Raw genomic sequence first — 72089 nt, 5'->3', positions numbered from 1 at the left:
CAAAATTTCATCTTGGAACTGGAACTGTTTGATGTGTGGGAAATCGATTTCATGGGACCTTTCCCAACCTCATATGCAAACAAGTACATCTTGGTAGCAGTGGATTACGTTTCCAAGTGGGTAGAGGCTATTGCAACCCCAACGAATGATAACAAGGTGGTCATGAACTTCCTCAAAAAGAATATCTTTAGCCGGTTTGGAGTTCCACGAGCACTCATCAGTGATGGAGGGAGCCATTTTTGCAACAGACCACTAGAAGCTCTTCTCCTACGATATGGGGTAAGACACAAGGTAGCCACGCCTTACCATCCCCAAACAATTGGACAAACTGAGATATCCAACAGAGAGCTAAAGAGGATTCTGGAAAAGACTGTGGGTGCATCAAGAAAAGATTGGTCGAAGAAGCTGGATGATGCTCTTTGGGCATACAGAACAGCATTCAAAACACCACTTGGAATGTCCCCATATCAACTGGTGTATGGGAAAGCTTGTCATTTACCACTGGAGCTGGAACACAAAGCTTTCTGGGCTATCAAGATACTAAATTTTGACAGCATTGCTGCTGGTGCAAAGAGGATCTTGCAACTGCAAGAGATGGAGGAATTCAGGTCACAAGCCTATGAAAATACCAAAATATATAAAGAGAAGGCAAAGAGAAGACATGACCTGCATCTTGCACCCAGGAGTTTCGAAAAAGGGCAGCAAGTATTCCTCTACAATTCCAAATTAAGACTATTCCCAGGAAAACTCAAATCAAGGTGGTCCGGCCCTTTTCTTGTCACAAAGGTCTCACCATGTGGACACATTGAAATCATGGATGAAGGTTCAGAGAGGACTTTTACAATGAAAGGACAAAGACTCAAGCATTATCTGGGTAACATGGGGGAAAACCCCAGAGTAAAGTATCATCTCAAGTAAAGAAGGAATCGTCGAGCTAGCGACGATAAAAAAAAAGTGCTCTATTGGGAGGCAACCCAACCTCAGGTAGTTTCCTTTTCATTTTTATTTCAATAAAGTTCACAAGTTGTTTCCCCTGTATTGCGAGAAGCTAAGTTTGGTGTTCCACACCAAAATAATCCAAGAGTGAAAGTGTAATTCTAAGTTTGGTGTTTCACCAAAGGAATTTAGTTAGAATCACACTCCACTCCCAAAGCACATTGCTAGCTCCAGTCAATCAATGGAAACCACTTAGATTTAGTTAGATTTTAGTTAATAATTGTTTTGTTAAACAACAAGATATGAGGTTCTATGCATAAATGTAAGGTTCTGTACTAGGCAACGAACTAAGTTTGGTGTTCACACACCAAATTAAGTTCATAAGCCACAAACATATATGCAAGCTAACTGTTTCTCAAGTGCTTTGGGAACAAGCAACTTCCAATAACTTTGCAGGAATCTTATGAGGAAATGGTGCACCTTCACCCAAGGAAGTGAGGTAGCAAAGACCAAGATGATGACAAAAAGAGGGCAACTAGAAACCATCACCTGAAGGTTGTATTGTCACTTAATTCCATGTACTTAGAATGTTGAAAATTGGAAGTCCGAATGCACTTTTGATTAATAGTTACTCGTTAGTTGCAATCCTTTTTTTATTTTGTCTTTTAAGCTTTTTGTTGAATAGGTCTATGCTTGCTGGTCTTTATGACACTGCATCCTTACTTTGCTTTGTCCCTTTGAATCAAATGAAAAGAGAATGAGTGTTTTGCAAAAGACCAGAGTGGAGTTCATACTATGGAGTAAGTTCCTTAGTTTGTGGTGCGATCATAAGTTAGCTAAGTTGGTTCAACCACAAGGTGGGAAGACAAATATCTGTCATGAATACTATGCTTTGAACACACCCCATGAGACTAACTAAATAACAAGATCCTAATAAGAAAAAGGGGAAAAGAAAAATGAAAGTGGAAAAAAAATGAATAAAAGAAAAAGAGTAAGCAATAAGGCTAAGCACCAATGGTTTTAATCTTGAGGCATGTGTCTGTGGTGTTCCTGTGTGAGGGATTTACTTGGATGAATAAGCTCTTAGGGGTGCCTTATCACTTGGTAACTTGGGTTAACTAACTCGGGATTATCAGCTGAAAGTCCACTATCAAGAGTAACCCTCACTACAGAGCATTTAGTAACCCAAAGAGGTGCTGGACACCAAGGTCTCAAGAAAAGAAAATAAATAAACCATATGCCTGTGGTGTGTATGTATGGGGGAGAGACTTGAGGAAGTAAGTCCTTAGGGGTGTTTCAACACCTAGCACCTTGAACCAACTGGTTCGGGAGTGTTGGCTGAAAGCTTATTTTAAAGAGTTGCCCCCTTACAGAACACTTAGCTTAAGAACACAAATAAGCCCTGAAATGACAAGAAAAGGATCAATGAATAAAAGTCTCATGGGATGTAATCACAATGAGTATTCTAGGACATGATAAAGGTCTAAAAGCCAGGAATGAACCTAAGTTGCTATGCATGAAACCACCATAAAACCAGGGACATGACCTCCACAAGAATGACTCATTTCTCTTGGCATTCCATTCATCATTCTCTTATTCCAGTACTTGCTTAAGGACAAGCAAGCTTTAAGTTTGGTGTTGTGATGCCAGGGCATTTTGGCCAGTTTTACTGACCTTTTCTTTACTATTTTTAAGGAAGTTTCATGCATTTCCTTAGAAAATAAGCTAGTTTTGGGTAGATATTCACTTACATCTTGATTCAAGCATACATTGTGCACTTTACATAATTTCATGAGGATTTTGCATGAAATTAATGACAAATTGGATGTTGCATTTCCCATGACTTGGACTAGAACTTTGATGCACTTTATTGCTTGATTTCAGGATAAAAGAAGCAAGGAAGAACCACGTTAGCAACCATGTTAGTCTCACTAACGTGACTTCTAACGTAGGAATGGGAGCTAGCTTGCAAAGTTAATGAGAAAAGTAATCGCCAATAACGTCCTCAAAGCCATCATAGCCCACGTTAAGAGTCACGTTAACTAAGTTAACGTGAACTCTAACGTGGAGGAAAGAAAATGGAGCCAACCTTAGTGACACTTACCTTTGTCACTAACGTTGGGCCAAGCTCATAAGTGGCCACGTTAGTTGCCACGTTAACTTAGTTAACATAGCTTCTAACGTTAAGAAGTAAAAGAGAAGCCAACGTTAGTGACATTTAACTTTGTCACTAACGTTGGCCAAGCCTCCACAAGCCACGTTAACTTCCACGTTAACTTAGTTAACGTGGAAGCCAACGTGGAGAAAGTATATGATCGCCAACGTTAGTGACACCTAACTTTGTCACTAACGTTGGAATGAACCACACAAGCCACAATGAGCCACGTTAACTCCCACGTTAACTTAGTTAACGTGGAAGCTAATGTGAAGAAGAGAGATGATGAGCCAACGTTAGTGACATTCACCTTTGTCACTAACATTGGAGATGGCTAGCATTGCTACGTTAGAGGCCACGTTAACCTAGTTAACGTAGACTCTAACGTGGGAGATAGGGGCACATTGGAACGTTAGTGACAAAGGTAAGTGTCACTAACGTTCTCGAAGGTTGGCAAGTTAACGTTAAGAGCCACGTTAACTAAGTTAACGTGGACTCTAACGTAAGAAAAGGGGAGGCTTCTCAACGTTATTGGGAAAGGTAAGTCCCAATAATGTGTGCGAAGGACCAAGAGGCAACTTTAGTGGCAACGTTTGTGCCACTAACGTTGAGGTTAACGTGGCTCTAACTTGGTCAGGAACGTTAGTGAAAAAGGTGATTGTCACTAACGTTCTCGAACCCACAATTTCACTTAACGTTAACACCACTAACGTCCTGAGCTAAAGTCCTTGCCCACTTCACACTTTCTCTCTGCAAGTAAAGCTAAGCCCAATGAAGAAGATAACTGCTTCAAACTCAAGATCCAAAGGCCCATACCCAAGACTTGAGGAGCCAACTAGAAGATCAGAAGAGTAGTATATATAGGAGTAGCTTTGAATTGATTAGGAAGATTGAAAATTAGGGGAAAACTACTCTCTGTATTTTGCCATTCTCTGCACTTCTAGTTTTGTTTTCATGATGTATTCTCCATCTTTGCTTTTATTTTCCAGAGCTATGAACAACTAAACCCCTTTTATTGGGTTAGGGAGCTCTGTTGTAATTTGATGGATCAATACTAGTTTTCATTATTCTTCTTCTATCTGTTTTCTTGATTTTACTTGAAAGCTTTCGATCTTCATCCAATTGGATAGTTATCTTGGAAAAGAAGCTATTCAAACTTGGATCTCTTCTGAACCTTGAAAGAGGAAGGAAGAGATCATGCTAGAAATGCTTTCTCATGCTGGACCAAATTGGGTTTGGATGGATATGTGACTATAATCCTCTCAATACTTGATTCGGGAAATGCATGTGGTATAATCAGTGACCATACTTCATCTCTTCTCATGAGCGATTGACCAAGGAATTGGCTATTGATCAAGATTTGAGAGATTGAATTACAAGGAATTGTAACTCAATCACTTAAGATTGCCAAGGAGATCAATGAATGCATTGATTGAGGAAGAGATGAAAATGAAATTGATCCGGAGAATGCAACATCTCTTGAGCCCTATGAACTCCCCATTTCTGATCTTACCCATTCTCTTTAGTTTTTGTCATTTACTTTTATGAGCAGTAACCCCATTCCCATTTACAATTCTGCAATTTACTTTCCGTCATTTACTTTCAGCTCTTTATTTCTAGCATTTACTTTTTCTGTTATTTACTTTTCCGCCATTTTATTTTCTGTAATTCTCAACTCAAATTCTGATTCGCTCAACTAGAACATTCCTCTAATTAAAGTTGCTTGATCAATCAATCTCTGTGGGATTCGACCTCACTCTACTGAGTTTTTACTTGACGACAAAATTCGGTACACTTACCGAAGGAAATTTGTTACGAGACAATTTTTCCGTGCATCACTAGACTCAAAAAAGAAACACAAAATTTTTTTGTTTTTATGGTTTTATTAATTTTTTGTATATTTTTCGAAAACTATAAATATATTTATTTTTTTTCGAAAATAAAAATAAAAAGCTTAAACATAAAATAAAATTACCCAATCTAAGCAACAAGATGAATCGTCAATTGTCCAAACTCGAACAATCCCCGGCAACGGTGCCAAAAACTTGGTGTGGGAAATTGTGATTCACACTTTTCACATCTCCGCACAACTAACCAGCAAGTGCATTTGGTCGTCCAAGTAATAAACCTTACGTGAGTAAGGGTTGATCCCACGGAGATTGTCGGCTAGAAGCAAGCTATGGTCATCCTTGTAAATCTTAGTCAGGTGGATTCAAATGGTTATGAGAATTTGATAATTAAAAGATAAATAAAACATAAAATAAAATAAAGTTACTTATGTAATTCATTGGTGGGAATTTCAGATAAGGGTCTGGAGATGCTTTGTTGCTTCTGAACCTCTGCTTTCCTATTGCCTTCTTCCAACCATGCGTTACTTCCTTCCATGGCAAGCTGTATGATCCTCTCAGTGAAAATGGTCCCCTACGGTTTCTGCACGGTTAATCAACTGTCAAATTTCTCGTCTCAGATGAAAAATACCAGGTACAACTACCGCATGGCTAATCATCTATCGGTTCCCACTAGCGTTGGAATAGGATCCATTGATCCTTTTGCAGACTGTCACTTGCACCCAACATTCGTAGGTTTGAAGGTCGTCACAGTCATCCCTTCCCAGATCTTACTCGGAATACCACAGACAAGGTTTAGACTTTTCGGATCCCAGAAATGGCTGCCAATTATTATAGCCTATGCCATGAAGATATTAATCTCACGGACTCAGTCCGTGTATTAAATATCCAAGAGAATATACTCCAGCTGTCGTCCAATAACTACGTTAAACATCATTTAGACCGATTTGTAGTTGTCAAGCACGCGGATCTTGGCTAAGCGAGTAACAAAGATTGGGTGATTGTCACGGGTCACCCCTTCATTCTGACTTAACTGAATTAAGTACGAGAGTATATCTTGGAGAAGAAGTAGCCGTGAATTGAATAGAAAACAGTAGTAATTGCATTAATTCATGAAGAACAGCAGAGCTCCACACCTTAATCTATGGGGTGTTAAAACTCCATCGTAGAAAATACATAAGTGAAAAAGGTCTAGGCATGGCCGTGAGGCCAGCCTCCATGCCAAAGATCTAAGGACTAAACATCCAGAGATGTGAATATAATAGTAAAAAGTGCTATTTATACTAAACTAGTTACTAGGGTTTACAGAAATTAAGTAACTAAGTGCAGGTAGTGCAGAAATCCACTTCTGGGGCTCACTTGGTGTGTGCTTGGGCTGAGCATTGAAGCTTTTTCGTGCATAGGCTGTTCCTGGAGTTAAATGCCAGCTTTGGTGCCAGTTTAGGTGTTTAACTCCAATTCTGGTGCCAGTTTGGGCGTTTTACGCCAAGATGTTTTAGGCTGACTTTGAACGCCAGTTTGGGCCATCAAATCTCGAGCAACGTATGGACTATTATATATTACTGGAAATCCCAGGAATTCTAATTTCCAACGCAATTGAGAGCGATCCAATTGGGCTTATGTAGCTCCAAAAAATCCACTTCGAGTCCAGGAGGGTCAGAATCCAATAGCATCTGCAGTCCTTTTTCAGCCTCTGAATCAGATTTTTACTCAGGTCCCTCAATTTCAGCCAGAAAATACCTGAAATCACAGAAAAATATACAAACCCATAGTAAAGTCCAGAAATGTGATTTTTGAATAAAAACTAATAAAAATATAATAAAAGGTAACTAAATCGTACTAAAAACTATGTAAAACAATGCCAAAAAGGGTATAAATTATCCGCTCATCAAAGAAGACACTCGAAACTCCGGTAGACAATGAGGAACGTGACCTTGTATTGGAACAAGTGGAGGAAGCCGTAATAGTTGAAGAGGAAGAAGTGGTTGAAGACTTAGGAGATGCGGAACCTCTATGGGAATCAAGAGTTGTAGAGTATTCCTCCAAGAGGATTGAAATTAAAGTCAAGAAGGCTAGTGCACAACCTCTATGGCATATTCCCTATGAAGACTTGGATGGGATAGATCAAGAAGCAAGTTTCCTTGGTGATGAGGATCATGAATCAAGTCCTCCTAGTGATGAATCTACATCCGCAAATGAACTCCTTGAATATGAAAACCCTTCTCTGATTGAGTCTGAGAATGATATGGAAGCGGAAGTCCTTCGGAAAGGGTGGACGGGAGTTGAGTATACTTTGTCCAGAACGTTGGAGACTTCTCTACTTAGGTGGCCATCTACTCCTTCATTTGAGTGGGTAAGACTTATCTCTATTTGCTTTACTGCCCCGCTTGAGTATGGTATTCTTGAAACGGATGGCCAACTTAGGAGGCTGATGCCAAGGCATCTTGGGCTAGTTTCACTAGCATTTTTCTGTTAGTTTTAGTTGTTTTATGCATTTTCTTGAGCTTAAAGTAACCAAGAATGGTTAAATGAATAACAAAGCAATGAACCATCCAAACAGTATGATTTTGATGCAAATTCCATGAGTTTTTAGTTATATTACTTGAATGCTATGAATGGAAGATTTCTCATGAAATTTTGCAAGACTTTGATGTAATTGTTTGGATGATTTCAGGGAAGAAGAGGCTAGGCAAGGAAGCAACAAAATCAATAAAGGAAGCTTGAATATCACATGTGGAGTTTAAGTTCCAGTTTAAGCTTAAACTGGAACTTAAACTACCAAGCCATATAATGCTGGAAATGGCATTTAAGTTCCAGTTTAAGCCTAAACTGGAGCTTAAACGCCAGAATCATGAAGGCTAAGAAATGCTGGAATTGAAGTTTAACCTCCAGTTTAACCTTAAACTGGAGGTTAAACGCCAGAAGTGAGAATTTCACCAAGAGAGCATTTCCACGTTTAACCTCCAGTTTAACCTTAAACTGGAGGTTAAACGCCAGAAATGGGAAATGCACCAGGGAGCCATTTCCACGTTTAAGCTCCAGTTTAACCTTAAACTGGAGCTTAAACGTGTTCGACCAAATTTTCTCCTCCAGGGCTACCTTTCTCAGCTTCCACGTTTAAGCTCCAGTTTAACCTTAAACTGGAGCTTAAACGTGTTCGACCTCCCAGATGGCTTTCTCTATTTCCACGTTTAAGCTCCAGTTTAACCTTAAACTGGAGCTTAAACGTGTTCGACCTCCAGGGCTGCCTTTCCTATCTCCACGTTTAAGCTTCAGTTTAACCTTAAACTGAAGCTTAAACGTGTTCGACTAAGTTACCCTCCAGGGCTGCCTTCTTCCATTTCCATGTTTAAGCTTCAGTTTAACCTTAAACTGAAGCTTAAACGTGCTTCTACAAAAGGCTTCACTGGAAGTGTCTGGCGTTTAAGCTGCAGTTTAAGCTTAAACTGCAACTTAAACGCCACTCTTGGAAAAGGTTTCTGGGCCAAAAATATTGCGGTTTAAGTTAGTATTTGAGCACAAACATTAACTTAAACTTACTCTGGTATGAAACCCAATTGAATATCATGGTTTATGGGATTGGGCCTGAAGGATTGATGAGTCTGAAATTTCAATTTATTGAGTCATGTGTCATTATTTGATTATCACTAAGTTGGCTCAATGAATGTTACAGAATTTGGATCAGCAGCCTCATCAAGATTATGGATCATAAACCCAAGGCAAAAGGAAAGCAGGGAGAGGCCTCAAAGCCCAAGAAACACAACAGAAGCTCAATATAGAAAGTGTATAAATAGGATAGAATTGAAGTTAGTAAGGACTTTTACCTTTTCATTTTGCTAGTTTTCATATCTTTGTAATTGAATTCAGAGCTATGACTCACTAAACCCCCTTTCATTGGGTTAGGGAGCTCTATTGTAATTCAATGAATCAATAATAGTTTATCTTCTTCTTCAATCTTTTCTCTTGAATTTTGTTAGAAAGCTTCTCGATCTAATTCCATTGGGTAGTTGTCTTGGGAAAGAAACTACCCATAATTGGAATCCTTCGGAACCTTGGGAAAGGAATGGAGGATTCATGCTAGAGAAGCTTTCTCACAGTGAATTGGATTGGGGTTTGGATGGATATTGTGACATGTAATCCTACCAAATTGTGGTTCATGAAACTGTGTGGTATAATCAGTGATCGAGCATCATCTCTTCTTATGAACATTTAAACCAAGGGATTGGGAATTTGTTTGTTTTCAGAGAGAATTGGTGAGCCAAGGGATTGGGATCCAATCATATAAGATTGCCAAGCAAAATTCAATGAACGCATTGGTTGAAGAAGAGATAAACATGTTTTGATTCGGAGATCTCAATATCTCCTATAACCCAATGAATTCCCCATTTCTGATTTCCACTTTCTTTTTACATTCTGCAACTCAATTCATGCAATCACCCCCACTCCCTTTTAATTTTCAGCAATTTAGCTTCTGCTCTTTAATTCATGCAATTTAAGATTCCGCCATTTAAATTCCTTGTCATTTCAATTTCTTGTCATTTACGTTTCCCGCCAATTTTACATTCCGCAATTCTCATCTAAATCTTGATTCCGCTCAACTAGAACACACTTCTAATCCGAATTGCTCACTCAACCAATCCTTGTGGGATTCGACCTCACTCTATTGTGAGTTTTTACTTGACGATAACCGGTGCACTTGCCGGAAGGAATTTTGCCGATCGTGCAATTTCCTAAATCGTGGCATAACAAGTTTATGCAACATCAAGTTTATGGCACCGTTGCCGGGGATTGGTTTTCGATTGACAATTCTCAAATTGGAAGTTAACTAGATTGAGCATTTTTTTTTGTTTTGATTAATTCAGTACAAGCTACTTGTTGAATTTTACTTTCTGCACTCTGTTACATGCTTTCTTTCTTTATGCCTTTAAATTCAAGCAACTAACTCACTGACTCACTAACTGTTTGAATTAATTCCTCAACTGCTCTAACCATACTCTTCTGTTAACCAAGAGTATTTCACTTGTTTGTTGCCTGTGCTGTGTTCTTGTATGACAGGTAGGAGAGGAGAGACATCAACTCCTCCATATACCGAACCAGAGAGGACCCTTCATAGACTTAGAAGGGAAGCAAGAGGGAAGAGAGTACTGGGAGAAGAAGAATCTGAAGGAGATTCTGAGGACAATTTTGAGGAAGCTTTAGATCTCAACATGGATAGAGAAGTACACAACCAAGAGAGAGCTGATGGAAACAATGCCATTCCTGAGAGGAGGGTTCTTAGTTCATACATAAACCCAACCTCTGGGAATTGTGGTAGCAGCATTCAGAAACCACCCATTCAGGCCAACAATTTTGAACTCAAACCACAGCTAATATCACTTGTGGAGAATCATTGTTCATTTGGTGGGAGTGCTAATGAAGATCCAAACCAATATCTCACAAAATTCCTGAGAATTTGCGACACTGTGAAGTCCAATGGAGTCCAGGAAGATGCCTATAAACTGCTTTTGTTCCCATTTTCACTTAGGGACAAGGCAGCTAAGTGGCTGGAATCATTCCCAAGGGGGAGCCTAACAACATGGGATGAGGTGGAAAGCAAGTTTCTGGCACGTTTCTACCCCCCACAAAAGGTCAATAGGCTCCAATCTGAGGTTCAGACTTTTAGACAACAAGATGGTGAAACTCTCTACGAGGCATGGGAGAGGTTCAAGGATTTGACAAGGAAATGCCCACCAGACATGTTCCATGACTGGGTGCAATTGCATATTTTCTATGATGGACTTTCTTATGAATCAAGGAAGGCGGTAGACCATTCATCGGGAGGTTCATTGAACAGGAAAAAGACTGTGGAAGAAGCCATTGAAGTGATTGAGACAGTGGCTGAGAATGAGTACTACTATGCTTCAGAGAGACACAACACTAAGGGAGTCATGGAGCTGAACCATGTTGATACAATTTTAGCCCAAAACAAGGTGTTTGCCAAGCAACTAGCAGAGCTTACCAGGTAATTAGAAACAAAGCAAGTGGCTGCAATACACACACAAGATCAAGAGGAAGTAAGCATTGAAGGAGGTGATTGGGAAGAGGCCAACTATGTGGGAAACCAACAAAGGCAATCATATGATCCACATTCCAACACTTACAACCCAGGATGGAAAAACCACCCAAACTTTGGGTGGGGGAACCAACAAACCCAACCACAAAACCATAAACCTTACAACCACAACCAACATAACAATTCCACATACCAAAATTCCAACCAAAGATCATACCAAGCCACACAAAACACTTACTCACAACCATCATATCAAGGCCAAAATAATCAACCTACCCAACCTAATCCGAACCAACAATTTCAAGATCAATTAAACCGGATAGAAGGAATGCTGGCACACATGGGTCAGGACATAATTGAGTTGAAAAACTTCAGGGATGATGTGAGATCTACCTTAAGAACCCATGGTGAAAAACTCAAGAGGATGGAGTCTCAAGTAGGAGAGCTATCTCAACAGGCCCCCAAATCAACTGCAGTGTTCCCTAGTGACACAGAAAAGAATCCTAAGGGGGAACAAAAGAGAGTGAGATGGGAAGAATGCAAGGCCATCACCATATTGAAGGAAGTCTCAGAAGAAGAAGGAATCAGACCCTCAGAACAGGAGCCAGTAATCTTGAAGGAAGGTGTGGAAGAAGCTAAGCAGGAAAGTGAAACTGAGCAAGCCAAGGAAATGCAAAAAGGCATGCTGGAAACATACCAACCAAAAGCACCATTTCCTCAGAGGTTAGGAGGAGGTGAAAAAGGGAAAACCTATTCAAGGTTTTTAGAGACATTTAAGTCTCTCCATATCAATATTCCCTTTCTTGAGATTCTCCAGCAGATGCCTACACATATCAAGTATTTAAAGGAATTGCTGAGCAAGAAAAGAGCTTTGAAGGGAGGACAAACTGTAATAATGAACAAAGAATGCAGTGCCCTCATCAAGAAGGATATAATCTCTAAGAAAACAGACCCAGGAAGTTTTCATATCCCCTGCATCATAGGGGAAACAAAAATTGACAGAGGATTCTGTGATCTAGGAGCTAGCATAAATGTGATGCCTCTGACTCTTATGAAGAGGCTACAACTGAATGAGGTGAGATCCACTGATGTAATCATACAACTGGCTGACAAAACTCAGAAGCAAGCTGAAGGGGTAGTTGAGAATGTGCTGGTGAAAGTGGGAAATTATTTCTTCCCCACAGATTTTGTCATTTTGGACATGGAGGAAAACTACCTACACCCCATCATTCTGGGAAGGCCATTTCTAGCCACTGCCAGAGCACTCATAGATGTAGAACAAGGAGAGCTAATTTTGAGAATACATGATGAACAGCTCATTTTCAATGTTTTCAAACCTGCATCTGAGCCTGAACCAGAACATGAAAAGGCTAAGGATGATAGTAGCCATCTGTGTTTGGAGGAAAGCAATCCAGCAGCTGAAATTCTGAAACAGTCCTTGGAAGGCAAACAAGAATTGCAAGAGTTAAAGCCACAAGAATCAATAGAAGCAGATCAGAAGGATCCTCCTGACATAAGGGTCAATGAAGAAATCATCAAGAGAAAGGGAAGAATTGTAAAGAAATTGCCAAGAGGGTGGAGAAACAAGAAAATTCCCACTGAAGGTTTCTCTCCGGGAGATAAAGTGATATCAAGTCATTATCTGCCAATCCCACCTGGCCTCAAAACCATTCCTTCCCAGCTCCCTCAAGTGTTCACAATCAGGAAAGTTCTTTCTATGGAACATTTAGAAGTCATGAAGGAATCAAATGGGGACGTTTTCATAATGAGAGGAGAAGGCATCAAGCACTACAATCCACCCTAACAAGGGACAACCGTCAAGCTAGTGACGTTAAAGAAGCGCTTGTTGGGAGGCAACCCAACCTGAGGTAATACCCCTTTGCTGTTTCTTTTATTTGTTTCAATAAAAAGGGTGAAGTAGTTTATGTGCATTGCAAAGAATTAAGTTTGGTGTTTCACACCAAACAATGAATTCGTGGATCAATAATTCAAAGGGGAATGTGTGACTCTAAGTTTGGTGTTCCACCATAAAGATCAACTGAACACAACAACCTTTGAATTACATGAAAGGAACAACCATTCTAAGCAATCACAGAAATGCTTAAAATCCTTAGCAGCAACTTCATTCCAAGGAGAACTCAAGGATTCAAAGAACAGAGAAGTAAGTAGGAGACTAAGTTTGGTGTTCACACACCAACTTAAGACTCAGACACTTGCCCATACATAGTTGAGCTAACCACTCAAGTGCTTGAGAAGCAAGCAACTTCATCACTCTTTGCAGGAAAGGAAACAAGGATCTTAGAAAGAACATGAAGCAACAACTAGGAGAAGAAGGAGAAATCAAATTGTTTCATGGCAACAAAGAGAAAACAAGAAATTTCACAAGGTGGTGTTGTTCCTTGACAATTCTTTAAAAAGGGCAAACAAAAGCATGCTTGTTCTGGTTTAAACTGTAATTGTTGAATCTTTCTAGAATGTGAAGTCACTAGTATGTTTGTCTATTTATTGCTTTGAATAAAGTGAATGCTTAGATGTTTGGATATAACTTCACCTTCTTAAACAAATGCTTGCCATGCTTGTTCTGTTTCCAAAAATAAAAGAAAAGTTTGAACAAAAGTAACTTGGCTCAATTAGTGACAAATCAAGTAGAATTGAGTGGTGGTATGCATGCTTGATTGTTTAGTCAGATCACTGGAAATAGAGTGTAGAATTATCATTTTTTGTGTAGAAATTGAAAACTGTATATGGATCTTGATGAATAAATGTCTTTGGCCATGAAAAAGAAAGAAAAAGAAGAAGAAAAAGCCACTGAAAAAGGGCAACCAAAAAGCAAAAAAAATTGAGAAAATAAGCTAGGCACCAATGGTTTGAACTTCTGAGACAAATGCCTGTGGTGTTTATGTATTAAGGATATGCTTGGATGAATAGGTTCTGAGGAGTGTTTCAACACTTGGTAACTTGGGTTAACTAACCTGGGATTATCAACTAAAAGTCCATTATCAAGAGCAACCTAAATACAAAACATTTAGTCACACAAAGAGGTGCTGGACACCAATGTCTCAAGAAGAAATGTGAACTAAAATGCCTGCAGTGGATATGTGTAGTGCACTGATAAGAAAAAGAAAATGCCAAAGGCGTGTGCAACACATGACACTAAGCAAACAAGGAGCAAAGGAGCTCAAAGAAAAAGAAAAGAAAAACAAAGAAGAGAAAAGTGCCAAGGACATAAGAATAACAAGAGGCCATAGCAGTGTTTGATAAATGCAATGAAAAAGTGATAATCTTACCTGATAAGAATGAAAAAGTGATGCTGCAACTTTCTGCATAAAACCCTTCTGATGAACTTCAAGTGTTTACTAATATAGCCAATGTCATTACTTTCTGTTTCATACTTTCTTCTCAAATAACTCAGGACTTGCTTAGGGACAAGCAAGTATTAAGTTTGGTGTTGTGATGCCAAGGCATCTTGGGCTAGTTTCACTAGCATTTTTCTGTTAGTTTTAGTTGTTTTATGCATTTTCTTGAGCTTAAAGTAACCAAGAATGGTTAAATGAATAACAAAGCAATGAACCATCCAAACAGTATGATTTTGATGCAAATTCCATGAGTTTTTAGTTATATTACTTGAATGCTATGAATGGAAGATTTCTCATGAAATTTTGCAAGACTTTGATGTAATTGTTTGGATGATTTCAGGGAAGAAGAGGCTAGGCAAGGAAGCAACAAAATCAATAAAGGAAGCTTGAATATCACATGTGGAGTTTAAGTTCCAGTTTAAGCTTAAACTGAAACTTAAACTACCAAGCCATATAATGCTGGAAATGGCGTTTAAGTTCCAGTTTAAGCCTAAACTGGAGCTTAAACGCCAGAATCATGAAGGCTAAGAAATGCTGGAATTGAAGTTTAACCTCCAGTTTAACCTTAAACTGGAGGTTAAACGCCAGAAGTGAGAATTTCACCAAGAGAGCATTTCCACGTTTAACCTCCAGTTTAACCTTAAACTGGAGGTTAAACGCCAGAAATGGGAAATGCACCAGGGAGCCATTTCCACGTTTAAGCTCCAGTTTAACCTTAAACTGGAGCTTAAACGTGTTCGACCAAATTTTCTCCTCCAGGGCTACCTTTCTCAGCTTCCACGTTTAAGCTCCAGTTTAACCTTAAACTGGAGCTTAAACGTGTTCGACCTCCCAGATGGCTTTCTCTATTTCCACGTTTAAGCTCCAGTTTAACCTTAAACTGGAGCTTAAACGTGTTCGACCTCCAGGGCTGCCTTTCCTATCTCCACGTTTAAGCTTCAGTTTAACCTTAAACTGAAGCTTAAACGTGTTCGACTAAGTTACCCTCCAGGGCTGCCTTCTTCCATTTCCACGTTTAAGCTTCAGTTTAACCTTAAACTGAAGCTTAAACGTGCTTCTACAAAAGGCTTCACTGGAAGTGTCTGGCGTTTAAGCTGCAGTTTAAGCTTAAACTGCAACTTAAACGCCACTCTTGGAAAAGGTTTCTGGGCCAAAAATATTGCGGTTTAAGTTAGTATTTGAGCACAAACATTAACTTAAACTTACTCTGGTATGAAACCCAATTGAATATCATGGTTTATGGGATTGGGCCTGAAGGATTGATGAGTCTGAAATTTCAATTTATTGAGTCATGTGTCATTATTTGATTATCACTAAGTTGGCTCAATGAATGTTACAGAATTTGGATCAGCAGCCTCATCAAGATTATGGATCATAAACCCAAGGCAAAAGGAAAGCAGGGAGAGGCCTCAAAGCCCAAGAAACACAACAGAAGCTCAATATAGAAAGTGTATAAATAGGATAGAATTGAAGTTAGTAAGGACTTTTACCTTTTCATTTTGCTAGTTTTCATATCTTTGTAATTGAATTCAGAGCTATGACTCACTAAACCCCCTTTCATTGGGTTAGGGAGCTCTATTGTAATTCAATGAATCAATAATAGTTTATCTTCTTCTTCAATCTTTTCTCTTGAATTTTGTTAGAAAGCTTCTCGATCTAATTCCATTGGGTAGTTGTCTTGGGAAAGAAACTACCCATAATTGGAATCCTTCGGAACCTTGGGAAAGGAATGGAGGATTCATGCTAGAGAAGCTTTCTCACAGTGAATTGGATTGGGGTTTGGATGGATATTGTGACATGTAATCCTACCAAATTGTGGTTCATGAAACTGTGTGGTATAATCAGTGATCGAGCATCATCTCTTCTTATGAACATTTAAACCAAGGGATTGGGAATTTGTTTGTTTTTAGAGAGAATTGGTGAGCCAAGGGATTGGGATCCAATCATATAAGATTGCCAAGCAAAATTCAATGAACGCATTGGTTGAGGAAGAGATAAACATGTTTTGATTCGGAGATCTCAATATCTCCTATAACCCAATGAATTCCCCATTTCTGATTTCCACTTTCTTTTTACATTCTGCAACTCAATTCATGCAATCACCCCCACTCCCTTTTAATTTTCAGCAATTTAGCTTCTGCTCTTTAATTCATGCAATTTAAGATTCCGCCATTTAAATTCCTTGTCATTTCAATTTCTTGTCATTTACGTTTCCCGCCAATTTTACATTCCGCAATTCTCATCTAAATCTTAATTCCGCTCAACTAGAACACACTTCTAATCCGAATTGCTCACTCAACCAATCCTTGTGGGATTCGACCTCACTCTATTGTGAGTTTTTACTTGACGATAACCGGTGCACTTGCCGGAAGGAATTTTGCCAATCGTGCAATTTCCTAAATCGTGGCATAACAAGTTTATGCAACATCAGAGGCTTTGTGGCATTAAGCGTAAGAGAAGGATGTTTAGTGGTTAGAGTTGCAAATCAAGACTCATAAAGGTTGATACTTCAAGAGCTAGATGCAAGGGTGGAACTAGTGAACATTTGGTTAGATCTAAGAGAAGAGTTTGGTATTGCATTGAGAATTCGGATTGCTTGCCACCCGGTTGGAACAATGATGATCCACTTAGGGATGGGTGTATAAACAAGATTTGGGATCCTGGCATACAAGAGGATCAATTTTGGAGCTCAGAGCTTGTGAAGAACTCCATCAAAGCTTGGAGAATTTACTTGGTATTTTTTTTTGAACAAGAGAGCTCAACACAGAATAGTAGAGCGACAGGCAACCAACATGTAGCCATGATCATAACGGAAATTAAAACAAAGAACTAAACTATCCCTGATGTCATCTCAGGCATTGCCATCAACAACAAAAGGGATCCAAACTACTCCACTCTCTATAACTTGTCAAGGATCTTTGAAACACCTCTTCTGGACCACCATCTTTGGAATTAAAGATCCGCCTGTTCCTCTCTATCCAGACATTCCAAATAACCGCAAAAAAGCATATCATCCACTTGTTTCGCTCCTCCTTCCTGTTTACCACGCCTGTCCAACTCTCAAAATGTTCTTTTAATTAGCCCGGAATAGACCACGCTCTCCCGAAATCAGAAAGGCATCGACACCACACCTGCCAAGTAAACTCACAACCCAGAAACAAGTGGTGAATATATTCAACATCTCTTTTACATAACACACGTAGTTGTCCCCATGACTAATTATTCCAAATCTAAATAGTCTTTCTTTATTATTTACTCTTCCTATCAGAACAAACCAAATAAATAACTCCACTCGTGGTGGCACCAAACCTTTCCAGATGGTTCTGGTGAAGCTGTAGCTGGTAATATCCTCCGGGAGAGTATCTGACTGTACCACCTGCACAAAAGAGTTAGTTGAATAAATTCCTTCCTTGTCAAACTTCCAAAGGATTCTGTCTTGCTTATCACAAGCTAGCTTAACAGGCCTTAAAGACTCATGCAAAATATCCACTAATTCCAACTCCCACTGATATAAGACTCGCCTCCACTAGAAGTTCCAAATCCACTCTAGCCCATCCCAAAACCCACAATCCCCTATGACAGATCCTTTCTGGTTTGAAACAGAGAATTTACTTGGTATTGATAGAGCTTATTGGAAATCCAAGCGTTGGTGGTAGTTTCAAGATGAGTTCAAGCACAAGCCATCATGACAAGGTGCTCACCAAATGTCCAACTTAAGGACAATAACTAAAAGTACTAGGTGGGAGACAACCCACCATGGTATGATCCTCCTTTTTATTAGTTTTAATTTATTTCTGTTAGTCTTAATTTCCAGTTCTGCATATTTACTCTTATTTTGCAAAAAAAAAAAAGGGATCGACGCGCAAGTGTCTACGACGCGCACGCGTCGTATGTGTATGCACAAATGAATAGAGAGTTGCGCGAGAGCCGAGCGGGAGGGGTGTTAAGCGCATAGCCAGACCCACGCGTACGCGTGCCTCATGAGTACGCATCCCCTGCGTTTTTGCCAATCCACGCGTAAGCGTCAGCGACGCGTACGCGTGGAATGAAAAATTGGTGTAGTAAGGTAATTGAACAGAGAGTTGGGCTGCCACTGTGCTGGAGTCGTGCAAGTAGTCACGCGTATGCTTAACCGACACTCTCGCGTCAGAATGCATTTTTTTCCACCCACACGTACGCATGGGTGACGCTTACGCGTCGCATGGCTAATTCAGTTTCACAAGTGCGTGTGATGCATGCGCGCACGTCGCGTCTTGTTTTTCATTTCCTTCTTCTTTCTTCTCTCCTTTCTCCTTCTTTCTTCCTCCTTTCTTACTTTCTTCTTCTTCATTTCTTTAACTTCTCATCCTTATTCTCTTTCATTCTATTTTACTTAAATTATTTGCATACTTTCATTCATTGCATTTTAATCTTGTGCATGTTTTATTTTCTTTTCTAAGTTTATTATTTTACCATTGGTGTTAATTGTTCTTATTCAACTGTTGCATATGTTCTTGCATTATTTTGGTTCTTCGTGACTTGTTTTACCTTGTAGGGTAATATTATTTAAGTCAATGCTAATCCTTTATGATTCTTGTATTCCTTTTGCATTGACATGAATTTATATTGTCTTTCATGACCCACTATCTCTTCCCCATTGTTGCAATTTTTGCACTATTGATATGTCATGTGCTTCTACTATTTTCTCACTTGAATGTTGTAGCTACCATGTAGTTGAGACCCTCCTTATTTGGCATTAACCCACCCATACTTTATTTGTTTTCTTATCTTTATTTCTGGGTTACTTTCTTCTTTTTCCTCTTCTTTCAGGATGGCCACCGAGAAAGGCAAGGAAAAGCTTCTCAATGGAACAACAGACAAGTCCCTATGCACAGCCTTTGGAGAAAAGCATCAGTTGGAGCAACTCGTCCACTTGCACTTCTTTGCATGCACCGAGGACGGTGCAATCTTTAAGTGTGGGGAGGTCGATACCGACTTCCGTGGGTTAGTTATTTCCTTCTCAAACACCAATGTTTAATTTGTTCTGTTAGTTCATTGTTGCATTTGCATGCTTGATTGCATGTTTGTTTGATTTTGTGCATGTTCTTCTGCCACTACTTGGTTGGAGTGATAAGTTCTTTTTCAAGACCCTTTTTATAGCATTTCACTAATTTAAATTAAAATTTTTTTGATAAACTTATTTGGAGTTTTTAATTTGGAACATAGTTTTTGAGCTAAGAACACACAACCTGTGAGATTTTGAGCTTAATTATATGGTTACATTATTTAACCATGATTTTTATTCTTGTGTGTTATCTTCTCTATGATTGCAATCTATGGTTTGTTCCATTTTATATGTCCATTATTTAATGTATATTCATGCATACATATGATTGAGGCTATCATTTGTTATTAGCTCACTTATCCCAAATAGCCCACCATTTCATTTACCTTTGTTTGTCACTTTGAGCCTTTTTAATCCCCAATTGTTCTTTATTTTACCACATCACTAGCCTTAAGTAGAAAAATAATTAATTATCTCATTTGAATCTTTGGTTAGCTTAAGATAGTGTGTGTCAACTAAGTGTAGAGAAATGTAGAAACTTGGATTGATGAGAATGTGTTGTGCTTTTATTGACAAATATTGGGAATTTGGGTGCTTACTCATGTGACATCAGAAAAACCATATGCATTGATATATTATGCTTTCATTTATATTATATATATATAATAAAAAGAGAAAAGAAAGAAAAAAGAAAAGAAAGAAATAAATAAATGAACAGGGGATAAAATCACCCCAATGCTAAGTTCAATAAAAGATCATTGCATATGTGATGGAAATAAAAATTGATGCATGAGTATGTGAAATATACAAAAGTGAGATTTTGGGTAGCTAGGCATAATTTTAGAATTATATAGAGTATGTGTGTATGTTAGGTGAGAACTTAGTTAGTCAAAGATTCATATCATAGCTCACTTGGCCATACATATATCCTCACCCTTACCTTAGCCCCATTACAACCTTGAAAAGACCTTATGATGTTTGCATTTGTACACTAAACATTTGTTGATTAGTTAGATGAAGAACAAAGTTTTAGAAAGCATGACAAGAGAAGAGTAGAGTGGATTGACCCTAGACACCTAAGAGATTAGAGAGCATATACACTTCCAGTGAGAGTTCAATGCTTGATTCTATGTTCCCTGCTTTTATGAGCCATCTTCTTACAAGTTTACGTGCCTTTTATTGTGTGATTTGAATTAGTGGAATCTGATTTATGTTTATCTTGAAGAACTTGTTTACTTTTAACCAAGTAGATAGAAACATCTTAGCATATAGTTGCATTCACATACATAGGTTACATCTCATGAGTCTTGCTTTCCCCCATTCATTCTTTTGGTCTCCTTAAGCTTAGCATGAGGACATGCTAATGTTTAAGTGTGGGAAGATTGATAAACCACTATTTTATGGTTTATCTTGTGCTAAATTGAGTGGTTTTTTTCAAGTCTTTGCACACTTACTCATACAATTTGCATGATTTTACATTTTCCTTTCTAATTCTATGTTATGATTGAAAGCTTGCTTCCTAAGCCTTTAAATTGTGTATTTTTAATTCCCCTTTATAACATTTGTTGCCGTGATCTGTGTGTTAAGGATTTTCAGGCTATATAGGGCAGGAATGGCTCAGATGATGGAGAGGAAGCTTGCAAAAATGGAAGGAACACAAGAAATAAAGGAGATGACCAGCGAGGATCGACGCGCACGCATGGTTCACGTGTGTGTGTGATTTGGAGATTTTTACAGCAACGCGTACGCGTGATAAGCGAAACTACACAGCGACGCGTGCGCGTACCTGATGCGTACGCGTATCTGACACGTACGCATGACACGCGAAGAAGACCATCAATGCGTACGTGTACCTGACGCGTACGCATGACGTGCGCTACGTGCAGAAATTACAGAAGACGCTGGGGCAATTTTTGGGCTGCTTTTGGCCCAATTCCAAGCCTGAAAACACAGATTAGAGGCTGCAGAGTGGGGGAAACGGACACAACATTCATTCACACAACTTTCATTCACATAATTTTAGGTTTTAGATGTAGTTTTCTAGAGAAAGAGGCTCTCTCCTCTCTCTAGGTTTTAGGTTTCCTAGTTCTAGCTCTTCTTAATTTCAGCATTCTATCTTAGTTTAATTTAGTTTCTCTTCTACTCTTATTTGTTCTAGCATTCAAGTTTATTTATTTCCCTTGTTGATTACTCCATGTTGCTATTTTAGTTTATGAATTCTCATGTTAGATTTGATTTTCTATTTAATGTAATTTGAGGTATTTCATATTTATGATTGCTTTCTTCGATTTATGTTATTGATGCTTTCAATTGGTTGTTTGGATTTTATTATCTCTTATTGTTTTTTTATGCTTTTATGTTGTGCCTTCCAAGTGTTTGATAAAATGCTTGGTTGGATTTTAGATTAGCTTTTTATGTTCTTAGCTTAGATTGAGTAATTTGAGACTCTTGAGTTATCAAACTCTTTTGTTGATTAGCAATTGAAAGTTGCTAGTTGATTTGAATTCCACTAAAGCTAGTCTTTCCTTAGGAGTTGACTAGGACTTGAGGAATCAAATTGATTATTTCCACTTGACTTTCCTTCATAGTTAGAGGTTGACTAAGTGGAGCAATACTACAAGAAAATAAGCCTTTTGCCACGCTTTAAAAGCGTGCCGAAAAGTGCAAAAAAGCGTGCCGATAGCTTTTCGCCACGCTTTTTGAGCTATCGGCACGCTTTTGAAAGGGTCACATCCGCCAGCGTGCCGGTTGCTCTATCGGCACGCTTTTCTTGTTGGCACGCTTTCATCTCTTGCCACACTTAAAAAGCGTGGCCATAGGTCTTAACCTATAGGTATGCTTTTTAAGCGTACCGAAAAGTGCACATATCACCACGCTTTTTAAACGTACCAGAATGTATACTTTGGATACTCTTTAAAAGCGTGCCGATAGAGGAAGATATGGCTACACTTTGTAAACATGCCAATAGGGTAAACACATGGCTATGCTCTAAAAGCGTGGCTATTTATAAGTACGGAAAGATACGGCTACGCTTAGAAAACGTGCCAATAGATGAGGATATGGGTACGCTTTTAAAGTGTGCCGATTGCCAAGTTGTGGCCACGCTTGTTAAGCGTGCTTGTTGAGCCCAAAATTAAGATATGGCCACCCTTTTTAAGCGTGCCCATAAGTTTGGTCAAAAAATTTTTTTTCATTAATCTTTCTAATATGTGCAAAATTCATATATAATTATAAAATTATAGACCAAAATAAGATTATATATATTGAACTAATCCAACAAATATAAACTTTCCCATAAAAAAAGACATACATATAAAATTGTCATCACAAAAGTAGGCTTTGATGACAAAGTACCAAAAAGTAAAGTCAAAACAAGTAAATAAGAATTGCAATTCCAACAAGTGTCACATATCTACTTCTTTTATATACTTAGTTACAAAATATCAAATTTTATGAGTAGTGTGATCATCCATTATAAGCTCCATTGTTTTTATCATTGCCCTACATAATTTTAAATAATCTTGTGTTTACATGAAAGGATTATTTATTGGTTTAAAAACTATACTTTGAACGAGAATTCATTGAGGAATTCTAAACCGTCAAAAATCCGTTCATCACTCGCCGTCACTCACCCTTCTCATCTCTGCAACCCTAACACAGCCATAACTCCCTCTCCCAACAACGCCGCTGTCTCCCTCTCTCAACCCATCACAACCCCTCTGATGTGCGGAAAACGATCCGACACAAAACTCACCGGCAAGTGTACCGGGTCGCATCAAGTAATAATAACTCACATGAGTGAGGTCGATCCCACAGGGATTGAAGGATTGAGCAATTTTAGTTTAGTGGTTGATTTAGTCAAGCAGATCAAGAGTTGGTTGAGTGATTTGTGATTAACAGAAATTAAATTGCATGAAAAGTAAAGGGAGAGGGGTAAATTGCAGGAAATTAAAGAGAACAGAAAATAAAAGTGCTGAATCTTAAAGAACAAGAAATTAAATGGCAGAAACTTAGAACACAAGAAATGTAAATTGCAAAATCTTAGAATGCAAGAAATGTAAATGGCTTGAATTGTAAATGGATCAGGGATGTGGGATTGCAAAAATTAAACAAGAGAGCAGTAAATCTCAACAAACAGAAACGTAGAAGATGGATCTAATTGAACCGGATCTTAAATGCAAATGAAGATAAACTTGGTGTAGCAATGTAACAAGGAAATTGAAATTGAAAGATGTAGATCTCAGGACTCAAGAGACTAGATAACCAAGTCTAGATCTCACTGCCTTCTTAGATCCAAATTTAGAATTCAATTGCAAGAGATTAAAAATCAAAACAGAAGAAAACTTAGATTCAAATCTCAATTCTCCAATGGTGCAGTGAAAGAAACAAAAAGAGATCTTAAGGTGAGATTGAGACAGAATTTCCTCAATTCTTCAACACCCAAGACTCTAAATCTCCAAATAGCTCAAAACCCAAAAGTTCTCTACTGTGAATACTATGAAAACTCATAAAGAAAACTCTCAAAGAAAAAGCTCTCCTAAAACTTCAAATCCTAAGCTATTTATACACTTTCTTCAAATGATCATTAAGACTTGAATTGGGCCTTTAGTCTTGATGGAATTGGGTTGATAATAGCCTCCGTTGATTGCTCTTGGTGTTGGGAAGAAATCCATTTGTGAACCGGGCCATGAACCATTCACGTTTGAGTCAACGTTTGAGGCAAACATTGACTCAAACGTCTTCGTGTGTGGCATTATGCAGCTCGGCCAAGTTGCTGTCATCCACGTTTGAGCCAACGTTTGAGGTCAAACGTGAGCTCAAACGTGGTTCTTCTCAGGCTCCCTTTTTGTATGCTTCTTGGGGGCTACTTTTTCCTCTTGTCGCGTTGCAAATTTTATGCCCAATATAGACTATTATATATGGTTGGAAAGCTATGAATGTCAGCTTTCTAACCCACTTGGAATCACCTCAAATGGACATTTACAACTCAAGTTATTCTTGTTGGAAATATGCCCCTTCATGCTGTTTGGCGCCAACGTTTGACCTCACGTTTGAGGCAAACGTTGGCTCAAACGTTGCTGTGCCCAGGAGTGCTATTTATCTTCTTTTTGGCACCAACGTTTGACCTAACGTTTGAGGCAAACATTGGCACAAACGTTGGCTCCTTCCAGGGTGTGGTTGCACTCTTCCTCACATTTGAGCCCAAGTTTGAGGCAAACTTTGGCTCAAACGTGAGTCCTTCCTCTTGCCTCTTGCTATCACCCTTTTCCTCAACCTTCTTCCAAGCTTTCTTCTACCTATCATCAACCAACATTTGCATCAAAGCTATGCTCTAATCATGAGAGTTATTCTTTTTCTTGTCATATAAGTAATTATGGCATAAAACTCATGAAAATGCATCAATTCATCCATAGTTGATTGAATCTAAGGAAACATAAAATTCCACCCAATTGACTTACTTGTGGCTTAAGAAAGTGCATAAAACTAAATGAAAACAAAGGAAAAAGACTAGTGAAACTAGGCTAAGATGACTTGTCATCACAACACCAAACTTAAAACTTGCTTGTCCCCAAGCAAGAAAAGAATTATTAAGAAGAAAGAATGAAAACAAAAGAGAATGCTCATGTTAGCAGAGTATTATTGGTAGCTCATGGAGGGTTTTATGCAAATATGTAACTACTCACTTCTTATTGACAAGTAGGCCTAGAAAGTTCTCTCTAAGCATCAAGCAAGACACTACTATGACCTCTCATTATTCCCTTGTCCTTGTTTACTGAATTTTTACTTTATAAGCTTTAGTTCAGTGTCATGTGTAACAAGCTCTTTTCTTTGTTTATGCTTGACACATTATTCACTTTACACACTTGGCACACATCCCTTCTTAGAATATTGATGCCCAGCACCTCTTTGGGTTACTAAATGTCTTGTAGTTAGGTTGCTCTTGATAGTGGACTTTCAGTTGATAATCCCGGGTTAGTTAACCCAAGTTACCAAGTGTTAATGCACTCCAAAGAACTTAATAATCCAAGTAGATCCTAGTACAAAGACACCACAGGCATATATTCTAAAGTTCAAACTATTGGTGTCTAGCTTTGTTTCTTTTTATTTTTCTTTTGTTCTGTTGCCACTTTTGGCTTTTTCTCTTCTCTTTTTGTTTTTCCTTTCACCCAAGGACTTTTATTTTGTTGAGATTCATAGACAGTGAACTACTTTTTTCTTAAAAAGAGACCAATCTATTCCTTTTATTCACTAATAATGAGTTGCCACACAATCACACATACATGCCACCACTTACTATTATTTGACTTCTAGCTAACAATGAACCATCTTACTTCATGCTTCAAACATTTCTTTTATTGAATTGAGAAGATGCAGAGGACAAAGCATGCATTAGTTAAGTGAAAGTAAACACACAAGCACACATTTAGACTAGCTTACTTATTGATAATAATATTCAAGATGCACAACTACTGAACTAACAGTTATTGCTAAGATAGGCATATTCAAACTTTAAATTTTGAAAAATTGCATGTTGATGGAGTTCAGTGTCAATACAACCTTTTGGTGGCTTCTTCTTCTTACTCTCAACTGATGGTGTGAAGTCCTCCCGAGAAAGTGTTTGAATCCCTGCAGAATTAAAGGGAAGTTGCTTGTTTCTCAAGCCGTTAGATAACTAGTTAGTGTGCAGGACCTCCTTGTGGGCTTTTGAACTTACTTTGGTGTGTGTGAACACCAAACTTAGTCCCTTGCCACTACTTTGATGCATCGAGTTGATCATATGTGAATTCCTAGTGTCTTAGCTAAAAATAATAAAACTACAAAGTAGAAATAAATAATGATTAAATGATTCATCTGATTGCTTGGAACTAGCAGCCCTTCATGCAGAAAGTGAGAATGTGTTTTTAAACTAGATTTTTGGTGGAACACCAAACTTAAAATCTCTCATTCTCCTTTAAATTGTTTTGATGTGTAACACCAAACTTAGCTCGTTGCACTGCAGGTGAATCCACTTAATCTTTTTATTGAACTCTTATTGAAAGAAAATGACTACCTCAGGTTGGGTTGCCTCCCAACAAGCGCTCTTTTAATGTCACTAGCTTGACATTTTTCAATTTTTTCTTCAAGGATGTTGTAAGCTCTGGACCTCTTTTTCCTTGTCCCAATGTCCTCCTAAGTACAGTTTTTCTCTGTGACCATTTGCTGTGAATTGACTCTTTGTTGCTTCATCTAGTAATTCAATACTTCCATAGGGAAAAACCTTGGTTACCAAATATGGACCAGTCCACTTAGATTTGAGCTTGCCAGGGAATATCTTGAGTCGTGAGTTGTACAAAAGTACTTGCTGCCCTGGTTTGAATTATTTCTTCATGACCTTCTTGTCATGCCACCTCTTAGCTTTTTCCTTGTATATTTTAGCACTTTCATAGGCTTCTAGCCTAAATTCATCCAGCTCATTTAGCTGCAACAACCTTTTCTCTCCTGCTGCTTCAGAGTCAAGGTTTAGGAGTTTAGTGGCCCAAAAAGCTTTGTGTTCAAGCTCCACAGGGAGGTGACATGATTTGCCATATAATAGCTAAAAGGGTGACTTCCCGATGGGAGTTTTGAAAGCTGTCCTGTATGCCCAGAGTGCATCCTCCAGCTTTCGAGCCCAATCTTTTCTTGAACTTCCTACTGTCTTTTCCATAATCTTCTTCAGTTCCCAATGTTCCAATTCAGCCTGTCCATTGGTCTGGGGGTGATATGGTGTGGCTTCTTTATGAATCACCCCATATTTATGGAGGAGCTTCTCCATCTGTTTGTTGCAAAAATGGCTACCACCGTCACTCACAAGACCCTTGGGAACCCCATATCTCGTGAAAATGTGCTTCTTAAGGAATTGAAGGACAATTTGTGCATCACATGTGGTTGTGGCTATGGCTTCCACCCACTTTGAGACATATTCTACTGCCACCAAAATATATCTGAAAGAATAGGAAGGGGGGAAAGGTCCCATGAAATCAACACCCCATAAATCAAATAATTCCACTTCCAGAATGAAGTTTTGAGGCATCTCATTCCTTCTTGTCAGGCCTCCTGTTCTCTGGCATTCGTTGCATTGATGAACGAATTCTCTAGCATCTTTGAAGATAGTTGGCCAATAGAACCCGCTCTGTAGTATCTTCGCAGCTGTTCTTTCTGGCCCAAAATGTCCACCATAGGCTGAGCCATGAAAATGCCACAGTATATTTCTTATTTCACTCTCAGGAACACATCTCCTAATCACTCCATCAGAGCATGTCTTGAACAGGAAAGGTTCATCCCACAAGAACTTCCTTGCTTCATTGATTAACTTCTTCACTTGTTGCTTAGATAATTCTTGAGGTATCTTCTTCCCTACTTTGTAGTTTGCTATGTCAGCAAACCAAGGTGCTTGTTGAATCTGCAGCAAATGTTCATCTGGGAAGCTCTCATTCACAGGCTGTGAAGCTTCTTGGATTGTTTCTTGTGGTAGTCTTGATAAATGATCAGCAACTCGATTTTCAGTGCCCTTCCTGTCCTTTATTTCAATATCAAATTCTTGTAAGAGTAATATCCACCTGATAAGTCTTGGCTTAGCATCCTGTTTTGACATTAAGTACTTAATGGAAGCGTGATCAGTATAAACCACAATTTTGGATCCTATCAAGTATGATCTGAACTTATCAAATGCATAAACCACAGCCAACAATTCCTTCTCTGTTGTGGTGTAATTTTTTTTAGCTTCATTCAATACTTTACTTGCATAATATATGACGTGATGCAAGTTTCCCTTCTTTTGTCCAAGCACAGCACCAATTGCAATGTCACTTGCATCACACATGAGTTCAAAAGGTAGTTCCCAATTTGGGGGTGTGATGATTGGTGTTGTTGTGAGCCTGTTTTTTAAAGTTTCAAATGCATGCTGGTAATTTTCATCAAAAACAAAAGGAGTATCAAGCATAAGCAGATTACTCAAAGGTTTAGCTATTTTAGAAAAATCCTTGATAAACTTTCTATAAAATCCTGCATGCCCCAAGAAACTTCTAACAGATTTCACATTAGTTGGGGGAGGGAGCTTCTCTATGATTTCTACTTTTGCCTTGTCAACTTCTATCCCTTTTCTTGAAACTTTGTGACCAAGAACAATCCCTTCGGGCACCATGAAATGGCATTTTTCCCAGTTCAAAACCAAATTAGTTTCTTGGCACCGTTTCAAGACGAGAGTTAGATGTTTCAGGCAAGTATTGAAATTGTCACCAAAAACAGAGAAATCGTCCATGAAGACCTCTAGAAACTTTTCGACCATATCAAAGAAGATGGAGAGCATACACCTTTGAAATGTGGCTGGGGCATTACAAAGACCAAAGGGCATCCTCCTGTATGCAAAGACTCCAAATGGGTATGTAAAGGCAGTCTTCTCTTGATCCTTGGGGTCCACCACGATCTGATTATACCCAGAATATCCATCCAAAAAGCAATAATAGGCATGGCCGGCCAATCTTTCCAGCATCTAATCAATGAATGGGAGAGGAAAATGATCTTTCCTGGTGGCGTCATTCAATCTTCTATAGTCTATGCACATCCTCCATCCAGTCACTGTTCTAGTAGGGATTAACTCATTCTTCTCATTGGTGATGACCGTCATTCCTCCTTTCTTTGGTACAACTTGGACTGGGCTTACCCACGAGCTGTCGGATATTGGGAAGATTATCCCTGCATTCCACAACTTCATTACTTCCTTCTGGATAACTTCCTTCATCGTGGGATTTAGCCTCCTTTGAAGTTGAACTACTGGCTTGGAGTTATCTTCCAAGAGGATCTTATGCATACATACTGCAGGGCTGATGCCTCTCAGGTCATCAATGGTCCATCCTAAAGCGTCTTTGTGAGCTTTGAGTACATCAAGAAGTTCTCCTTCTTCCTTTTTTGTTAATGACGAATTGATGATCACTGGGAAGCTCTCTGATGTACCCAGGAATGCATATTTGAGATGGGTGGATAGTGGCTTTAGTTCTTATTTTCGTACTTCTTCCTTCTTGTCTTGTTTTTCCTCTTGCTCAGTAGACATCTCGGCTACTTGTTCCTCTGTTGTCTCTTGATTTTCTTCTTGCTCTTGAGGATTATCTTCCAACATTTCTTCCACCAAACTCTCTATCATATCCACTCTCATGTAATCTTCTTGCTCAGGGATGTGTTGCATTGACTTGAAAACGTTTATGACCATTTGTTCATTGTGGACCCTGAAGATCATCTCTCCTTTTTCTACATCAATGATGGCTCTTGCTGTGGCTAGAAATGGCCTTCCCAAAATGATTGAGTTGTTTCCTTCCTCCTCAGTATCCAAAATTACAAAATCTGCTGGAAAAATAAACTCCCCAACCTTCACCAACAGGTTTTCCACAATTCCATTGGGTGTCTTGATCGATCTGTCAGCCATGACTAGTGACATTCTGGTGGGTTTGAGTTCTTCTATAGCAAGCTTCCTCATCATAGACAGGGGCATTAGGTTGATGCTAGCTCCAAGATCACAAAGAGCCTTGTCTAATGTCATGTTGCCTATGGTGCAAGCAACTACAAAACTTCCTAGATCTTTAAGCTTCGGTGGGATTCCCTTTTGAAGTACCGCGCTACATTCTTCAGTGAGAAGTATAGTTTCCTTCTCCAACCAGCTTCTTTTCTTGTTAATGAGTTCCTTCAAGAACTTGGCATATAAGGACATCTGTTCCAATGCTTTAGCTAAGGGAATGTTGATTTCCAGCTTCTTGAAAGTTTCCAGGAATTTGTGGAAGTGTTGATCCTTGGTTTCTTTGTTGAACCTCTGAGGGTATGGTAGTGGAGGTGTACTGATCTTTACCCCTTGCTGCTGTCCTTGAATTACTTCCTTTGAACTATGTGGCTGGTTGTCTTTCTCTTTGAGTTTCTCTGGGACATTTCTTCTTGTTGTCATGTCCTCATTGTTAGTTTCTCCTTTCTCTGATGGTTCTTTGTTGCTATCCAAAGGCTTCTTGGTCACCTCCTTGTTGTTGTCTATCAATGTTTTTCCATTCCGTAATTGTATAGCTTTGTACTCTTCTTTTGGATTAGGAATGGTGTCACTCAGAAGTGAGCTTGAAGGTCTCTCAACAGAAATCTGCTTGGAGATTTGCCCAATCTGCCTCTCTAGGCTCTTCATGGAGGCTTCATGATTCTTGGTTGTCATTTCCTGGTGTTTCCACATTTTGTCTATCAAAGTTTCCAAGTTAGTGAGTCTTTGAGATTCAGGTGATGCTTGTGGTGGGTTGTGAGATGTGGGTGGTGGATGGTGGGCATTTTGATTGTGGGTTGGTTATTGGATTGGTAATAGTTGGGATTGGGGTAGTTATTTTGAGGTTTTCTGTAAGGGTTTTGGTTAGTTTGCTGCTGGTTGTGGTTTTGGTTGTTTCTGGAAGTGTTTTGGTTTGAGTTCCTCTGCCATGGTTGTTGGTTCTGGTTGTGATTATCTCCCCATCTGAGGTTTGGGTGGTTCTTCCAGGATGGATTGTATGTGTCACTATACCCTTCATTCTGTCCAGAATTTTGGTTGTGCATGTACTGGACTTGTTCTTGCTGTTGCTCCTCTTGAGTTTCTTCATTTTGCACCCATGTGGATGATGGTTGGCTTGTGTTAACTGCTGCAACTTGGAGGCTATCAATCTTCTTGGCCATTTGCTCAAATTGTTGTTGAATTTGCTGCTGCATCATCTTGTTTTGAGCCAAGATTGAGTCTACTCCTTCTAGCTCCATTACTCCTCTCCTTTGTGATGGTTGGCGGTTTCTTTGATGAGCAAAGAAATATTGATTGTTGGCCACCATGTCCACAAGATTCTGGGCTTCCTCAGCATTTTTCATCAGTTGTAGTGAACCTCCAGCAGAATGATCTAATGCCTCCTGAGATTTCAATGTCAGGCCTTCATAGAAATTTTGCAGCACGTCCCATTCATTGAACATCTCTGGAGGACACTTTCTGATTAAGGCTTTGTACCTCTCCCATGCTTCATACAAGGATTCGGCATCTAATTGTGTGAATGTCTGCACCTCGGTTTTCAACCTGATGACTCTTTGGGGTGGATAGAATTTGGCTAGAAATTTAGTCACCAAGTCATCCCAACTAGTGATACTTCCTTGGGGAAAAGTTTCAAGCCATTGTGCGGCCTTGTCCCTTAATGAGAACGGGAACAGCAGAAGCTTGTAGGTTTCAGGATTCACGCCATTGGATTTGACAGTGTCACAAATCCTTAAGAAGGTAGATAGATGTTGATTTGGATCCTCCAATGGTCCTCCCCCAAACGAGCAGTTGTTTTGGACCAATGTGATGAGTTGTGGCTTCAGTTCAAAGTTATTTGCATTGACATTAGGGGTGAGAATGCTCCTTCCACAATGTCTAGCATTTGCAAAGGTATAGGAGGCCAGTACTCTCCTCTGTTGTGGGTTATTGTTAACCCCTCCTCCTGGATTAGATGGATCTCCTTCCATCTCGTGATATTCTTCCTCAGATTCTTCCTCTCCAACAATATTTTTCCCTCTTTCAGCTCTTCTTAACCTTCTAAGAGTTCTCTGGTCAGTTTCAGATAAAACAGGAATAGATCTCCCTGTACCTGACATACAAACAAAACAAAAGAAACACTACCAGTAACACTTCAATCTATTGCTAGAATGAAGTTTAGTTTAAGCAAAATTTCAAACAGTTAGTGTGTCAGTCAAAAATTAGAGAAACAGAAAAGAAAAAGTATTTGATCTAAACTACCACCTCACTTAATCATTGTCAATCTATTCAATCCCCGGCAACGGCGCCAAAAACTTGATGTGCGGAAAACGATCCGACACAAAACTCACCGGCAAGTGTACCGGGTCGCATCAAGTAATAATAACTCACATGAGTGAGGTCGATCCCACAGGGATTGAAGGATTGAGCAATTTTAGTTTAGTGGTTGATTTAGTCAAGCAGATCAAGAGTTGGTTGAGTGATTTGTGATTAACAGAAATTAAATTGCATGAAAAGTAAAGGGAGAGGGGTAAATTGCAGGAAATTAAAGAGAACAGAAAATAAAAGTGCTGAATCTTAAAGAACAAGAAATTAAATGGCAGAAACTTAGAATGCAAGAAATGTAAGTTGCAGAATCTTAGAATGTAAGAAATGTAAATGGCTTGAATTGTAAATGGATCAGGGATGTGGGATTGCAAAAATTAAACAAGAGAGTAGTAAATTTCAACAAACAGAAACGTAGAAGATGGATCTAATTGAACCGGATCTTAAATGCAAATGAAGATAAACTTGGTGTAGCAATGTAACAAGGAAATTGAAATTGAAAGATGTAGATCTCAGGACTCAAGAGACTAGATAACCAAGTCTAGATCTCACTGCCTTCTTAGATCCAAATTTAGAATTCAATTGCAAGAGATTAAAAATCAAAACAGAAGAAAACTTGGATTCAAATCTCAATTCTCCAATGGTGCAGTGAAAGAAACAAAAAGAGATCTCAAGGTGAGATTGAGACAGAATTTCCTCAATTCTTCAACACCCAAGACTCTAAATCTCCAAATAGCTCAAAACCCAAAAGTTCTCTACTGTGAATACTATGAAAACTCTTAAAGAAAACTCTCAAAGAAAAAGCTCTCCTAAAACTTCAAATCCTAAGCTATTTATACACTTTCTTCAAATGATCATTAAGCCTTGAATTGGGCCTTTAGTCTTGATGGAATTGGGTTGATAATAGCCTCCGTTGATTGCTCTTGGTGTTGGGAAGAAATCCATTTGTGAACCGGGCCATGAACCATTCACGTTTGAGTCAATGTTTGAGGCAAACGTTGACTCAAACGTCTTCGTGTGTGGCATTATGCAGCTCGGCCAAGTTGCTGTCATCCACATTTGAGCCAACGTTTGAGGTCAAACGTGAGCTCAAACGTGGTTCTTCCCAGGCTCCCTTTTTGTATGCTTCTTGGGGGCTACTTTGTCCTCTTGTCGCGTTGCAAATTTTATGCCCAATATAGACTATTATATATGGTTGGAAAGCTCTGAATGTCAGCTTTCTAACCCACTTGGAATCACCTCAATTGGACATCTACAACTCAAGTTATTCTTGTTGGAAATATGCCCCTTCATGCTGTTTGGCGCCAACGTTTGACCTCACGTTTGAGGCAAACGTTGGCTCAAACGTTGCTGTGCCCAGGAGTGCTATTTCTCTTCTTTTTGGCACCAACGTTTGACCTAACGTTTGAGGCAAACGTTGGTGCAAACGTTGGCTCCTTCCAGGGTGTGGTTGCACTCTTCCTCACGTTTGAGCCCAAGTTTGAGGCAAACTTTGGCTCAAACGTGAGTCCTTCCTCTTGCCTCTTGCTATCACCCTTTTCCTCAACCTTCTTCCAAGCTTTCTTCTACCTATCATCAACCAACATTTGCATCAAAGCTATGCTCTAATCATGAGAGTTATTCTTTTTCTTGTCATATAAGTAATTATGGCATAAAACTCATGAAAATGCATCAATTCATCCATAGTTGATTGAATCTAAGGAAACATGAAATTCCACCCAATTGACTTACTTGTGGCTTAAGAAAGTGCATAAAACTAAATGAAAACAAAGGAAAAAGACTAGTGAAACTAGGCTAAGATGACTTGTCATCACCCTCCCTCCAACTCGTCGCAGCACCTACGTGCATCCCTCCCTTCTCGCTGATGCCCCACACCACCGTCTCCCTCTCTCACACACGTCTCATCAACCGTCAGCACCACTCGTCAACGCAACACGTAAGCGCTGCTCGTCAGCAGCAACCCATCAGCGCCAACCTTCATTCTGCTAGTGCCGACGTCTATGGTGTTTATCCATGAATCCGCGCCAGGATCTGGAAGGAAACAATCGGTGGCATCTCCGTCGAGCTCGGCGCTGGATGCATCGCTGGCGGCGGCGGTAAAGATTCGATTCCTGGTTTAGGGTTTTAACTTGATTTTCTATTTTCTTTATTTGTCTAAACTTCTAATTATTTGATTTTTTTCTAATTTTTCTAAGCTTTAAATTATTTAATTTTTTGTTATGATTTTTTATTTATTTGTTCTAATTTTTTTCAGAGGATTTGTTTATGTTTTGATTGTTTTTAGGATTTTCAGTTATGATTATTTCTTGTTGGTTCTGATTATTTGTTCTGATTATTTCTTGTTGGATCATTTTCTGCTTTTGTATTTTCTATCTTGTTAATAATCTTGTGTTGTCATCTCAAGTTGTGCTTTATTGTTCGTTTCAGGGTATTCTGGCTGATATATTGAAATCCCTTGGTGACAACAAGAAGCACATGAGAGAATGTGCACTCAATACTTTGGATTTGTGGCTTGCTGCTGTTCATCTTGAGAAGTTGAAACCATATGGAGGCCTTCAAAGTAGGGTTTTGTATCATAGCTCATTCTTAATCTACTTTGTTACTCAGGGTTAATGATTAAGATGAGTATTGTTATGTTTATTTTCTTTCCCATGCAATATTTGTGCTTAGAATAATTTGAGTCTGCTAAGGCAGTTTCAGTGGGCGCATCAAAAGGTGTTCAAAAGGCTAAGAAATCAACTGCTAATGGTGTTCCAAAACACAGAAATAAAGCTGCATCTTCGGTATGTTTGAGTTTGTGTTGTTTGATTACTTTTAAGATTTGTTTGGCTTCCTAACTACTTGATTCATCATCTTGATAGCGGGCTGTTGCAACAAAGGGTGCTAGGTCTGAGCCTATCCCTGTCCAAGATATAGCACTTCAGTCTCAAGCTTTATTAAATATTAAGGATTCAAATAAGGTACTGCTAAGCTCTGTATACCATAATCTACTTTAAATCTTCAAAAAGGGTTGATGGATGAACTGTCAACTGTGTTGCCTTACATGCAGGAAGATAGAGAAAGAATGGTGATTCGAAAGTTTAAGTTCGAGGACCCATACATTGAGCAGATTCAAGATCTAGAGGTGAGTCCATTTTTAACCAATGACCATACCTATGTTTTCTGTGATTTTGAATTGTAATAAATTTCTATCCAACATGCTTGTGATGCAGAGTGATATGATTAGGTACTTTAGAGAGGATTTATCTAGGAGACTCTTAAGTGCAGATTTTAAGAAGCAAGTTGATGGACTAGAAATGCTACAAAAGGTCTTTCCTTTTTTGCTTCTTTTTTAATTTGTGCGCGTGCTTTCAGGGTGTTTGATGTGCTATTAACTATATAAACTCCAATTGATCTTCTCAGGCACTTCCTTCCCTTGCAAAGGAAATTATAGAAGTTCTAGATACATTTTTGAGGTGGTTTGTTTTGCAGTTCTGCAAATCCAACACGACCTGTCTATTGAAGGTTGAACTTAATGTTCACTTTTTTCCCCTGGAAATAATAGTAGTTATATTGGTCCTTTGATCATAACTATACAATTTAATTGCTTAGGTGCTAGAATTCCTTCCTGAACTGCTTGACACCTTGAAGGATGAGGGATATTCTTTGACAGAGTCTGAAGTAGCGATATTTCTTCCTTGCCTAGTAGAGAAGGTATATTTAACAACTATGATAAGTTCATCAGCTGTGGATGTTTTTCTAAAAAATCTTTTTGGTTTAATTTGAACTCAGTTGATTTAGTTTAGTTTTGGCTTGAGTACAATAGTATGTATAAATACTTTATCGTTGGTGATGTCAAAAAATGAATAATTTAATTTACGTGGAAAGAGGAAAAATGTCTTATATTTTCTCCCTTCAAATGTTGCAGTTAGGGCATAACATCGAGAAGGTTCGAGAAAAAATGCGGGAGCTGACAAAACAATTTGTTCTTTTATATTTTGCACCTAAATGTTTCCCTTATATATTAGAGGGTTTACGCTCTAAGAATAACAGAACTCGAATTGAATGTGCTGATCTTGTTGGATTTATCCTCGAACATCATGGTTCAGACGTGATGTAGTGAGGTTCTTTTACGTGAATTTATTTCGAGTATTTTTCCACGGATGTTTATTCGTGACATCATATGTACAGATTAGTGGGAAACTAAAGTCACTGCAAATTGTTGCAAGTTTGACAGTAGAGCGAGATAATGAAACAAAGAAAGCCGCATTGAATACACTAGTCACTAGATATAAGATTCTTGGTATACTATACCCTGAAGTTCTATTGTGATTATAAAATAATTTTGCTTGGTGATTGTACTGAATTATTGTCTGGAAAATTTGCCAATCATGAGCTTTCATTAAAATGTAATTTATTGGTTGAAGGCACTGCATGGAGGAAGTTATTGTTTTACTTTTTCACTTGAAGTTGGGGGATATTGATGTGACATTTTATTTGGCTTTTGTCTTGTTTATATCTCTTGGCCTTTCTGAGTTGTTTCTCTTCTATGATCATTCTGTGCAGGTGAGGACATATGGAGATTTGTTGGAAAGCTAACAGATGCTCAAAAAAGAATGTTAGATGAGAAATTTAAGTGGAAGGTTAGTGCACATGTTGCTCCTTTTTTATTCCTTTTCAGATTTATTAAAGTACTGATCAGTAATGGGAGTAATTTGTCAGGTTCGCGAGATGGAAAAAAAGAAGGAAAGCCAGGGGAAGTAAGGGCTATTTTAAGACGCTCTGTCAGGGAGAATGGGTGTGTATTATTATTATTATTATTATTATTATTATTATTATTATTATTATTATTATTATTATTATTATTATTATTCACATTATGCAGTTATGGCTGGAAATTTAGACCCCTAATTTATTTCCTTCTAGTTGGAGTTCTTTCTTTTGTAAATCTAAAAGAGAAGTTCAAAATATAACGATGAATAATGAAAAATGTGATAAATCTTTCGAGAATATTCTCAATCTCTAGCTAAAATGTTCAGATGTTCAAGCTTCTATATGTGTTGCTTTGGTCTCAGGTCTGATGTTGCTGAGCAGAGTGGTGAAGTGGCTAGATCTCTTTCTGGTCTAATTTTGAGGTATGTTGAAATTTTTATATAGTTTCTTTTCCTTTTGCTCCTTAACTATAGAGGATTTTTCTGCCTAAATTAATACATTGTTCCTATACTCCTATGTATCCCTAATATCTTGCTTTTTGATTTGTTAGGAAAAATTTCGGTCAACTGGAGGTTGAGAGACAATCAATGCCGCGCCCCATGGCCGTTGCTAGTGGCCCCACAGATTGGAATGAAGCACTTGATATTATTTCTTTTGGTTCTCCTGAGCAAGTAATCATTTTACTTATTACATTTTCTAAAATGCGGTTAACCTTTCTAGAATTAGCATAGTAATAAAAACAAGTATGACATATAAGATATGCCTTTTGACTTTTATTTTCCTGGCTTCTCTTTATGAAATTGGAAAATGAAGTTTAAGCTCTTATTTCAAAAATATTTTTGTGCTGCAGTCTATTGAAGGAATGAAAGTTATTTGTCATGAATTGGCTCAGGCCACTAGTGATCCTGAAGGCAGTGCTATGGATGAACTTGTAAAAGATGCAGATAGATCAGGAGCCTGCCTCGCTAATAAGGCAAGATATTCCTAACAATCAATCCCCTTTATCTAATTAGAATGATTTTCAAGTGCTGATTTCATCATGCTTTAATTTTAAATAGGTTGCAAGGACTTTTGATTTCAGTTTGACAGGAGCTTCATCACGATCTTGTAAATATGTGCTCAACACTGATGCAGGTAAATTTTATTGTTATTACTTCAAAAGCTTGTAATATTTTGTAACTTACAATAGTTGCTATTTACTAATCCTATCCTTGGCTCTGTCCAGACTTTCCAGAATAAATGTTTGGCATATGCTGTGAAGGAGAGCACTCTTGACAGTCTTATTACTGAGCTTCTTGATAAACCCCGATTTCGTGATTTATCTTGTGCTTATTTTGGGGGATTTTGTCACTTTTTCTCACATTTATTCAATGAAATAGCATGGTTTTGTAATTCTCCCTTGAATTTTGCTTAAGTGTAAAAACATGCTTTTTAGGCCCTAAACTGGTGATTTTAATTCACTTTAATTCCATTCGATGCCTTGATGTGTTTGATGAGTGATTTCAGGTCCGTAAGGCAAATATTGGATGGAAGCAATGAGGAGAAAAGCATACAAAAAGAGAGAATGCATGAAGAAACAAAGATTGGGAAGGCACCAAAGGACGCGCACACGCACCAGGCGCGCACGCGCAAAAGAGATTTCGCCTATGGACGCGCTCGCGTACATACCGCGTCCGTGCGGGTTGAGAATTTGCCAGCGACGCGCACGCGCACATGGCACGCGCGCGTTGATACTCTCACGTGGTCCACTTGAAGGCAAAACGCTGGGGCGATTTCTGAGCTGCTCAGGCCCAAATCCAACTTGTTTCTGAGTGTATTTCATGCAGAATTGAAGTCCAAGCAAGGGGGCAATTAGTTTAGCCAACATAAGCCTTTAGTTAGTTTTCTAGAGAGAGAAGCTCCCTCTTCTCTCTAGAATTAGGTTAGGATTAGGTTAGAATATTTTAATTTCATGTTTAATTACTTGATCTCATCTTGTTTCTTCCATAATTTCTCATTTCTACACCTTGATCCTCTTAGTTCTTATGCTAGTCTCTCAATTTGCTCTCGTTTGTGATGATGACTCACATTCGATTTGTTTACATTTAATGCAATCTTGATGTTGATGTTTCTTTAATTGATGAATTGAGTTGTGACCTCACTTTTCTTGCAATTAATAGTAGTAAGTTTTAGTATCCTTGCAATTTATGATGTCAACTTTTATTGCACTCTAAGTGTTCGATGAAATGCTCTCTTTAGTTCTTGAGTAGTTTTATCAACTCTTGGTCTAGGCCAAGGGACTTGAGTGATCTTGAGTTTTTGGATACAATGGATTTGGTAATTTGAGAACCCCGTGTGATCAATTTGAAGCTCATTGACGCTAACCCACTACTAAGCCAATTGGTAGGGAGGTTAGGACTTATGGGTGGATGTGATTAGGCCTATTTGACATACTTCCAGTCTAGGAGTAAATGTTACGTACTTAAGGCTTCGAGAAGTAGACTTAATGGGTTGGCCTCTCATAATTGTCAATAATTGGTGTTAACTAGGATTGTGATCTCAAGTACCCAAGTCTTAGCCAAGAGTTCTTTATTTTGCTTTCTTTACTTACTCGCTCAATTTACTTTCTTGCCATCTCATAAACAAAACGCCCTTCTTACCCCATCATAGCCAATACGCATGCACTCCATTGGTTTCTAGGGAGACGACCCGGAGTCCAAATACTCCGGTAAATTTTCATTTGGGGTTTGTTACTTGTGACAACCTAAATTTTTGTATGAAAGGACTATTGGTTGGTTTAGAAACTATACTTAACAACGAGACCTCATTAGATAAATTCTAAACCGCCGAGAGTCGCGTTCGTCAAAAAATGGCGCCGTTGCCGGGGAGCCAATGGTGCTATGTTATTGGCTATTGTACATATTGTGAATAGTTTGAACTTTGGTTTGTTTGCCAGTTTTTACTAGTTAGGATTTTATCTTCTTTATTTCTTATTGCCCTTTGTCTTTATTTTCTATTTCATTATGAATTCTTATCCTTTTGGCTATGAGTATAGTTCAAACTATGTTGTAGGAAATGGAAGCTCCAATAAGGATATGCATCAGGGATTTGGGAATCAAGGATGGGAGGAACCTCAAGCTTATGAACAACCTTCATGGCAACAACCTCCTACGAACTCTTATGGGTATAATTCCGATCCTAACATACGCCAGTCCAATGTGTGTGATGACCCTTGTTGTGGTTGTCAACCACAATCATCATATGCATGTGACCCCATTCCTCAATATAGACACACATCATACTCACAAGCCTCACACCACCATTCCACTCTACATGACCATAACTCATACATACCATATCAACCACCGTTCGAATCACATATGGAACGACCACCATCCCAATACCAATATCCCCAAGAACCACAATTTCCACATACACCACCTCAAGAACTCCACCAACATGAACCACCTTTCGATTACAACAATCTTCCCTTAACCGAGGAACCCTCTCTTCCACCACCACCTCCCAACGAAGCCTTCATATTAGAACTGAGAGACCTTGAATCTCGCATCTTAAGGCAGCAAGAGGAGGATGAAACTAAGTTTAAGGATCTAAGAGTAAAGATAGCTAGCATGGTAGAAGCCGTGAATCACTTAACGTCTCACCTAAGTTCATGCACTTTAAGTACCCCATTGTTGAATGTGGAGAAACAATCAAGGAGCTTAGTGAGAGTATGAGCTTGAAGCTCCATGGTGAGGAAGGAGAATTGAAGCAGGAAGGACAACAAGGGGAGAAGATAGAGATTAGCGAACAAAAGAAAGTAGTGGATGGATGTTTGGGATACGTTGAGCACATAAAGGAATCTCAAATTGAAGAACCCTCTTCCAAGAAGCTTGAAGGGGATGTCGAAGAAAAGAGTAATGTTGCAGAAGTAAACAGAGAGTCAAAGGAAATTGATCAAGAAATAGGTTCCATCACTAGTGATTTTTTATCCATGTTGATCAACCCCCTTGACGATCTTATTGAACCCTTCCCTAGTGGATTTGAAAGCAAGGTTGAGGAAGACTTGAAACCTCCAAGGCCTACTGAAGATGAAGAACTGGGAGAAGTATTCCAAGCAACAAGCGCTCCTATTTATGATGATTCCGAATCAACATATGATCCGTCCGAGTTTGAAGAGTCCTTCCCCAAAATGTCTAGATTCGATGATGAGGTAGATTTTACTTTACCTCCTATCTATGATGAGAGTGATGGGAAAGAAATAGAAGAAATTGGTGAAGAAGGATGTGAACTTGAGGAAGCTCGGCATGAGGAGGAACTTGAAGAACCTCGCCAAGTGGTGGAAACCTCTAAAAGAGGATGGACGGGAGTAGAGCATGCTTTATCAAGATCTTTGGGAACTTTCCCACCTAGTTCGTCATCCAATCCTCTGCTTGAGTGGGTAAAACTTCTAACTCTCAGCTTTACTATCCCACTTGAGTATGGTTTGCTTGAAACGGATGGCCAACTTAGGGCGCTTTGTGGAATTAAGCGAAAGAGGAGGATGTTTGGTGGTTGGCGTTCTAAATCTAGGCTCATTATGGTGGGAAGCTTGAAATTGGAGAGCATGGGTTGGTGTAATGCTCGATTAATTGGGTCTAGGAGAGTAGTTTGGTGCTTCCATGAGAATTCTGTTTTCTCGTCGCCCAAACAAAGTCAAGGCAATCAACTAGAAGATGGATGCGAGGACAAGATATGGGATCCTGGATTATCTTACGATAGTCAATCTCGGGAGCTCACGTCTTGGAAAGGACCTCACCAAAGCTTAATAAAGAAGGTTGGAACTTCTGACAACCGAATGAAGGACAAGCACTCTTGGAGGTTCAAGGATGAACACAAGCATAAGCCTCCTTGACAAGAAGCCTCCCAATATCCAACTTAAGGACTTAAACTAAAAGTGCTTGGTGGGAGACACCCCACCATGGTAAACTCTTTCCATTCTCTTGTAGATATAATGAATGAATGAATTGGGTTCCATTGTATAGAGTTTCTTTACTTCTTGGTATATTTTTCTTTGCTTGCTAAGGCGTTTATACATTCTATGCTTTAATAAGGGATAAATATTTGAATTGAGTTTTTGCTTGAATTGCAAGTTTTCTCAAGATATTTGAAGAATCCCCTATGTTTCAAAATACGCTTAATCTTGCATCTTAGCTAGTTTAGAGTTTCAGAAAAGAATGGGAAGGTTAAGAGCTCTTTTTGACGCTCATAAAAAAAATAAAAATAAAAATAAATAAATAAATAAATAAATAAATAAATAAATAAAACCAACCTACGCGCAAGCGCAAAGCGCGCGCGCGTAGGCTGCCCATTTCAACTATCTGGGCCAAGGACCAAAGAGTTGTGCCACTTTTGGGCCAACTCTGCGTCTCAACCCACGCGGACGCACGCTGTATACGTCCGCGCCACTCCCTGTTTCTTCATACACGCGTTGGCGTACTTCGCGCCTCCGCGCCCATTCCATAAGCTCATACCATCCACGCGAACGCGCACGGTGTGCGCGCGTCGATGCATTTTAGCATCACCCAGGCCAAAGGACCCGAGAGTTGTGCCAACTCTGGGCCTCTTTTGTGCCTCTGGCCCAGCATACCCGCGCTGACGCGCACTGTACGCGTCCGCGCCAACCCTTAACTCGCCCATATACGCGTAGGCGCATATGGCGCCTTCGCGCCATCTCCCTATTTCTATCACCCCACGTGGACGCGCACGGTACGCGCTCGCGTGGATTTAAAAACCCCATTTAATCAGAGATGTGAAGCCCTAGCGCATTCGCGCAACACCCCCTTCGTCCCCAATGTTCCATTTCTCTTCCACAAACACCTCCCTCCTCTGTTCAGCAACCAGTGGTTGCTCTCCGGCGAGCGACCACAACCATCGCCGTCATCACCACGCAACCTCCACTCTCTCACTCTCTCTCACTCCACTCGACCCCTCTCTGTCTTGGCTCTCTCTCTCTCTCAAGGCCAACCTCAGCGCCACCTCAGCGCCACCGCGACCACCATTGTCGCCGGCGCGAGCTCCACAGCCACACCAAACCACCACTCCACTTCGCCTTCATTCCATTTACCCCGTTTAGCTTCTGCACCCCAGGTTTCTGTTTCCCCTGTTCTACTTCTTTTTACCGCTTATTGTAAATCCATTAGTGTAGTTAGAATTAGTTTAGTTAGTTAGTTTAGTTTGATTTAGGTGGTTAGCGAATCTGGGCTGAGTAGTGGATTTAGGCATTGTTTGAATTTCTGTTGCTGTGCGAAATTGCTCTGTTTTGCTGCATTGCTCTGTGTTCATGTAATTTGTTCATGCTGCTTACTTGTGATGGATTGGTGAAGGGAATGCTGATTGAAGCAACTGCTCCTGTTATCTGTTTTATCTGAATTGCTTTGTTGCTGAACTGTTGGCTATCTGTTATATTCATATGAACTCATATATGTATGATTTTGTGTTTCTAATTGTTAATGAATTCATATGGAATCTGTTTTGACTATTTGAATTTGGAAATGGCCAATTTACTGCTGAAATACTGCCAAATTTTTCTTAACCATAGTCCTTAAATCAACCTTGTTTGATGGATGTAGCAACCTCTAGTTGATGATTTCTGTTCAATTAGAAGCTTGTTGCTTAAATGGTTTTGGAAAACCCTTAGGGACAAGTTTTGGTCTTGCTTAAACTCTTTGCTTGTGATGCATGATGATTTGCGTATAGGCATTGAATGGTTTTAATAAATTTCCTGAGCGACCATCACTTGTGATTTCCTTAAATTTTGTGCCTCTCTTGCATATACACACGAGTTTGAATGTTCTAATCTATGTGACCAAATAGTTCCTTATGTTCTTATATAGTCTCATCAAGTCACATAGACCATGAGGTTTCCAACTCATATTTGAACTTGTGACTTGTATGCATTGCTAGAGTTGGTGTTAAATGTGCTTGAGTCACTTGTTTCTCAAGGTTTTGATTTCACCAACATTACTAGTGATCCTTGCATTGATTGATAGTTTGTTTTACATTAGTTGCTTTCTAGCTATATCATATTTCATCATCAATAACTTATTGCAATTCATGATTGTGAACATGCTTGCATCCCTGTTTTGTGCATTCCTTTCGAATTGAACTAGTAATCACCATATCACTGATTTTCAAACTGGTTTCTGACTTTAACTTGTTTAACCGACTAACCTCTTTTGGTTTTCAACTTAACTCTTTAGATCATTCTTTTGGATATGGTGCTTTCTAAGCTCAGTAAACGTATAATGTGCAAAATATGGTTTGAATTCTTGGTTTGACGTTTGGTTTAAATTCTGAATTCTGTTTGCTTGCATTCCAAGAAATCTCCATTCTTTATTCACTTCATGAGTACGCTTTGCTTTGGGTGCTTTACACCTACTTGGCTATATGCTTATATTGCATTATCTCTATTTTTCAGGATGTCGGATAAAGGAAAAGCTATAGCCACCACTTCCAAAAAGAGGAAGTGCTCCAAGACCTTTACCCCCTCACCATATGCTAACTATGCCAAGAATCCGTTGAATGAAGAAGATATAGAAAATCAGTCACTTCCATCCACTGATTCAACCAAATTCCCCAACCTCTACTGCGAGCTACGCTTCTCCCGTTATACAAAGAAAAACCTGAACATTGAGAAGAAGTTGAATCTTTCCAATGATGTGAGGCGTGCCATAAACACCCGCATTTCAGAGTTGGGATTGGATTTCGTTGATAGGGACCTAGGAAGGATTAACGTCTCATGGGTTAAAGAGTTTTACTGTAACTTCTTCCGAGTGAACTTGGAATCAGTGTACGTAAGGGGTAGAGATATTATGATCACTGAAGAGGCTATAGGGGATGCACTGCTTTGCAGAGTTAGTACTCTTGAGACCTGTGCCTACCAGCAGGCAGAGGTGGCTATTCTGTCCATGACTTTTGATTATGAGGTGCTTAGGCGTGTGATTGCTACACCAGATACTCCCTGGGTGATGGATGCGAACAACAAGAAGCCTAAGGGGATGCTATCTGTATATCTGTCTAGGGAGGCTAGGACCTGGCAGCAGATCTTTGCCCACTACGTCCTGCCCACCACTCACTTCTCAGAGATTCCGATGGATATGCTGATTCTGATTGGGTGTGTCATGGAAGGGAAAGAGGTGTATTTTCCCCGGCTGATTAGGCATAGCATGTGGAGAGCTCACATCCGAGGCTTGCTACCGTTTCCTACGTTGGTTACTAGTTTGGCTGAGCTAGCTGATGTCCCGTGGGAGGACGATGATGCGACACCACCACCCCTAGATGACGATGACAAGGAAGTTACTATTCCATGGGGTGGATGGGTGCACGAGAAGCCCTCGGCCAGACGTTGTTCTAGGGCTTGAGCGGCAGTTGAGGCAGCAGGACCCTTTTCCTCCACAGCAGCAGCAGCACCCTTACCACCACCACCACCAACACCTGAGCCGACTTATCTGTTGGTGCGGCACCTTCTTCGCTTCATGGTGCACTTCGAGCGTCGTGTCATGCGACGTCTTGACCGCATAGACCAGGTGTTTGCATCACAGGGCATTGAGCTCCCTCCACTTCCAGACTCTCCCGCTTCTGACGAGCAGGACCAGGAGGAAGAGCATAGCGAGGAGGGGATACAGCAGGAGGCACCACTAGAGACGCAGACCACCACTGAGGTCCAGCAGCCTCCTGAGGTTCAGCATGACATTCCACAGCCAGTACCTGAGCCACAGCCAGTACCACCTCCAGTCCTACAGCCCGAGCCTGAGCATGAGCCACAGCCTGATGCGATTGTTGACCCCATCCCGAGCTTCAGTAGTAGCATCGAGGACGATGCTTAATTCTAAAGTGTGGGGAGGTCACCGTTCGTGACCGGTGTTTGCATCCATGTGGTGAACTTTCAGACTTTTATCTCTATTCGGTACTACTTTATTTTGTTTTATTCCACACTTTATGTTTTAGATCATTTTGGGATTACTGTACATATTTATGCTATTGTAGATACTTTTATTTTGGTTGTGCACACTCTTAGTATATATATATATGCTTTGCATCTTAGTTGTTGAGTGTGATTAGAAAATAATTTCTGGATTGCTAAAAATCTAGTCAACCCTTTTTATATAAGAAATGCATTTTTATTGAAAAAGGGGTAAACTAGGAGAATTTTTAAAAATTTTCTAAATCACAATGTTGCGTTAGGATAAGCGTAGTCAATATGATGAAAATTTCCAAGAAATTCATTTTTAGGGCACCACCCCAATTGGTTGAAATTAAATTTTTTTAGAACTTGCTTGAGCTATATACTTGTGGATCATGTTTTGAGCTGAGAACACAAGCATGTAAGAATCGAGCCTAATTGTGTGGTTGCATCATACATAACCACTTACTTCCATTCTTGTGTGCATTATTCTCCTCCTATGATTGTAATCCTTGATTTGTTTAATTCTATATGTCCATTAATTTGTGTATACATGCATTTATATGATTGAGGCCATTGTTCAAATAGCTCACTTACCCAAATAGCCTACCTTTTTATCTTCCATTGTTAGCCAAATTTTGAGCCTATGCTTGACCCATTTGTTCTTAATTGTAGCACATTACAAGCCTAAGCGAAAAAAAAATAATAAATATCCCTTAATTTAGATCTTTGATTAGCCTAGGCTAGTGAGAGTGTTTATCATCTGATTTTAGGAAAGTTGGGAATATTGGGTAGAGATAAAAGTGTGTTTATGTTTCTTGTTGAAAAATATTGGGAATTGGGTACATATTCATGTATTAATCATGTGTAAATCATATGCATTGATGCTCTTGTATATATATATATATATAAATAAATTTTTAATAAATTTCTCATATATAAAAGAAAGAAAAAGAAAAGCAATAAAAAGGGGACAAAATGCCCCAAAGCTCAAAGTTCAATAAGAGTCAATGCATAGGTGTGGTGATCAAAAAGAGAGTACATGAGTGTGTGAGAAAAGTGAAGAATGGGTAGTTAGGTTTGTTTAGAATTGTGTAGGCTGTCATAGGTTAGGTGGGAAGTTTAAGCTAATCAAAGATTCAAATCTCAAGCCCACTTGACCATATGCATCTTACCTTAACCCTAACCCCATTACAACCTATGGGAAAGACCTCGTGATATTTGTATGCATGCATAAAGTAATTGTTGATTATTAGATGAAAAACAAATCTTGGAAAGCATGATCAGGGGAGAATTGAGTGAATCAACCCCATACACTTGAGTGCTTAGAGCGGATACACATCCGGCGAGGGTTCGATCTCTCAACTACATGTTTCCACCCATGATCATCTTTTCTTGCAAGTTTGGGAACTCTTTCAATGATTCAATCCAATTGTGGTTTTCTTGATTGCTAATACCTTAGCCCTTGTACTTATATGTGTATTCTTGGAGGTTGATTTATTTTGACTAAGCCATTGCATCATGTAGATAGATTGCATTTAGTAGTTGCATTGAATAAATGTTAATACCCTTTTGCTTCTTCTTGATTTTAGCATGAGGACATGCTTAGTTTAAGTGTGGGAAGATTTGATAAACCCCGATTTTGTGATTTATCTTGTGCTTATTTTGGGGGATTTTGTCACTTTTTCTCGCATTTATTCAATGAAATAGCATGGTTTTGTAATTCTCCCTTGAATTTTGCTTAAGTGTAAAAACATGCTTTTTAGGCCCTAAACTGGTGATTTTAATTCACTTTAATTCCATTCGATGCCTTGATGTGTTTGATGAGTGATTTCAGGTCCGTAAGGCAAATATTGGATGGAAGCAATGAGGAGAAAAGCATACAAAAAGGGAGAATGCATGGAGAAACAAGATTGGAAAGGCACCAAAGGACGCGCACGCGCACCAGGCGCGCACGCGCAAAAGTGATTTCGCCTATGGACGCGCTCGCGTACATACCGCGTCCACGCGGGTTGAGAATTTGCCAGCGACGCGCACGCGCACATGGCGCACGCGCGCCGATACTCTCACGTGGCCCACTTGAAGGCGAAACGCTGGGGGCAATTTCTGAGCTGCCCAGGCCCAAATCCAACTTGTTTCTGAGTGTATTTCATGCAGAATTGAAGTCCAAGCAAGGGGGCAATTAGTTTAGCCAACATGAGCCTTTAGTTAGTTTTCTAGAGAGAGAAACTCCCTCTTCTCTCTAGAATTAGGTTAGGATTAGGTTAGAATATTTTAATTTCATGTTTAATTACTTGATCTCATCTTGTTTCTTCCATAATTTCTCATTTCTACACCTTGATCCTCTTAGTTCTTATGCTAGTCTCTCAATTTGCTCTCGTTTGTGATGATGACTCACATTCGATTTGTTTACATTTAATGCAATCTTGATGTTGATGTTTCTTTAATTGATGAATTGAGTTGTGACCTCACTTTTCTTGCAATTAATAGTAGTAAGTTTTAGTATCCTTGCAATTTATGATGTCAACTTTTATTGCACTCTAAGTGTTCGATGAAATGCTCTCTTTAGTTCTTGAGTAGTTTTATCAACTCTTGGTCTAGGCCAAGGGACTTGAGTGATCTTGAGTTTTTGGATACAATGGATTTGGTAATTTGAGAACCCCGTGTGATCAATTTGAAGCTCATTGACGCTAACCCACTACTAAGCCAATTGGTAGGGAGGTTAGGACTTATGGGTGGATGTGATTAGGCCTATTTGACATACTTCCAGTCTAGGAGTAAATGTTACGTACTTAAGACTTCGAGAAGTAGACTTAATGGGTTGGCCTCTCATAATTGTCAATAATTGGTGTTAACTAGGATTGTGATCTCAAGTACCCAAGTCTTAGCCAAGAGTTCTTTATTTTGCTTTCTTTACTTACTCGCTCAATTTACTTTCTTGCCATCTCATAAACAAAACCCCCTTTTTACCCCCATCATAGCCAATACGCATGCACTCCATTGGTTCCTAAGGAGACGACCCGGAGTCCAAATACTCCGGTAAATTTTCATTTGGGGTTTGTTATTTGTGACAACCTAAATTTTTGTATGAAAGGACTATTGGTTGGTTTAGAAACTATACTTAACAACAAGACCTCATTAGATAAATTCTAAACCGCCGAGAGTCGCGTTCGTCACTTCTTCTGTGGCTTTTGGATTATAGGGTTCCTCATATGGATGATGGAAGCCAGTTGTTGAAAGCACTGAATGTGTTGATGCTTAATATTTTGGTTAGCAATTTTTTATTTTTTATTTCTTGTTGTACAGAAAATTTGGACATGCTATGGCAAATGCAAGATTGTATGCCAAAACCTTCACAAAATTTATATTTATAATTGGTTTTCTAACTAATGATTCTTAATACAGGATAATGTAGATCGGACATGGTTGAAATTAGTACTAATTTTGCAATTGTTGTATAGTTCTCATGCATACAGGGTTACTGTTTCCCAACAGCTTCTCCACCTCCAACAGCTATACAAGAGTTGAGTGCAATCATTCGAGTGCTTAAAATTAGTCCAGATGTTGTTGAGGAATCAGATTAGATTTTTTCTAACATAGAATTGTAATTTTTCAAATGTTTATTTTGGACATTGAATTTATTTTTTCTTAAATATTTTATTCATGTTTTATCATGTACATAATTCATATAAATCAATGGAAGATTAATTTTTTAGTATTTTATTTTAGTTTATTTGAAAGATTAACTTATCAGTTTTTCTGTTTTTTTTTTCTTTTTTATTATTTTGAAAAAGGATTAGGCCACGCTTTTGAAGTGTAACGACAAGTTTTTAATTTTCGGCACGCTTTAAAAGCGTGGCTATATACTCATTTTTCGGCACGTCTTAAAAGCGTGGCTGTATATCCATTTTTCGGCACACTTTAAAAGCGTGGCTGTATATCTATCTTCTGGCACGCTTTAAATGCGTGGCTACAGGGTTATACATACAGCCACGTTTTTAAGCGTGCCAATAGATAAAAGCGTGGCAAAAAGTAAAGCGTACCAATAGATCAAGAAAAGTGTGGCGATAGATCAACCGGCACGCTAGCGGATGTGACCCTTTTAAAAGTGTGTCAATAGCTCAAAAAGCGTGGCAAAAAGTTGTCGACACTCTTTTTAGCACTTTTCGACACGCTTTAAAAGCGTGGCAGGAAGCTTATTTTCTTGTAGTGAGCATACTCCCGTATTCTTAAGCGAAACAGGATCCTCAATCCAAGAGCCGTGGCTGTTGAAAGAATTTTATCGTCGGCTTAGAATTTCTTCTCAATAAAAGAAACCGCTTCATTGCAAGTATAGTTCCAAACCGACAAACAACCCTTAATCAGAGTTTAATTTGTTTGTCACGAGTGCAAACCAATAAAAATACTGAGAGTATTAGATTTCGAATCGTCTCTCAAAGGAATTGCAGTGAAGTATGCATGTTATCGATTATGAGTTTTAAGGGGGTTTGTGGATAAAGAAGCAAGAATATAAATGGCAAGAAAATTAAAGTAGACAATAAAATAACTCAAACAACTAAAGATAACAATCACTAAAAAGAGGCATTCATGGAAAGGATTGAGAATCTAGGTTTTCTATCCTAGTCATTAATTATAACACAATAATTATCAAGAGCTAATCCTATTTCATTATCTCCAACATCAGGAGAAAGTCAAATAAGCCTAGTTAATCTCAATCCATAAGTCCTAATCAACTTACTAATTGAATTAGCAAAATATTAGCGTCAATAGAAATAATATTAACTAACAACTCTAGATCACTGTTCCGGGGGTTACCTGAAACTGTAGGTCGATCTCGGACGAGAGCTTCTGTGCTGGTCGGCGCTGATGTGTCCAACTTGTTGGGACTGCGAGTACTGCTGATCCTTCGTCACCAGAGGGAGGGGGTACCTGCAAGGGACTCCGATGCTTAAGTTAGCAAGGGTATTAAACAGATTTTTTGTAGAACCAGAGTATGAGTTATACCTGGGTGCTCCAGTGTATTTATAATGGTGTGGAGTGACCTTTCTGGAGATAAGATAGTTATCTTATCTTATCTTTGAGTGAAGTCATATTATCTTCAAGGGAACCGCCCTTATCTCTCTAGGCTTGGGCTGCCTTTGGATTTGGGTCGTGTTCCTCTGTTTGGGCCCTTTTTGTGCTTCTCCTTGGTGATTTGGCTAAGCTCTTTAAGAAGAGGTCTGACGAGCTGCAGAAGTTAGACCAATTAAGAGATTATAATATAATAGAATAGCATTGCGAGTATAGCTCTTAACCAGCGAAAATTTGCCTCATCAATTTAGAAAGGTTGTCACAAAAAGTTTAGAATAAAAATACTGGGAGTATGAGTCCCAGGTCGTCTCCCAACGAGTTGCTAGAAAGGGTGCTAAGTTATTAATCAGGAGTTTCCAAAAGAATTTGAGAGTTGAATAATGAGCAATTAAATAATTGTAAATTAAAGTAATAAAAATTAAAAGAGATTTATAGTATTCTAAATAAAAAGCCTTGATTGGGGGAATCATTAATCGGAAGTTCTATCCTTGTTGGGATCTCTTAAGTGTAGTATCAAAAAAGTTGTTGTTTTCACTTAGTTAACTCTTACTAAATAAAGGAAAGTCAAGTGATTGAGCTAACTTTTATTTGCAAATCCTAGTCCTCTCCCTTGGGAAGGTCTAGCGTTAGTAAATACAGAACTAGCAAACAACTTCCAATTTAACCATCACTTAAGCCTTCCAACTCAAGTGTCTCCTTTTAATCAACCCCCATGTCAAGTAGGGGATCTACTCCATTGACATGAATATAACGCTTGTAGAAATATAAAAAGAAGACATGATGAATTGAATAAAATAAAGCTTTGAAAATTAATTAAAGATAAAAGTAATCCTTTTCACTAACAATCGATGAAAATAATCCAACTACCACTTTAAACAATAATTAAGAATATGGAATAAATAAAAGAGTAAGTAAGGAAGCAAACTAGAATAGTATCTTCAACGGAGGTGATGACTCTTCAGTATCCAAAAGCAAAAGCAATAAACTAGGAATGTAAAGAGAAACTAGAGGAGGAGTAATTCTCTCTCTAGATTCAGATCTAAAAACCTAAAAACTATCCTAATAAGAATATGTGAATGTATCTCTGTATGTGTCTGTTGAGTCTCAACTTATTCCCTGGCTTTATTCTGTGTTTCTGGGCCAAAAACTGGGTCAAAACGCGGCCCGAAATCACCCCCAGCGTTTTCTGTTAATTTTGCAAATCGCGCAGGTCACGCGTACACGTCAGTCATGCGTGCGCGTCATCTTGCAGAACTCCATTCCACGCGTACGCGCCAGGCACGCGCTCGCGTCGCTGCAATTTTCTCCATTCCGTGCGCTCGCGTAAGCCATGCGCGCGCATCGGTGCTTGCTGGTCATCTCCTTAGTTTCTTGTATTCCTTCCATTTTTGCAAGCTTCCTCTCCCATTTCTAAGCCATTCCTGCCCTATAAAGTCTGAAACACTTAACACACGGATCACAGCATCGAATTGTATAAAGGAGAATTAAAATATACTAATTAAAGATCTCTAGGAAGAAAGATTTCAATCATAAAATAATACTAGGAAGGGATTATAAAATCATGCAAATCATATGAATAAGTGGGTGAAGACTTGATGAAAACCACTCAATTAAACACAAGATAAACCATAAAATAGTGGTTTATCAACCTCCCCACACTTAAACATTAGCATGTCCTCATGCTTAGCTTAAGGAGATAAAATAAATGAGTAGGGAAAAGTAAGACTCATGCAATGAAATGCAACTATGTATATGAATGCAACTATATGCTAAAATGATTTTTCCTACTTGGTTAAAAATAGATAAGTTCTTCAAGACAAAAATAAATCAAATATCACTAATTAAAATTATACTGCAAAAACAAGCAAACTTGTAAGAAGACAGCTCATGAAAGCAGAGAACATAGAATTAAGCATTGAACCCTTACTGATGGTGTATATGCACTCTAGTCACTCTAGTGTATAGGGTAATCACTCTGCTCTTCTCTAATCATGCTTTCTATAACTTGTTCTTCACCTAACCAATCAACAAATATTTAATGTACCAATGCAAACATCATGAGGTCTTTTCAAGGTTGTAATGGGGCCAAGGTAAAGGTGAGGGTATATATATGGCTAAGTGAGCTATAAATTAAATCATTGATTAACCTAAGCTCTTACCTATACATACACTCTATACTTTTAAATTTATGCCTAGCTACCGAAAGTTTTCCCACTTTTGTATTACATACTCATGCATCAACTTTTCTCTTAACTTTGTGTCACACATGCATTGATTTTTCATTAAACTTAACATTGGGGTAATTTTGTCCCCTTATTCATTTATTTAATCACTTAATTACTTGAATATTTTTGGATTTTTTTTGAAGCATAAAAATAACATAACATTGTCAATGCACATAGATTTTTAATTCTTCTAGTTTCACATGAGTAGGTACCCAAATTCCCAATATTTTATCATGACACATTCCCTTATTAACCCATATTCACACAATCTTCCCACACTTAATTGACACACAATTTCTATCTTAAGCTAACCAAAGATTCAATTTGGGGTATCACTTGTTTTTCCGCTTAAGGCTAGTAATGTGGTAAAATATAGAACAAAGGGGATTTAAAAAGCTCAAAGTAGCTAACAAAGGTAAATGGAAGGGTAGGCTATTTGGGATAAGTGAGCTATTAATCAAATAATGGCCTCAATCATATGCATGCATATAACACATTAAACATTGGACATATAGGATGGAACAAAATAAAGATTACAATCATAGAGAAGAAAACACACAAGAATAAAATTTTTATGGTTAAATAATATAACCATGTAATTAAGCTCAAATCTCACAGGTTGTGTGTTCTTTGCTGTAATTCATGTTCCAAATATAATCTTCAAACAAATTTAACATAAAAAAATTTTGATTTAAATTAGTGAAAATCTTTCAAAATAAAGTCTTGAAAAGAAACATATTATTTTTCAACCAAATAGAACATGCATGCAATCACCTATTACTATGCTATTTATCCTATCCTAATAAAAGAAAAATAAATAAATATCCTATTTTATTGCTGTTAAGAAAGAGAAATTACCTCCGGAAGTCAGGTACTGACCGACCTCCCCACACTCAAAGCTTGGCACCGTCCTCGGTGCCATCAGTCAGGAACAAAGGGGGGCTGGTAATAGCATATCCACAATCGGGACCGTCATGGCTCCCTGTGCTGGTAAATGAAGTAGAGTCCGGGGTGTCTGGGTTTTCTTCAGGTGGGTGGTTACCAACAAGTAGCTCCTTGAGGTATGTAAATCGGCGCTTGTTACGGCGTTCCCTTTACTTTCCTTTCCGGTCAAGCCGGTCCAATTTCTCAAGTATCTGATGGAGCAGTTGGTTTGTTGAAGGTGCTTGTGATGTGGTAGGAGAAGGGATATCTTCTGCTGGTTCTGTGCTCTAGTTGATAGTGGCTGCTGGAGGTCTGATATACTTCCCGTTAGGGACGTACTGATCATCTCGTGGAATCATGGCCTTGGTGTCCCCAGCGATGTAGGAGACTCCGACTGCTGAGACTAGATTTGAAACCAAGGCGGGAAAAGGTATGTTACCCGCAATCTGTACATGTCCCATAGCATGCCGAATATGTCTTGGTAAATTGAGGTGCTGGTCTGTAAGGATACACCAGAGTAAAATAGTCATGTCTGCAGTAAAGGAGGATTCGTGAGTGCTCAGAAAGTCGTAATGGGACATGATCTATGCCCATACTCGAGCCTCCAAGGTGAGTACTGAAGCCAATATGCTCTTAGGTAGAGATCGATGGTATCCATAGATCCATCTGCTGCCAGGTTGTGCTATAACTCTGAGAACTGCGTCCCAATCAAATTGGTATGTCTGGCACTTGAAGGAGGCTTCTTGGAATGCGTCCAATCCTTCTGGAGCAGGGGGAAGATCTAAAGCTCGCTGAATAGCTTCTTCAGTTATGGAGACTTGCTTCTGACGGACATAGACAGACTACATGGTTGGCATGTGAAAATTGGAGTAGAATTCAACTACCCATGAAAGGTTAACCTTCTGTGGCTGTCTCCGTAGGAATCCCCATTGTCTTCGTTCAATTCGGGGTCAATAAATTCAGCAATATTGGTCGGGAGGATGAGAAGGTATTCATTATTATAGTTCCTTTCAGTCAGGATGGGGAACATTTGCTCACAGTAGCGGTTAGTGAACCGCGCAGTGTCTTTTGCTGGAAAGGCTTTCTCTTTTTCATCGACCTTGATGATCCTTTTGATTCTCTTTGTTGAGGGTTTTACTGCTGTTGAAGATGGCTCTGCAGCTGTTGCTCTTTTTGTTCCTTTCCTTGCTGGTTGTTTGGGAGTAGCTTTCTCTTTACCCTTCTTGATGGCCATCCTAAAAAGAGAAAAAGTAAGTAACTTTAAAACTAAGGGTTAGAGCAAGGAAGGGGATGGTATAAGTGATAATCAATGCACGGTGAAGAAGGATGTCGTTAACACATGGTCGCGAATCCATGTGAAATGTTCATCAATGGAAATATAGCAAGTGTGTGTGATGGCAAGTAAATGCAAGATGTTTATTGGCATGCTGGCAAAGGCATGAGTAGCATAGATCAAGCATTAAATGTCCATGTTTGATTATCAACTCTTTCAAACTAACAATCTGTTTGTATTGACAATTATATTTAATCAATAAAATAATGAAAGGGTTTTGTGAAAAACAAGCATTAGAGTAGAAGAATAGAGTAATTACAAATGCATAATGCCATACGGGCTTTTTCACAAACGCTTAGCATGCATGATAAATATGTGATTGAAAGTATTAAATTTGAACATGCAAGTGACCCTAAAATAATTAATAATTGTCAAACAATTCCTAATTAATCCACAAGCAATTATAGAAGAAAATAATCACCCAAATAAATTTCTAACACCAATTAAAATAAAGTAAAAAGAAAAAAAAAGAAAAAGAAAACATAGATAATGAAAGTAAAAGGAAAAGAAGAAAAAAAACATAAATAAAAATAATAATGAAAAGGTAAAAAGGGGAAGAAGAAAAGAAAAGAAAACATTGAGAATGAATGTGAAAAAGGGGGGAGAAAAAGTAAAAAGTAAGAACGAATAAAGAAGAAAGAAGGAAGTAGAAAGAAATAAGAAGAGAGAAGTAAGAATTAGGATTGGGGAAGAAAGGATAAGATATCTGGCGCTGATTTGGATAAATTGTGCGTCGCATGTGACGCGGACGTGTGGTTCATGCTTTGGCGCGGTTGGCGCGATTTTCAGATGACGCGGACGCGTGGTTCACGCTTTCGCGTGAAGTGAACTGTGCCATTGGTGCGAGTGCAGCCTCGCGCACTGATGAGAGAATTTTTGCGTGGTCTAGAAATTTGTAGATAAATCCTCGTTGCAAGTATTGCTTCTAAACCAACAAAAGTCCTTTCAGACAAACGTTTTGGTTGTCACAAGTAACAAACCCCTTAATAATTGATAACCGAAGTATTCAAACCTCGGGTCGTCTTCTCAAGGAACTGCAGGGAAGTATGTTCTTATTATTGGTTATGAAGATTATAAATTGGGGTTTTGAGAATGAGGAACAAGTAATTTAAATGGCAATGGAAATAAATAAATAACTGTAAAATAAATAAATAACTGTAAAATAAACTTTTGGCAAGGTATGAGAAATTGGAAGTCCTATCCTAGTTATCCTTATCAATGATGATGAAAATTGAATCTTAATTCCACTTTGTTAACCTTTACTTAAAGCAAGGGAAGGTCAAGTGACTAATTAGTTTGATCTTCAGATCCTATTTATTTCTGAAGAAAAGATTGGGATTATTGAAGTTCAATTCAATTAGCAAAGATAACAATTATCAATCATGTTTGAGTTTGATAACTCCTGAGTCACTGATTTCTTAACCAAGACCAAAAGGGAGAAAAATAAATCTACTGGAATAAAAATGTCTTCAGATTGGGAATAACAGTAACATAAATAAAAGAAAGCAATCATAAACTGAAATACCTCAAATAACATTAATTCAAAAGAGTAATCTGTAACATGGAAGAATTCATAAATTAAATTGGAAAAATAAGTAATTAAAAAGGAATATTGAACCTGATAAAAAGAGATAATCCTGAAAGCGAATAAAATCCTAAATCTAAATCCTAATCCTAAAGAGAGAGGAGAGAATCTCCCTCTCAAACTAAATCTAAATCATGAAAACTAACTAAAATTGGAGACTCTCCCTGAATGGATGCATTCCCTCACTTCATAACCTTTGATCTGTGCCTTCTGGACTTGGATTTGGACCAAAAAGGGCTTCAGAAATTGCTGGGAGCGTTTTCTGCAATTTCTTGTGCGTGGCCTCTGTCACGCGTCCGCGTGGGTCACGCGGTCGCGTCAATTGGAGTTTTCCTTCCCACGCGGTCGCTTCAGTCATGCGTCCGCCTCATATACGTTTCGCTTAAGGCGCGCGATCGCGTCAATCACGCGGTCGCCTCACTACCATTTCGTGCTGGCATGCGGCCGCGTCGTCCATGCGATCGTGTCACTGCTAGTTTCTTCAAAAACTCCATTTTGTACTTTCCTTCCATTTTTGTATGTTTCCTTTCCATCCTTTAAGTCATTCCTGCCTTAGAAGATCTGAAACTACTCAACACACGAATCACGGCATCGAATGGAAATAAAGGGTAATTAAAATAATTAGTTTTAAAGCATAGAAAGCATGTTTTTCACATACATCTCATAATAAGGAAGGGAAAGTAAAACCATGCAATTAATATGAATAAGTGGGTGAAGGATTGAATAAATCACTCAATTTGAGCACAATATATATCATAAAATATGGGTTTATCAACCTCCCCACACTTAAACAGTAGCATGTCCTCATGCTAAATCCAAGATAAAGAGTAAGGTAAGGTTAAATTGGTGGAATCTCATGCAATGCAATCTATTCTAAATGCAACTACCTAAATGCATCATGCAATTCTAATTATTTTTATTCACTTGTATATAAAGCTTACATGTAGTTGAATTAATTCACATTTCTCAAGGAATCATATATATAGCCAGACCTTAGATAATGATAAAGCACTTTTACAATTGAGATGGGAAAGAAAAATATTTTATAAACTTGCAAGACAATTAATAATTCAAGCAGAGATATATGTTAATGAGCTATTGAACCCTCACTGGATTTTGTGTTTACTCTCTAGTCACTCAGTGTTTATTGGGTTAATCACTCTATTCTTCTTTTTATCCCTACTTTCTATAACTTTGTTCTTTATCTAACCAATCAACAATTATAGAATATAGGCATACAAAAGTCATGAGGTCTTTAATTAAGGTTGTAATGGGGCCAAGGTAAAGGTAAGGGTATATGTATAAGGCTAAGTGAGCTAATTAAGCGAATCCTTGATTAGTCTAAGATCTCACCTAACATACATACTTTGTAAAGCAAACCTTCTTTACCTATTTTACCCATATTTTCCCACTTTTGATGTTACATGCTCATATTTCAATTTTTTTATTTTTATCCCATGTGCATTGCTTTATTTTGCATTTGGGGAATTCTTTTGTATTCCCCTTTATTCAAAAAAAAAAATAAATATTATTTTTATGTTTTTTTTAATGCACATGGTAATTCAATTATTTTGATTTCACATGAGCATGCTTCCCAAAATTTTTTTATTTTGAATTATTTTATTCTTTTCAACTTTCTACCCTTTGTTTTTATCATCCATGTTCCCAATAGGTTTCCCACACTTAAACAATTACACAATTTCTATCTTAAGCTAACCAAGGATTCAACTTGGGATTTTTATTTTATTTTTCTGCTTAAGGCTAGTAATGTGGTTTGTAGAATAAGAGGGGATTTAAAGGCTCAAGGGGGCTAACAAGGGTGATGTAAAAGGTAGGCTAATTTGGGATAAGTGAGCTAAAATCAAACAATGGCCTCAATCACTCTTTGGTGTGTATTTCTATTCTATAATCGGACATATAGATTAAAACAAAGTAAAGAACACCAGAATAAAAAAGAAGGGCAGAACACACATAAATAAAAATTATGGTTTGAATGTAACCATATAATTAAGCTCAAAACTCACAGGCTGTGTGTTCTCTAACTCAAAAATCATATATAAGTTATGTATGTCATGCAAGTAAAATTAAGAGTTCCCATTATTCTCAATGTAAATCTTAAGGTGGCTTTAAAGTTCTAGTGTTTCTCCTTGATGAAATGTTGTTAACTAACTAACATAGAATGCTATATATACAAGGTGTGTGGATTGTTTCTATTATGTTCAAGTCTCTAGTTTACTTCCTTTTATATTTTCAATTTAAACTAAGCTATCTTATGCTAAAAAGGGTAAACTATACTAATTAATCCACATTTTCTATAACTAATAAGTTAGAATTGCAACAAACTAAATGGCTAAAATATGAACTAAGAGTGCAATATGCAGAAATAGAGTAAAAATACATGAAAACAGCAATGTATAAGTACTGAGAAAATAAAAATAAAAATAAAGAGAAAAAATACAGAAAAATAGAAAAATAAAATGAAAGAGTCTGTAGTAGTTCACCAAAAAATACGCCAGAGATGGCAGCCTCCACACACTTAAAATGAACCATCGTCCTTGATGCTCACTCAAGCAGGGTGTGAAGGGGTGTCATCACTAGAAGGGTGGGTAGCTGGAGTCTCTGTGGTGGTGGTCTGAGGATCTGCCTGCTGCAGAGGAGGTGCTGACTGAATAAGAACCTCTGGGACTGCAGCCTGGATCTGATGCGGGGTCTCCTGCTGTGAAGCAGCCTGCTCTGTGCCTGCCTACGCAGCCTCGCTCTGTGGATGGGTCTCTGCCTCGTGATCATCCGTCTCCTCCTCAGATGGCTCTGATGGTGTGTCAGACTCGGAGGGGATATCGCCAGATCGTATCATCAGCTTTAGGTGCTCATAGCGTCGCTTGCTGCGACGCTCAGCTCTCTCATATCGGCGCCGGTTGCGGCACTCCATCTGGTCTAGCTGTCGAAACAGGCGGTGCACTAGGTGATAAACCGGCTCTGAGGCAGGTGGAGGTGCAGTGGTGGTAGCAGGGGTAGCTGTAGAGGAAGAGGGGCCGGCAGATGGTGTGGTTGTCTTAGCAGTAGCAGTGAGGAATGGAGGTCTGTAGCCCAAAGTCAGAAAGTTCCTACTGAGGTATAATTTTCTTGCATTCTGCAGCAGGTGGCTTTTCATCAGCATCCTCCCAAGGCACGTCAGCTCGACGGCCAAGCTGTGTAATCAGATATGAAAAGGGGAGAGTGCCTTGGACGTGGACCCTGGCCATGTAGTACCGAATGAAGCGTGGCAGGTACAGGTCCTTACCCTCCATCACACACCATAGGAGGGTGATCATAGCGGCAGGTAGCTCCGTCTCGTGAGTACTCGGCATAATAAAGTTGCTTAGGATCTGATGCCATAGCCGAGCCTCATCGTTCAAGTAGATCCGCTTAATTCCCTTTGGCATGGTAGTGTTCTGACCCATGATCCATGGAACGGTCGGGTCAAGGGCTATCCTGGCCTTGACTGCATCCCAATCAAACTTCATGAAGCACATATCCTCCTCAGCTTTTTGATAACCATCCAGCTGATCGGATTTAGGCAGAAGCTTCAGAACATCTTCTATGGCCTCTTCAGTGACCAGTATCTGCTTCCCTCTTAGATTCACTGCATCTAGGGAAGTTTTGAAGTAATTACAGTAAAATTCCCGTATCCAAGATGCATTGACTTCAGTCAGGTTTCTCTCCAGGAAGAACCAGCCTCTTTGTTTGATCTGATCAGAGGTGTATTGCTGGAGTTCTTCTGGGATTTTCAAAGTCCTCTCCAAGTACAGGTTCCTGGAGGTTGCAAACACCGGATACTTCAGCTCGCAGTATCGGTTTGCAAATCTAATGAGATCAGTAGCAGGGAGTAGCTGGTCAGCCTTCTCCTGCGGGGTAAAGTGTTTCTCCCGCCAGGAGTCATCGTGCATGATGTCCAGTATGGACATAGAGGATTCTCCTCTTTTCCGTTTGCCAGTTGTTGCCTTTCCTTTTCCCTTTCTCTGGGTGTCAGACATCCTGAAAAACAGAAAACCAGGATATAATAAAAATAGGAAAGCAGGTAGGCAATTAATCGAAAGAAGCATATAATGGCAAAGGAGCAATAGAATAATAAAAAGGAGTTAAGTAAATGTGCATTAAGGATTGTATAGGAGTTAAAAGTCCGAGAATAAAAATTCACAATCCAAAATGTAAAAGGATTCATGTTAAGTAGGAAAAACGTCCGTCATGCCTTGGTTAGAATGTTAGAGAGAATAGTGAAAAACCAGAAGAGATGTTTTGAAAGGTAAGTGGGTTAGGAATGAAAAAGAGGTTAGGAAGTTAAAATTAGTGAATTAGTAAAAAGTTGGTTAGAGTAAGTGGCATGATGAGCATTTTCTAAATAACGAGAATTCACAAATTAAAGCAACAGATAACTTAAATTCAAACAAGGAAGTTAAGGATGAATCAAATGAAAATAGCAAAAAGTGGAATTGAATCATCCAAGATGCAATTTATAAACCAGGAAATTAAAAAGAATAAGAAAGCTTTCCCTGTCATTCATGAATTGGTTTGGTAAAAGCTGAGTAAAGCAGAGTGCAAGTTTGCCAAAACTAAAACAGGAATGAAAATCAAAACAATTTACAGAAATTTGGGCAGCATCCCGGCTAAAATTGGATGTTCCCGGAAAATAAATAGCAATCAGAATAGCTCATATGAATTAAAATATAGCTGCAATTATATAAAGGGAATATGAATATGGAAAAGCAGTGTAAAAAGCAGCATGAAACAAGAAATTACAGCATATGAACAATACTAACATCACAACAACAGCAGAATTGCAAAAATTAGAAAATAAGAAATATGAACAGCACAATTAAACAGGCCTAAATCTACTAACCACATCCTAGGCTAACTAACAACCTAGAATCCACTACAACATGCATATCTAACTAGCCTAATTATGAAGATAAACAGAAAAATATGTAATTAACTACGAATTGATAGAAGGGTGGCGTTTGGCAGAACCTGGAAGGCGTAGGAAAGAAGGTGGGGCAGAGAGGAGGCTGGGGGATGGTGGTGGTGGCGGCTGACACGGCGGTGGAAGGTGGCACGGCGGCGGTGAGGGCTGTTCGGAGGCAGGGGGTTTGGAAAGGTAATGGGGGAGGGGTTAAGGGGGAAGGAAGGGAAGGGGGTGTGGGTGGTGGTGGGTGGTGCGGCTGGGACGGAGCGGCGGCGGTGGGTGTAGCGGTCGCGGAGGGGGGCAGTGGTGGTGGAGGGAAGAGGAGGAAAGAAGAAGAAGAAAGAGAGGGAAGGGGGGTAGCGTGGCAGTGGGTTCTAGGTGGTCGACGGGGGCGGCGGTGGTTGGTGGTGTTGGCTGGAAGTTGGTGGTGGTTGGTTGGAGAGAGAGAGGAAGGAGAAGGGCTGGGGGGTGCGAATGGGTAGGGTTCACGTGACTGGGGGGTTAGTAAATTTAAATCTACGCGATCGCGTGGGGCACGCGGCCGCGTGGCTGGGGTGAAATGAGGGTTGACGCGATCGCGTGGGTGGCGCGATCACATGGAATGGGTAAAAGAGTGAATGACGCGGTCGCATGAGGCACGCGACCGTGTGCGTTGTTTCTCTCTGTCTCCTTTGGGGTGGTGTGCAATCCACGCGACACGATCGCGTCGCTCACGCTGTCGCGTGGGATTGGTGTTGTGCAAGTGACGCGATCGCATCAGGGACGCGATCGCGTGGGTCGTTTGTGCGAAATGCACAACGGCCGCACGATTCCAGCCTAACTTTCTGGACGTTGGATGTTTACGCCAATCTCCAGATCACGCGGCCGCGTGAATGACGCAGACGCATGGGAAGTATTTTTCGCAACTGACGCAATCGCATGAATGATGCGGTCGCGTCGCGCACCCTTTTTTTTTATGCAGGTATGCAACTATACAGTATGCAATGCGAATGAATAATATTCAGGTTCAATTGAAAAGGAAATAAAAATAAATAACATGAAATAAAACTGAAAAAGAAACGACCATACCATGGTGGGTTGTCTCCCACCTAGCACTTTTAGTTAAAGTCCTTAAGTTGGACATTGGATGAGCTTCCTGCTATGGGGGCTTATGCTTAAATTCATCCAGAAATCTCCATCAATGCTTGGAATGCCAATAGCCTCCGGGGTCCGAAACTAGGCATGTAAAGCTTCTGAGCAGCTTCGAACAGATTCTCAGGCTCCCAGGGTGACGAATGTCAGAATAGATTCCAGGATCCCAAACTTTGCTTTTAAATCTGCCTTCTTCTTGATCTATATTTTTCCATCCGGGCGGTTTAGAAAGTAGATTTTCACCAAGATAACCAAACGTTTTCCGAGATCCATTTGATAGATCATGATGCCAATCCGCACACTTCTAGTTGAAGCGTGGAACCTTATTGAACCTTGTGCACCAGCTCTGAGCGCGAGCCATTTCCCTCTTACTCTTAAAGCCGCAAAGAGCTCTAAGCTGGCCATCTGTTTCAAGCAAATCATATTCAAGTGGGAAAATAAAGTTAAAGGTTAAGGATTGTATCCATTTGAAGCTTGTATTAGGTGGTAATGGCCTTGGGATAGGTGTTTCCAGTGGTTTTGTGAGTTCTACTCCCTTGTGCTCTTCTGTGAATTTCTTCACTTCCTTGCAGACTTCCTCAATTGCATCCATGTCCTGATCAAAGCCTTCTATGTCTTCCTCGCACTTAAGTCATAAACGGGAGGTTGAGAGAAATCTACCTCCGCATCATCTTCGTATTCACTTGGGGAAGATTCTTCGATCTCAGAGAATTCACTTGCTGATGCAAGTTCACTACTGGGAGAACTTGACTTGAGATTATCATCATCAAGGAAACTTGCTTCTTGGATTATTCCGTCTAGTTCTTCATAAAAGATTTGTTGTGGGAGTTATGCACTATCCTCCTTAGCATCAATTATAACGTTCTTAACAGAATTCTCCACAACTTCGGATTCCCACGGAAGATCAACATCTCCTAAGTCTTCAACCAACTCCTCTTCTTTCATAATGACAGCCTCCTCTACTTGTTCTAATATGAAGTCATGCTCTGTCTTGTCTACTGGAGTTTCTAGTATCTCCTTCAAGCTACGCTCTTCATTAGATTGTCCACATGGGGCTCTGGGAGGCCCTTGAATGTTCGAACGTCTAAAAGATAATAGACTTACTGCTTGCTCCAGTTGATGAAGGGTTGTTTGAAGTTGATCTACTGTTTCCTTGAGGTGAACCTTTGATTCTTGGGGTGATAGATTTGGACGTGGTATATGGGGAAGTGGTGGTGTTTGGGAGTAATTGGATTGGAATTTGGGTAAATAAGGATCATACGGTAGTGAATGGTGAAAAGGAGCTTGTGAGTGTGGTGGTGCGAAGTTATGTTGAGAGGATGGCCTATAAGCACAGGGCGGGGCTTGTTGGTAACTACAAGGTTGTCCACCATGTCTATTGCCTTGGTATGCATTGTAGAATGGTCTTTGTCCATGATATCTTGGAGGGTATTGTTGCCTAAAGGGTTGATTAGATCCTCTTGGCTCCATCCATCTTTGATTGCTCTGACCTTGATGCATGTTCCTGTTATAACTTTCACTCCTTTCAACAATATTAGAACCAAACTCAAAGCGAGAGGGGTGAGAATTCATAGTGACTAATAAAAATAAAAGGGGAAAATAAAGACAAATAAACAAGTAAAAGAAAAATATTTACAATAATCAATAATAAGGCACACGATTGCAGTTCCCCGGCAACGGCGACATTTTGATGAGAGAACTTTTGTGTGCTCTAGAAATTTGGAGATAAATCCTCGTTGCAAGTATAGCTTCTAAACCAACAAAAGTCATTTCATACAAACGTTTTGGTTGTCACAAATAACAAACCCCTTAATAATTGATAACCGAACTATTCAAACCTCGGGTCATCTTCTCAAGGAACTGCAGGGAAGTATGTTCTTATTATTGGTTATGAAGATTGTAAATTGGGGTTTTGAGAATGAGGAACAAGTAATTTAAATGGCAATGGAAATAAATAAATAACTGTAAAATAAATAAATAACTGTAAAATAAACTTTTGGCAAGGTATGAGAAATTGGAAGTCCTATCCTAGTTATCCTTATCAATGATGATAAAAATTGAATCTTAATTCCACTTTGTTAACCTTTACTTAAAGCAAGGGAAGGTCAAGTGACTAATTAGTTTGATCTTTAGATATTATTTATTTCCTAAGAAAAGATTGGGATTATTGAAGTTCAATTCAATTAGCAAAGATAACAATTATCAATCATGTTTGAGTTTGATAACTCCTGAGTCACTGATTTCTTAACCAAGACCAAAAGGGAGAAAAATAAATCTACTGGAATAAAAATGTCTTCAGATTGGGAATAACAGTAACATAAATAAAAGAAAGCAATCATAAACTGAAATACCTCAAATAACATTAATTCGAAAGAGTAATCTGTAACATGGAAGAATTCATAAATTAAATTGGAAAAATAAGTAATTAAAAAGGAATATTGAATCTGATAAAAAGAGATAATCCTGAAAGCGAATAAAATCCTAAATCTAAATCCTAATCCTAAAGAGAAAGGAGAGAATCTCCCTCTCAAACTAAATCTAAATCATGAAAACTAACTAAAATTAGAGACTCTCCCTGAATGGATGCATTCTTTCACTTCATAACCTCTGATCTGTGCCTTCTGGACTTGGATTTGGGCCAAAAAGGGCTTCAAAAATCGCTGGGAGCGTTTTCTGTAATTTCTTGTGCGTGGCCTCTGTCACGCGTCCGCGTGGGTCACGCGGTCGCATCAATTGGAGTTTTTCTTGCCACGCGGTCGCTTCAGTCATGCGTCCGCGTCAATCACGCGGTCGCGTCACTACCATTTCGTGCTAGCATGCGGCCGCGTCGTCCATGCGATCGCGTCACTGCCAGTTTCTTCAAAAACTCTATTTTGTGCTTTCCTTCTATTTTTGTATGTTTCTTTTCCATCCTTTAAGTCATTCCTGCCTTAGAAGATCTGAAACTACTCAACACACGAATCACGGCATCGAATGGAAATAAAGGGTAATTAAAATAATTACTTTTAAAGCATAGAAAGCATGTTTTTCACATACGTCTCATAATAAGGAAGGGAAAGTAAAACCACGCAATTAATATGAATAAGTGGGTGAAGGATTGAATAAATCACTCAATTTGAGCACAATATATATCATAAAATATGGGTTTATCACGCACGCGTAACTTTCTGTTTCGTTCGCGTGTTGCAAAAATTTTGGGTGACGCGTGCGCGTGGGTGACGCGCACGCGTGAATGCCCTCTTTTTGAAAATGACGCGGACACGTGGGGCATGCATTCGCGTGATAGGGTTTTTGTTTCCAGCATTATTCCATCCCCACTCCATCATAACTCTCTGCCATACACCTTTTTACGTCGATTTCGCAGGGTCACGCGTGCGGATGGGCGACGCGCACGCGTGGGAGGCTAATTTTTCAAATGACGGGGACGCGTGGGCATGCTTTGTGCCTAAGGCACGCCTCCAGCCACACTCCCGCGTGACTCTCTGCTTTTTTTCGTCCTTGTTGCGAATGCACGTATGACGCGGACGCATCAGCGACGCTTGGGCGTCGCGTGCTTTTTTTTAATATATGCAGAATGTAAATGCAGATGCATGCTATATGCAGAGATTATAAGAAGAGTCATTAATAGAAGCATAATAGAATAAAGTAAAATAAAACTAAGACTGAAACGGAACGATCATATCATGGTGGGTTGTCTCCCACCTAGCATTTTGCTTTTATGTCCTTAAGTTGGACGTTCTTCAGGCTCATTCTGCTTCTGTTGGTGGGTCTTCCAAGAGGAAAACCTCTAGCTCTTTGTGATCCTTCATTTTCTCACCATGATAAAACTTTAGGCGATGTCCATTGACCTTCATGAATTTAGAACTAGAAGGATGACACAGGTGAAAAACTCCGTATGGCTCTACCTTTTCTACTTTGTAGGGACCTTCCCATCTTGATCTTAGTTTGCCTGGCATAAGCCTCAGTCTGGATTTATAAAGAAGAACTAACTCCCCTGGTCTGAATTCTCTCCTTTTTATGTGCTTGTCATGGACAGCCTTCATCTTCTCTTTGTATCGCCTGGAGTTGTCATATGCTTCTAGGCGAAGATTCTCCAATTCTGCTAGTTGCAGTTTTCTTTCAGCACCAGCTTCTTCAAAATTCATGTTGCACTCCCTCATAGCCCGGAAAGCCTTGTGTTCCACCTCTACTGGAAGGTGGCAAGCCTTTCCGTATACTAAGCGTAAGGGGCTCATCCCAATGGGCATCTTGTATGCTGTTCTATATGCCCAGAGTGCATCTTGTAGCCTGGCACTCCAGTCTTTCCTATGAGGCTTTACAATCTTCTTCAGAATATGTTTAATCTCCCTGTTAGACACTTCTGCTTGTCCATTGGTTTGGGGATGGTAAGCTGTTGCTACTTTATGAACAATCCCATACTTCTTCAGTAATCCTATTAGTCTCCTGTTACAAAAGTGAGTGCCTTGATCACTCACGATTGCTCGTGGTGATCCAAAGCGACAAATAATATGGTTTCTAACAAAGGAAACAACAATGTTAGCATCATCAGTACGGGTAGAAATGGCTTCCACCCATTTAGAAATATAATCTACAGCTAACAGTATATAAAGGTAACCATTAGAGTTTGGAAATGGACCCATGAAGTCAATGCCCCAAACAACAAAAATTTCACAGAAAAGCATAATCTATTGAGGCATCTCATCCCTCTTAGATATATTACCAAACCTTTCGCATGGGGAACAAGATTTACAAAATTCAGCAGCGTCTTTTTAAAAAGAGTAGGCCACCAGAATCCACAGTCTAGGATTTTTCTAGCTGTTCTTTGAGTGCCAAAATGCCCTTCACTCTCAGAGGAGTGACAAGCCTCTAAAATAGACTGGAATTCTGATTAGGGCACACATCTTCTAATTACCTGGTTAGCACTACACCTCCACAAATATGGGTCATCCCATATGTAGTATTTAGACTCGCTTTTCAGCTTATCCCTTTGATGCTTAGTGATGAGCGGATAATTTATACGCTTTTTGACATTGTTTTTAGTAGGATCTAGTTACTTTTAGGGATGTTTTCATTAGTTTTTATGTTAAATTCACATTTCTGGACTTTACTATGAGATTGTGTGTTTTTCTGTGATTTCAGGTATTTTCTGACTGAAATTGAGGGACTTGAGCATAAATCAGATTCAGAGGTTGAAAAAGGACTGCTGATGCTGTTGGATTCTGACCTCCCTGCACTCAAAATGGATTTTCTGGAGCTACAGAACTCGAAATGGCGCGCTTCTAATTGCATTGGAAAGTAGACATTCAGGGCTTTCCAGCAATATATAATAGTCCATACTTTGGCCAAGAATAGATGATGCAAACTGGCGTTCAACGCCAGCTCTCTGCCCAATTCTGGCGTCCATCGCCAGAAAAGGATCCAAAACCAGAGTTGAACGCCAGAAATGGATCAAAACCTGGCGTTCAACTCCACAAATGGCCTCTGCACGTGGAAAGTTAAAGCTCAGCCCAAGCACACACCAAGTGGGCCCCGGAAGTGAATTTATGCATCAATTACTTACTCATGTAAACCCTAGTGACTAGTGTATTATAAATAGGACCTTTTACTATTGTATTAGACATCTTTGGATTATCTTTTGATCTATTGATCACGTTTTGGGGGCTGGCCATCTCGGCCATGCCTGGACCTTTCACTTATGTATTTTCACGGTAGAGTTTCTACACTCCATAGATTAAGGTGTGGAGCTCTGCTGTTCCTCAAAGATTAATGCAAAGTACTACTGTTTTCTATTCAATTCATCTTGTTTCGCTTCTAAGATATTCATTCGTACTTCAATCTGAATGTGATGAAAGTGACAATCATCATCATTCCCTATGAACGCGTGCCTGACAACCACTTCCGTTCTACCTTCGACTGAATGAGTATCTCTTAGATCTCTTAATCAGAATCTTCGTGGCGTAAGCTAGAATGATGGCGGCATTCAAGAGAATCCGGAAAGTCTAAACCTTGTTTGTGGTATTCCGAGTAGGATTCAATGAATGAATGACTGTGACGAGCTCCAAACTCGCGATTGCAGGGCGTTAGTGACAGACGCAAAAGGATAGTAAATCCTATTCCAGCATGATCGAGAATCGACAGATGAATAGCCGTGCCGTGACAGGGTGCGTTGACCATTTTCACTGAGAGGATAAGATGAAGCCATTGACAAGGGTGATGCCTCCAAACGATTAGTCGTGCCGTGACAGGGCATTGGATCATTTTCCCAAGAGATGACCGAAAGTAGCCATTGACAGTGGTGATGTATCACATAAAGCCAGCCATGGAAAGGAGTAAGACTGATTGGATGAAGATAGCAGGAAAGCAGAGGTTCAGAGGAACGAAAGCATCTCCATTCGCTTATCTGAAATTCTCACCAATGAATTACATAAGTATTTCTATCCCTATTCTATTAATTATTATTCGAAAACACCATTATCAATTTATATCTGCCTAACTGAGATTTGCAAGGTGACCATAGCTTGCTTCATACCAACAATCTCCGTGGGATTCGACCCTTACTCACGTAAGGTATTACTTGGACGACCCAGTGCACTTGCTGGTCAGTTACACGGGGTTGTGAACCGTGGTTTTGGCATCATGTTTTTGGCGCCATTTCCAGGGAAAGAAAGAGCAATGAACTTTACATAATTAAAGTGTAATCACGATTCCGCGTACCAAGTTTTTGGCGCCGTTGCCGGGGATTGTTCGAGTTTGGACAACTGACGGTTCATCTTGTTGCTCAGATTAGGTAACTTTCTTTTCGTTTTCTTTTCAAAAAAGTTTTCAAAAAAATTTTCAAAAATCTTTCAAAAATTTCTCCTTTGTTTTCGAAAAAAAAATTTTAAAAATAATAAAAATATTTTCAAAAATAAATTATTCTATGGCTTCAAAACTTTCAAGAATGAATTCTAGAGTTTCATGGTAACATGTTGAATCCTATCTGGCTGAAAAGCCATACCCAAACTCCTTTGGGATTGGTCTTCAACTAATCACCTCAACGGATGTAAATCCATTCTAAAGCTTGACTGGCTATTAAGCCATGTCTAACCCTCAGATTGGAGCTTTAGACTAAAGAGTACAAGATTCCTGGAATTCATATGAAAAATTTTGAATCCTTATTTTTTCTTTTTCAAAATGATTTTCGAAAAATAATAATAAAAATACAAAAAAAAATTAGAAAATCATAAAAATCAAAAATATTTTTTGTGTTTCTTGTTTGAGTCCTGTGTCATGTTATAAGTTTGGTGTCAATTGCATGTGCATCTTGCATTTTTCGAAAATTCATGCATTCATAGTGTTCTTCATGATCTTCAAGTTGTTCTTGGTAAGTCTTCTTGTTTGATCTTTGCATTTGCATGTTTTGTGTCTTTTCTTGTTTTTCATATGCATTCTTGAATTCTTAGTGTCTAAGCATTAAAGAATTCTAAGTTTGGTGTCTTGCATATTTTCTTTGCATTAAAAAAAAATTTTTTCAAAATTGTGTTCTTGATGTTCATCATGATCTTCATAGTGTTCTTGGTGTTCATCTTGACATTCATAGCATTCTTGCATGCATTCATTGTTTTGATCCATAACTTTCATGCATTGCATCATTTTTCTTGTTTTTCTCTCTCATCATAAAAATTCAAAAAATCAAAAAAAAAAATATATCTTTCCCTCTTTTCTCTCATAATTTCGAAAATTAGATTTGACTTTTTCAAAAATTTTTAAAATCTAGTTATTTTTATGAGTCAAATCAAATTTTCAATTTAAAAATCTTATCTTTTTCAAAATCTTTTTCAAAAATCAAATCTTTTTCATTTTTCTTAGTTATTTTCAAAAATTCTAAAAATATTTTTCAAAAATCTTTTTCTTATTTTTATACCAAATTTTCGAAAATAACAATAGCAATTAATGTTTTGATTCAAAAATTTCAAGTTTGTTACTTGCTTGTTATTAAGAAAGATTCAAACTTTAAGTTCTAGAATTATATCTTGTGATTTCTTGTGAATCAAGTCATTAATTGTGATTTTAAAAATTCAAATCTTTTTCAAAACTAATTTCTATCATATCTTTTCAAAAATATCTTCTTATCTTATCTTTTTTCAAAAATTTGATTTCAAAATATCTTCTCTAACTTCCCAACTCCTTATTTTTTCAAAATTGATTTTTGTTTCAACTAACTAACTAACTTTTTGTTTGTTTCTTACCTTTTTCAAAACCACCTAACTAACTCTCTCTCTCTCTCTCTCTCTCTCTCTCTATTTTCGAAAATATCTTCCCCCTTTTTCAAAAATTTCTTTTTAATTAACTAATTATTTTATTTTTATTTTGAATTTTCGAAAAAACTACTAACCTTTTTCAAAAACTATTTTCAAAAATCACTAACTCTTTCAAAAATTATTTTCGAAATTTCCCTTCTCTCATCTTATTCTATTTATTTATTCATCTACTAACATCTCCCCCTCACCCACCAAAAATCCGAACCCTCTCTCTCTCTTTCTGAGTTCAGATTTTTCTCTTCTTCTTTTCTTCTACTAACAATAAGGAACCTCTTTACTGCGACATAGAGGATTCCTCTTCTTTTCTTTTTCTCTTCTCTTTCTTATGAGCAGGGACAGAGAAAAAGGCATTCTTGTTGAAGCTGATCCAGAACCTGAAAGGACTCTGAAGAGGAAACTAAGAGAAGCTAAATTACAACAATCCAGAGACAACTTGATTGAATATTTCGAACAAGTAAAGGAGATGGCAGCCGAACCCAACAACAATGCAAGGAGAATGCTTGGTGACTTTACTGCACCTAATTCCAATTTACATGGAAGAAGCATCTCCATTCCTGCCATTGGAGCAAACAACTTTGAGCTGAAACCTCAATTAGTTTCTCTGATGCAGCAGAACTGCAAGTTTCATGGACTTCCATCTGAAGATCCTTTTCAGTTCTTAACTGAATTCTTGCAGATATGTGATACTGTTAAGACTAATGGAGTAGATCCTAAAGTCTACAGGCTCATGCTTTTCCCTTTTGCTGTAAGAGAC

General features: G+C 38.9%; 2 long non-coding RNA genes and 1 other non-coding gene across 3 annotated transcripts; 2 read left to right on the top strand and 1 right to left on the bottom strand.

Annotated features, from left to right (window-relative positions):
• Positions 1 to 10571: 10571 nt before the first annotated feature.
• LOC148574474 (small nucleolar RNA R71) lies at positions 10572 to 10675 on the bottom strand. Its single transcript, XR_015905603.1, has one exon. It is a non-coding gene; the product is annotated as a small nucleolar RNA R71 (small nucleolar RNA).
• A 24773-nt stretch (positions 10676 to 35448) lies between these two features.
• On the top strand, positions 35449 to 35909 carry LOC107610979 (uncharacterized). Its single transcript, XR_015905062.1, has 3 exons — positions 35449 to 35521; positions 35616 to 35717; positions 35805 to 35909. It is a non-coding gene; the product is annotated as an uncharacterized LOC107610979 (long non-coding RNA).
• A 1008-nt stretch (positions 35910 to 36917) lies between these two features.
• On the top strand, positions 36918 to 37570 carry LOC148574473 (uncharacterized). Its single transcript, XR_015905061.1, has 3 exons — positions 36918 to 36990; positions 37268 to 37327; positions 37456 to 37570. It is a non-coding gene; the product is annotated as an uncharacterized LOC148574473 (long non-coding RNA).
• Positions 37571 to 72089: the final 34519 nt, after the last annotated feature.

Source organism: Arachis ipaensis, chromosome B2 (genome assembly GCF_059453495.1).
Source record: "Arachis ipaensis isolate K30076 ecotype BB chromosome B2, ASM5945349v1, whole genome shotgun sequence".
In the NCBI taxonomy this organism is placed as follows: domain Eukaryota; kingdom Viridiplantae; phylum Streptophyta; class Magnoliopsida; order Fabales; family Fabaceae; genus Arachis; species Arachis ipaensis.
Note: the sequence above shows the minus strand (reverse complement) of the source record. Positions and strands in the feature narration are given on the sequence as shown.